Source organism: Dreissena polymorpha, chromosome 12 (assembly GCF_020536995.1).
Source record: "Dreissena polymorpha isolate Duluth1 chromosome 12, UMN_Dpol_1.0, whole genome shotgun sequence".
NCBI classification, from domain to species: domain Eukaryota; kingdom Metazoa; phylum Mollusca; class Bivalvia; order Myida; family Dreissenidae; genus Dreissena; species Dreissena polymorpha.
Window position 1 is genome coordinate 64,567,887 of NC_068366.1, and position 72,089 is coordinate 64,639,975.

Consider the following 72,089-nt stretch of genomic DNA (forward strand, 5'->3'; position numbering starts at 1 on the left):
AACGAAAGAACACTTAATGGGGACCTGATTTAAACCAGCGAATGGGCAAATTAATGGCGTGTTAACTTAAACTTTTTTTAAACTTATGTGGTTTTGAATACTTTAGCCTCAACTCACAGTCGTCCGAAATTATTATTTGATACCAATATTTAAACGTTTGTACAATCGAATAAACATATTGGTTTAACTTGAAATGATAATGGATCATAACATCAACATATTCAAGTATATAATTTTCCTCAGTTAAAATATTATGTTTTATGAGTATGTTATAAATGGAAGCAGGCTTATGGAGGATTTAGCCTATTCATCGCAAACGTCTTTTAAGGATGTCTTCTTCAACTGGCTTCTACTTTATTCTTCTCATACCTCAAGCAAGTATCGAATACGCTTCAAGTGTTCGCGACAATTGCACTTACAATGAAAAAGAAATACTCGATAAGATACAACTACACTCGGCTAGAATAGTCACAGATCTAAGTACACGTATTGATGTAACTTTTTCAGAAATATATTGCATACGCATGAAAAGTCCTTATACATTATCATGTTTAGATGAAATGTTTATATCTATGTTTGTGCTGCAGCACCTGGACCTAGTGAAAGCTGAACATTTTCCCGATTCTCCAGTGATGCACAAAATGTGCCCTTAGCAGCCGGGAAAACATTCAGGTGACCAGCTCATGCGGCCTAGGAGTCGGCTGAAGTCTGCCAAGGGCTCCTCAAAAGACAGCGGAAAGGTACGTGAATATAGAGAGTTTGAACATGTTGACCTTACACTGAGCTTTTTAATTAATAAAACTTAAAAGATAACATAGTCATGATTACTTTAAACAAATCCGGTTCAGGTGCATCGGGCTTATAAATCAGAGCAATATATTTTTGTATGTTCCAGAAAACTCAAGTTTTCAATACGTTATGTATCGGTTTCAGTTTTATGTATTTACCAAAGGGAACTCCTTCATAAGTTTCTCATTTATGAACATGTTTGTTTGTTACTTGTAATATGACAGCCAGTTTACTTGAGAAAAAACACTATACAATATCGTTGGTTAAGCTCAATTCGTAATACGCATTTTCAATATATCGTCTAAAGGTCTTCCCAATTGCATAGATACAGACAGTTCAATATAAAAAGATAAGAAACATAAAAGATGGGTAAGCTAGATTAACACGCAACATGCAAATTTAGTTTATAATTAAATATCCTCACATAGTCAGGATCATTTGGTATGATCAATTACCAAGGAGCATTTCTTTTACTTTCACTTTGATAAATCTTACTATTTGCAACTATTACTCCGTTAAAACTTAACACATATCATTATGATCCACATTCAGTTATTTGCCAAGTTCCATAATTGCGACAAGTATGTAAGAAAATAAAGCTTTTTATAACTTCAGATCTGTGTTCATGACATAAACGTATCTTTGTCAAAATTTTAGCTTATGCAATTGAAACATTACGCATGTCTTATGAAGATGTATGTTGGGTCAGTAAACATTGGACAGCATTGATCAAAATTTTGTATTCTTCTTTGAACCGTTTAGGAGACCATTTGTTTCTTGAGTACACATCTGTATTAGTGTTTCAGATATTTGTTTAAAATTTATTTAAAAAATGTATTGAAATACGGTCTCTGGCAAAGTCCTGTTGCTTGCACAGTGATATATGAATAGAATCTTACAATTACAGAAAATGGCTTAAAATCGAACCTGTTGTTGATGCGTTTTATTTTTATGATATCTGGGACATGCAATTTATATTAACATTAGATATCAAAATAGTGAGCACTTGAACATTAAATTAAACATTTCAAATCGTTCAATTGCTCCAGTATATAACAACAATATGCAGTGTTCAACTTGAAAGATAACAAGAAATGTGTTTGTCGGAAACACTATGTCCCCTTCTGCGCCGCTTTGAAGCTATATATTTTACTGACTTTTGACCTTGAATGATGACCTTGACCTTTCACCACTCAAAATGTGCAGCTCCATGAGATACATATGCATGCCAAATATGAAGTTGCTATCTTCAATATTGCAAAAGTAATGGCAAAATGTTAAAGTTTCAGCAAACAAACCAACAGACCTACAGACAGACCAACAGACAGGGCAAAAACAATATGCCCCCACTATAGTTGTGGAGGACATAAACTTTGTAACGAACGACGAAGTGAACTACTTCGACACTTGCAACGTCATTTAAACGTTTTAATTAAATGTAGGCATCGATATGCCAAGCTTCAAATAGGTATGCATCAATATTTTTTTGTCTTTGCATAACCTGTTTTGTTGTTCGTTTTTAGATTGATGTCTATTCCAAATTGCAGTTCGTGATCCATATTCAAGGCATTATCTACGTCAAATATGTGTAACAAACGTTATACTTACTTTTGGTTTGTTTACCAATTTGCTCAAGCAATATGCTACATCTACCTTATATTGAATATTTTATTATTCTTTTTGTGTGTATACATTTAATTTTCGGCATACAGCAATGCATACATGCATATAACATTCAAGTAAAATTCATGCAACACACATAGCAGATCATAAACACATACGTGTATGGTGTACAGACATAGTAATAATCAAACAATCGTATACAACACATGTTTCGAATTAGAAAAAAAACGAAAAGAACAAAAAACATGTATATACATTATAGATTAAAGTTTCACATGTATGGTTATATATATAGTTGCAATCATATCATATTCATGTATCATAATTAACTTTGTTTTTTAATTTAACAAACAAACAAAAAATCATTCATTTACTTATTAAAATAAAGATTCACTTGTATGCATGCATATCTTTTTTCTATAAATAATATGCACATAATAATAAAGATCAATTACTTGCTGAGTTTCATTATGTATATTACAATTATAATACAGACTTAACAAAATGAGGATGTGATGAACAATATTTATATTAGGTGTTATGATTAATAAAGTTGGTGTAAGGGATGTCGGAAAATGTTTTGACTAATGACCATTTTTTCGAGTCTTCTTTTGTTTTATTCTAGTTTTGTATAATTCAAATGTTTGCTTCATGCTATTTACAAGTCCAAATTGTGAGGGCTTTCTATGTTTCTTCTGAAAATCTAGAATGAACCGTTTAATTTCAAGCCACACAATGTTCAATACAGTCATTTTTGAATTTGTAATCCCAATTATTAGCTATTGACATGTCAGCTGTGTAAGTACGCTAGGTCTACTTCTCTGGATGATTTCAACAGCAAATTTAAAAATGTCTTGGGTATAGGGGCAGTGCCAGAACAAGTGTGTTATATTTTCTATTTCATTTTTACAGAATGTACGTAGATTGTTGTCAACGATTTTCATCTTGAACATTAGAGATTTTGTTCCAAAGATTTTATGCATCAGTTGAACCACTTTATATGTGTATACCTAGTCATATTGAACAAAGTGTATACACGTTTTTCCCATCTATATTTACAAATTCTGCATTGCATTTTGTTTGAGTAGTTGGAATATCACTATTTTGGATTAATATTTTCTAAATATGTTTGTCTTCTTTAGGACTGGTTACTATTTTCTTTATATAAGTCGGCAATATAGGCCCTTGCGTTTTATGGTTTAAATTTGACATGTCATGAAAATTTCCAAGATAGCTTCTTCTTGTCTCTCACAAAACGGTTAACTCTTTCATATACTTTTTTCATATAAATAGGACTATTGTTTATTTTTTATGATTATAAAGTAGCGGCATATCCAGAGTATCATCACTTTTTATTATTGGCAGCTTTTCAATTTACAATATATATGTTTTCAATACATCAAACCAAAATTTATTTTTCAGCTGTACACATACTTTCTCGGCATACAAAACACCAGTGTTAAAAACGGTTTGAAAGTCTATTATCGATTTAATAAGTGCGTATCAATTTCCTTCGCTCGACACTAATTTCTTTAGCCATGTTAGTTTCATGTATTTCTCAAAAGAGCATATATCTATCATATTGAAACCACCTTCGTTATACTCATTAACAATAGCGGAAGCTTTTTTTTTTGCTTGGTTCTGCCCAAATAAAGTCATAATAGACTTGACTTATATGTTTCACGGTGTCTATTTTTGGTGTTGGTAGAGATATAAATAAATGCGTAAGTAAAGTTAAAATCACTGATTTAACAATTGTTATCTTTCCCAGTTGTGTAATATTTCTACGATTCAAATGACTTATTGCACTTTAAATACTTTCAATTTTACTTTCAAAGTTTGTTATTACCATTTTTTTCAAATATAATATCAAAGTTTATCCCAAGAACTTTAAAAGTAGTATTAATATTGAATTTACATTTTAGAGGATGGCTAGCGCAAGAGCCCATACTCATGGCTTGGTCAAATCAAAGTCTCAAAGGTTGGTAGGGGCAGCTATTGACTTCGGCACCACGTTTTCAGGATATGCATGGGCCATGAAACATGATTTTGAAGCACATCCTCCAAAGATCAGCACTTTAACGAATTGGATTGGAGGGGGCAACTTGATATCCAGTAAAACATCAACAGTCCTCCTTTTGGATCGGAAACAAGAGTTTGTAGCTTTTGGTTTCGAAGCTAAGGACAAATATTCAGAACTGGCTGCTGATGAGCAGCATAAAGATCACTATTATTTTTGACGATTCAAGATGAAACTCTACACGCACAAAGTAAGATCATAACAATACATATATATATATATTTCAATGAGTCCTTAAACTTGATTAAAAAGTTTGTACGACCTGTATAAACGATAAATATATTAAGTTGTCTTTTGTATAATTAGTTGAAAATGCGTAATAACATAAACCTTTTTAACAAACTTAATCCAAATCATATATCGAACACTTTTAAAACTGGGCTGGATTTGTTTTTCTTTTATGTTTTCTTATAATACAAATGTGTGAACAACCTAAAGGCACATTCATTGTCTGAGTATCCCTCCGAAGATTGCGCAGAACAAACTGGACGAAGCCAAAACAGGAACTCATGAGGTTGATAAATTGGTTACTACGGCAAATAAAAAAAGGCTAATAAGGAAGTCACATTTCAAACCAATATAATATGTTCGGTTCATTTGTTTTATGGTCATGTCAGCTCGGTCACCTCGGTAAAAAAAATCTTAAGCAATAGGCCAAACTGTAAAAAAAAATCTTGTGAATCCTCTACATGCCGTTCTAGAGTATAATCATCATAAAACTTGCTCAAAATATATAGATATTGTCATAATAAAAGTTCGGTTGACCTAGAAGTTTGGTAAAATTAGTTAAACTGATGGTCACATTTAAGAAAAAGCTTTGGAACAACTTATTTTTGTATGAAAGCAAACAGACCGTTCTCAATATTTCTTACAAGTTAAGTTCAGACGTCGCTGTAATGATTTGAAAGCGATTACTTTCACCCACGTAAGCGGCCTAGGGCTGTATTAGCATTCTGGTTCACTGTGTTTGTCAATTATATTTATTTGATTTTTAAAAGCTGACTATGCTTGTGCATGTTTCTAATACTTGCAAAAGAAATTCTCGCTTGAATCGCATTTCTTACAAAAAGCATAGTTTTATATACTTTGATAATGTTGTTTGTTCAAAGTATTGCATGATTTATTTTTGACTTAAGTCTTTATATACCTAGCGATCCATACCGCCTTCATGCAATGAGTTTATTGTCTTTTTTCTGTATTTCCATGAAGGGTACACGAAATAAAGGAAAGCGACATAGAATGGGTATTGACAGTTCCAGCGATATGGACTGATAACTCAAAACAGTTTATGAGAGAAGCAGCCAAAACGGTAACTTTCTCCATTTACGGTTGTTTTCAGAGTTGTTTCAAATTAACTATCTCTTAATTATTTTTATGTGTTTAGTATGCAATACGTATGTAATAATATTATTTATTATAAAAAAAAACAGATGCCTAGGTAAATGTTTAACGCTTGTGTTACATTTGTGATACTTTTCGAAGTTTTCACCGTAAACAACAGTTAACACAATCGACGATAGGAATTATTTATAAATGGTTTCCGGTTTATCTCGAAAGCTTATAACGAAATAGTTACATATTTTGAAATATTGACGAAAAGTGAACCCACACACTTAAGTTTGAAACGTATACCAATACAAGGGTTGGACAGAGCGTCTTAGAATGCACGCAGGGTTTCAAAGGATTGCGAGCTCTCATAAATTTGTCTATTTCAATGTTTATAAGGTCCTCCCGTCCTTGAAGCAACATTATTCGAGCATCCGCTGCTTGTCCCAAAATTCGCGTGTTATAATTTTCTTAGAGACTCACGGTCAAGTGAGGGTTATTTCATAATTATAGCTGCCATTGTTTGTCTGTTTCATTATTGAACCACCATCTTCCAGGTTTTATGACATTCAAATAAACTCAATTCGAAAGCGATTCAGGTACGAAGCCCGAGCACCAATCACTGGCTTTATACACACTGCGACTTTGAATATCCACATAAGATTTGTGTGAGAAGTGACATTAAAATTGTCCCCAGAATAAAGACAAAACATTCTTCTTATCTTTGCAATAACTGTTCCCTTTACGAGTAATTTTAAAAGGAACAAGTTTCACAAGCACGAATCGTTTCTATTGCACTGATCGCCAACTTTCACGGAACCGCACCAGACGTTTATTTTTGTTTTGTAATAAACAAGAACATTATGTTAATGAAGCTGTTTAAAATATAGATTAACGTATAATTCTTACATTATAATAACAAATTAAATCGTTCGACCTAAATTCCGCCCTCCCTAAATCACCCATTTATATTGAAATTTAAGATTATGTTTTTATGCCTACATAAAACTAGATCATCGGGTAGTTTTGGATAAACCATCGTAAATTGACTAATCACATTTAAATTTCTGAACTCTAAATTAGTTTACCGTGCTGCTACTCTTGATTATTTGAAATTTCTAATAGGCTGGTTTCAACATGGACGCGTTGACCATTGCACTAGAACCCGATGCTGCCTCGTTGTTTTGTATGCATCTCCAATAGATACCTGGCGATAGGCGGTGTCAAAAAGACAGATACCCAGTTTTCTCCGTTCACAGTTGGACAATGATACATGGTTGTTGACGTCGGGGGTAAGTCATTATGGATTGTTTACCTTGTAGTGAAAGTGAAAGTTCGTTCCTGCGATTAGTGTCGCTTAACGATTAAGTAGACTTTCTTTTGACCTAAACACGAATACATAAACTGCTATAACATTTCAAACTGGTATAGTTATGTGTAACCCTTAATTCATTGACATCTTTTAAACTAAAATAATACAATACTCTGTCATGGTCGTCTAGTCCCGAGTGTTTTGATATGAAACCACTCTGATATATTTGTTTAAAGCTAAAGAAATAGAACATTATCCCCTTTTCAAATTCTGCCAATTTTGTACAAACGATCATAATCTAAACAATGGACAAATACTTAAACATGTTTATTTTTCTGCATGTGAAATACATCTCATATTTGAGCGTTAAAAGCTGAAGTGCTGCGGTTTATAGTCACGTAAACGTTTTGGCATCTTTTAAAGACAACAAATCCAAGATTAATGTGTTTAATTCAGGTCATTGCTTGGCGGCTAACAATTGACATTGTATTTCTTATTGAAAAGTTAAACAATCTCATTATAAAATTCATATCATACAAACATAATATTTCTTATCAAAGTCGACCAGTGCGCTGAAGGTAACAAGTATGTATTGTTTGATTGACACTGTCAATACTTTTTGAGGCAGTAAAAAGTCAATATTATTTGAGGCAGTAAAAAAAGGTAAGGTCGATGTGCTATAAACATTTTAGAAACGATAGATTTTGTCTATTTGCGGCACTTATGACTCGGGATATTTTCGCATGTAAATATCAAACTCAGGCGTGTTTATGTCCCCCAGTTTATACTGGCGGACATATTGTTTTGCCCTGTCTGTTTGTTGGTATTTGATTTGTTGGTTTGTTTGCGTCAAACTTTAACATTTGCCATAACTTTTGCAATATTGAAGATAACAACTTCAAATTTGGCATGCACGTGACACTCATGGGGATGCACATTTTGAGTGGTGAAAGGTCAAGGTCATCCTTCAATGTTAAAGGTCAAATAAATGGGGCGACATGGTATTTCACAAACACATTTTGTGTAATCAAAAGATAGTCATATGCGAACACTCTTAATAACACACGAATAAGTGCCAGCCAATGCGGTTTAATTTTTATTTGCTAGAGTAGCTTATCAGAATTTGGTTACATTAAAAACGCATTTAGTCATATCGATATGTGTTGTTTAGAATGACTTCTTTATGGCAAGTCAATATATTTATAATTACATATAATATAATGTCCACTAAGAGCTCACATTGTTCCGACATATTCATTAACATGAACACCAAAGTTTCAAATTTCTAACATGTTCGGCAATGTGTGACTTTTTTTTCGATTCTGTTGCGAGGACTAGCGTTTGCGAATTTTAGGTGGGACAGTTGACATTACGGTACACGAGGTTGTTGGAAAAGGTAAACTGAAAGAGCTCAATTCCGCAAGTTGAGGTGCATTGGGTGGAACACGAGTTGATGCAGCCTTTGAAGAGTTCCTACAAGAAATTGTTGGTAAGTATATTACTTAAGAAAGTGAAATTGCTATGCTTCATCATATTTTGTAATTAACGAAACAGCGAATATACTCGTGATACTTTTGTTCTTCAGGAAAGGATGTTTATGATAAATTCAGGTCAGCCTGTGTTAAGGATTGGATTGAACTTTAGCGACAGTTCGAGTTGAAGAAAAGAAACATCGAGCCGGACAAACACGGAAAAGTGATGTTACAAGTTCCGGTTTCTCTCTCGGAGTCGTTTAAAGTCATGACAAAAAAGATTTGCAAAATGCCGTTGAGAAGGGTCCTTTTGCCGGCAAGATAACATGGACCGCAGGAGAGATACGCGTTCCGTGGGAAATATGAGGGATTGGTATAGAGAACCGTGCAAATACATACTAAAACATTTGCAGCGTCTGTTCGAACATGATTTGTGCAAAGGAACTGACCATATACTTTAATGGGTGGTTTTGGGGAATCTCCTATGTTGCAGAAAGCCCTTACTGATACGTTTCCTGACAAGACGGTAGTCGCTCCAGAGGATTCAGGATTGGCAGTTTAAAAGGCGCCGTTTTGTTTGGTCACGACCCTATTACTATTGTGTCTAGAATAGCTAAATATTCGTATGGAAAACGTGTTTTCCGCGATTTTGTTGAGGGCACACATCCCAAAGAAAAAAGAGAGAAATTCGGCGACAGTATTAAATGTAAGGATATTTTGCAAACTATGTCACAAAGGGTTAAGAGTTAAGAGGCGAAACACAGTCATCACAAAGATATACACCTTTTGATGCCGATCAGTCGTCTCTTGTCTTTGACATCTATATATCTTTGGATCCGGACCCGAAGTTCGTTACGGACAAAGGGTGCTCGCTCATAGGTCACCTAGAGGTCAAAGTTCCCGACAGCGGTAAAGATAGGGGCGTTGAATATGATGTTTGGTGGGGTGGAGGTCGTTGTGGAACCCCACGAAGAAAAAACAGGCAAGAAATCCAAAGCCAAGTTCGATTTCCTTTAAAAGTTAGTAAATAAAACAACCGTCATTACAACATTGATTAATTGAGTCATTACAGTAAACTAGTTACTAACTACGGTTTCACTGTAGCTGTGTTGTATTTATATTAATACATGATTCAATAAAGTAAATAGCGGCAGTTTGATGCGAACTGAACTTCATTTTCAGCATTTTTATGTTATCAATATACATGTGCGTTTAATAAACGTACATATGTTATGTTTTTTATTCATTCTATTATACTGTGTCTGATTTTGTAAAAACATTGTAATTATCCAGTTTACTATTTTTATGATTGTATTCTCACTCATCTGTTTTATGACAGCTGTATGTGTATCCTACCTTACCTTATGTTTATTCAGACCCATTGAAAATGTAACTGGTATTCAAAACGTAATAATTGAATTATTTCGTATTCGAATTATAAGAAAGCCACCAAGATAACTTGACATTTAAGTATGTGTATTTGGCTTTGACCCTTTGTTATTTATCCCCAAATTACATGTTAACATTGGAATAAAATCACTCCTTTTGGGAATGCCTTTACAAAGAGAGTTAATGAGTAAATGTACAATTCAATCTATACTACTGAGTTTTCGCAATTCCAAAAACTTATTAAACGACATATTATATTTGTCTGAAATGTTTGCTATCTTGTCTGTTTTTGTTTAAGTCTAGTGTGTGTTTGATTTTTATTTATATTAGATGAAATGTATGAAATACGAAGGTTGCTTGACGTAAATATGATTCCTTACATATATTGTTTAAAGGGACCTTTTAACGGTTTGGTAATTCGACAAAATTGAAAAAAGTTGTTTCAGATTCGCAAATTTTCGTTTTAGTTATGATATTTGTGAGGAAACAGTATTTCTGAACATTTACCATAGTCCAATATAGCCATTATATGTATCTTTTGACGATTTGAAAACCTAAAAATTATAAAGCGTTGCAACGCGAAACGATTGAATAATTTGGAGAGTTCTGTTGTTGTCATTTAATATTACGAAACTACGAAGATTGCTTATATAAGGTATAAAATACTTAAACTGTGTATACCTGGCGGAATAGCCGAGGGGGCCAATGCGTTTTTACTTCAGCATAATCCAGGACTCCGGTGGTCACTGGTTCGAGCCCTGGTACCGGCTACTTTTTTTCCTTTTTATAATTTTATTCTTGATTTTTTACTGGAGCTTTTAAGATCCAATGTTTACATTTATCAATATAAAGCATTTAATGACAAACTTCAAAATATGCCAAAATCTGTGAAAAGGCCTCTTTAAGGTTCGTGTAGAGGCTTCAGTTTGAAAAAATGTGGAACCCCTAGCATTGAACTCAAATTTGATTAAACGAAGAGTGCCACATTGAAAATGTTTACATATTTGCTTAAAAGGGTGGTTTTCCTTCAAACTGCTACCAATTTTGTGCAGCAAAATCTCATACCATCGACAAAATCAATCAAAAAACAAAGCGATTTTAACACAAAAATAGACATTATTTTCAAAAATCTGAATGATGTTTATTCAACGTATTTCGGCGGAAAATTATATAACTAGTTAATAATATCGACATTGATGAGGGCAAGTTACGCTTAAATAGTAAAATAAGATACATATCTAGAAATATCAAAACTCGAACACATTTCATTTCATGACGATGGGGGGAGCATTTTTTAGATTAATAAAATTGAAAGAAACATGCTAAAAACTCACTCATCGCCTAATTGACATTCCAAACGGTTGACGATGACAAATGCATTGAATTGTAATCTTTCCGTTGATGTGTGCAAACTGCATGATCAGACCTCATAAACACTCCAAAAAAAATAACTTTGTAAGAAGCAATCGCCAATGTTTACAATTGTTGTCGAAACACATGTACTTGTATTATTGCGCACAAAATAGTACGCTTACAGACTGACAGAAAGATCGATACGAAACTCCGTTCAATTCATCACGGTATACTATTTTATTGATAAAATATAATTATAATTCGCTTCAACAACCTAAATGTAAAAATAATTCTTTTAAACGAAGTTTTTAATAACGAAAGTGAAAACAACGGAAGTCGGATAGATATTATGTGAGATGCACTTCGGCTCTAGAAAAACAATACAAATACACTAAAAAAAGACGTGTGGGGGGAAATTCTCAGCTGGAAAATATTTGAAATGGGATAAATGATTATATCTCTATGTGATAATTTCTGTTATAAAGCGCGATCTCTTTCTGATTAATGTTAACAGTTGTTTTACTAGTCGCGACCAACTGTCAAAATAATGATGTGTTTTCTCAGTTATGTGTATACACATACCAGGTTTTCTTACTACTTCAAGTGATTTCGACCGATTTGTAATGCACGTTTTTTCTAAGGAGCACAGCGAGTGCCTCGCTTTCAAAATGGGTAGAAGGAATCGATATACTAATGTATAAAAAGATTCGGTTTGCCAACACTATGATACCCAGCTGTGTATGTCTATGTAAAACTATGATTTCTAGAGTCGTCTGCACAAAACTCATAGAATCTTGATATTGATGAGCAATATCTCCTTTTATCACAATGATTTCTACCCAGCCAAATCTATTTCTTTATATTTATTTACAATTTTATATGTCGTCTGCAATTTCTTTCAATTTGAGATGGTTTAAAATTTTCCATTTGGTTATAGCAAAATTGTTACGCCCTTGAAATAGAATGGTGACTCTTATTATCCACCATACCTGGATTTTTAAAAAGTAGTTCAGTTTAGTTATTTTTAGAATTTTGTTGAGGAAAATTATCCAAAAAATGCAGTTGAATAATAACTCATTTGTTGTTTTCTGACAATAATTTTTAATGAAATGTTGCTAACTTGACCTTGTATATGTATTTAGCTTTGTATTTATTCAACTTACGGTACTGCATGTCTTTCCTAACTTTAGATTGAGATTTTGTAAATAAGTGTACAAATGTATTGGTTTTAAACAAAAATATGAATATAAAGCAAAAAAATATTGAATATCAAAAATGTGTTTATGTTATTCTATCCGTCTTTACCTTTAAAATGATATATAGTTTTACCATATTGAACCACATTGAATGAAGAAAAACCAAATCAAAGTTTTAATGAATTTTATCCCTCCCATGAACCTTAAAATGGCCTTAAATTTGCATTTTCCACAATTTTTGAATTGTGTAAATGAATACCGGTCACGAATTGAGCTCGACGCCCTTCTGGGAATTTCGTGGAGCGAAAATTTGCTAGAAGCCGGCAACCTTAATTGGAAAAATGGTCTTCTGTTACGGGAATATGTCTTTTACTCATGATGGCAAAATGAAAACCGCCATCGTGGGATTTATTGTTAAAATAATAGTTTATGAGTGTTTTACCTCTTTTAAAGTGTAATATACATAAGAGACATTGCATAATTAATAAAAAAATAAGCCTTTAAGTGACCTCCCAACAGGCCCTTTTCTTCGGTTCTCTTTAAGAAGGTAGACTGGTCGGTCAGTAAAATGTTAAAATTTTGAAATAAGAATTACTTCCAAATCATTGAAATTAATAACTGAGGCATTGGGGCAGTGTATCGAAGGTCCTCATCGTATATGGCGCTTGCATTTACCGCTGTGTTAAAGTTGCTCTTGCAACGTTGGAATTTGTCTTACTAACAACAAGGACCGGCTAATTCCGTTATTTAACGTTTTAACATATTTTATTTTATGCTTTCCGGATTTCCATATTATTGGGATTAACATGTCCATTTTTCAAAAACGTTTGGCAACTATACAAATTCATTTTTTTTCTTTTAATTTTCTGAACATAAAATAACACACACAGTTATAGAATTAATATCTGGATTGTTTTTATAATGATAACCAACCGTTCGTGATAACCAATTAATCCTGCCGAAGATACATGTGTTTGCCAAGTTTTAAGTTTGTGAAATTCTTTGATTTGATTGTTATTTTATACTGCAGCATACAGATAAATCAAGCTAAAAGTGTCTAAAGTTTGCATAATTTTATCTACAAGCCAGTAAGATGTTTATATAGCATTTCTTCGATTTATTTACACAAATTGTTTTCTTTTCTCATTTTCTGAAAACAATATGTAAATAAATTACCTACTAAAAACGGCAACAAGAATAAACACTCGCGAAGATTAAAATTTGTACTCGTTAATACAAATTGCACATATACACATGCGTTTTCCATATTTGAATACAATGGCACACTAGTATAACAAATCAAAATCGTCATTTAGCGTGAAATCAAAATAAATCAAAATCAAAGCCCCAGTCATCAAAAACTGCATACCGCGAGGTTCTCGAAACTACCTGGTAATGGCTGCTGATACTGGACCCTGGTTTAGTGTACCATGTTCCGCCAGGTGAGCCACGGACGTCAATTTTGACAACACCGTTTGTCGTTGTCAGTTTTGCAGATGGTATGCTGGACCCAACATCGACGTCGACACTATAGCATTTCCCGAGCCGTTCTAACTCTTTGAAAACCCAGATGCGACGATTGTCCATCGTCATCGATTTGCCGTCGTGCATGGCAACGGTTAAAGAAGGTATCGATTGGATGCTGCAGCTTATAAAAATTAAAAAATACATTTATTTTATGCTCAGTAAAATATGATACAATTATATGCAGTCCGATAAGTATACATTTTTGTCAGACACAAGGGGCGGTGAATAGAACTTCCATAATATTCAGTAAAAAGCTATTGATTATTTGAAAAAAATCTATTGTTATTTACATTTCATGATCATGTCATAAGCAAACACTTACCTTCCCTCACAAATTCTGTTCAAAGATTCCCCTATTAGTCTCCCTCTATGACTCGATTTACATCGAACATATTGCTCATCGAAGTTTGCGAATAATGAATTTCCGACGGCCTAACCTTCATTTTAGTTATTTTTAACAGTCATTAAAGCATGCATAACGATATATTTGTAATGTGAAAAAATTAATGTTAAATTATAACTGAATTGTTGTTCTAACGATACCGGAAAATAAAGTTGTGTAACCTGATATATCAAACTAGACGATTCAATCGTGATACATCGGCTATCTCGGATTCCTCCGTAAGATAGGCCTCGTGGCTAACGGTCGCCATATTGCCTTGTATTACTACTTTACTACCCAAAAGGTTGTCAGTCTATTGTTATGAGGCTGTATACGATGCGCGTTGAACTAACGCCAAACTTTTTACCGAAACTTTGATATAAATAGCACTATTAACGTTCATTTGTGTTGCATTTTGACCTATTATCCAAGTGATTTACTTTTCCATTATTATTTAATCACCCAATCATCCAATTTTTAAGATGAAATTACGGTGTTTACAAAACCAACCAAACCGAAAGTGAAACTGGATGCATTACGTTTCGCGATGTAAACATTAAATATTTGTTCAGTTTGAGGAAGCGAATCGATAATAGACGTTGAAATATGTATGCAATACAGACTATCATTGCCGATTGTAGTACTGGCTAAAAAATACCTTTTATGACAGGTCATGTATAGAACGTTAATCAAATAGTGACTATAAATCACTACAAATGTCTGGGTTGTTCATTAATATAATTAATGCACGTTTCTGATCTAATTGCCTGTATCTAGTTGTAATTAACATGATATTGATAAAATTAAAACGTTTTTTTCATAAATTAACATTACATGTTTTATTTTTATCATTTAGGGAATATATAATTGTATCATTATCATCATTAAATATTCTGAAAATGATCTAAATTATCATGATTACTTTAAAGTAAAATTTTTAAATTTTACTCATTGTTTTTAATGAATTTGCACATTTGCTTGATTCAAAATAAAATGTATTAATAAGGGTTTCAGTTGTTAGTTTTAACCCATTTTAGTTCGATTAAATTTAAAGTACTAACTACGTACATGTATGTGAAATGCTCTTGAGTTCGTTTCCTGGGCCTAGAACCAGTACTTGGGTGTCTCTTGGAGATTTCTTAAGAATGCTCCCACACTGGGGATCAAACCAGTGACCTCCAGATCATTAGGTGGACACCACATCCATTACACATCAGCGACCTTTAATTAGTAAATTACTTTAGTATTGCAGCATTATATAATGTAATGTTGCTACATATTTTTGGAAAATGATTAATGTGCAGTACTGAATAAATCTAAATGCATACAATTTTAATTGTGTATATTGTGTGATTATTAGTGACAAATTCCCTTTTTACAGGTATACTGGATTATGAAAGACTGATAAACATAAAATTGACAACTCATCTCCCCAACGATACTTTGTGTGGCTCATTCTCGGAACAAACCCATAGTCAGTGAGAAAACTACAGTGTAAAAAGACCACTTGATTGTGACAATTATGGCTGACCAAGCAAATGTTATCATTTAAAATAAAGAAAACTTCCAGTTAAATATACATTTTATACCAATTATGACATTGGCCAACACAGAAAATAATTATAAGGTTGATTTTCTCAAAATTGACTGTTACAATTGGATACTGTTTTAAGCTTCACTCTACTTTGTCTGAATATAAAAGTCCTAAATGATGTAATAGAAACATACATATTTAATTTTTAGTTTTACAAGGATATATATATATATACATATATTATAATATCTTTTTATCGATGGTCAATCAATTTAAGTTTAACTAATATATGCATACACATTTCATACATGTGTATGCTTTGATTTTTTTTCTATTGAAGCCAAATTTGTATCCTATTAGATAGATAGATAATATCACAGCAGTATTCCTAGTTTGTCTGCAAGTACTGCAGAAATCATGGATTATTATTTTACTGAGTCAGCCTTAATCTTTATATTATAATTGTTAAAACAGATTAAGATGTGCATTATACAATTGAGGATGCATCAAGATTAAAAAATGGTACATGTATAAATTAATAAAGAATCAATAACAATCAGAAACTGTGCATTTTTTTCAGTATTGTGTGAAAGGATTTGAAGTAATTATGTGTTTTTGAAATATGATTTATGTGAATTTGAATAAATATATAAAATTTAGTGATTTTCTCAGACAAAACTGTTAATTACATACTAAAATATTCAGAATGTATTATTGTAATATTCATTCGAATTTTTTAGTACAAAAAGCACTTTTCCCTGGCATTTGTATTTATAGTAATTGCATATTTTATAATTCTGACAGCATTTATAAACTGTGTTCATGCAAGCATGAAACCGGTTTCATTTTTTTGAGTATTTTAACAAGAGGGCCATGATGGCCCTGTATCGCTCCACTGCTGAAAAAAGGCTGAAACAAATTTCTCTGCATGTGCAAATACTTAAATATAGGCCCTATTTAAGCACATGTACACTTTTGTGACCTTCTGGGCTGGGTCAAATTTAACCCCAGGGGCATAATTTGAGCAAATTTTGTAGAGGACTACTATATCTCACTACATATAAAATGTGGTAGCCCTAGGTCCTAGAGTTAAGGACAAGAATATTTTTAAAGTTTTCACAAAATAAGCAAGATATAAGCGTATATAATGTTCAATTTTGTGACATGCGGGTCAGGATCAAATTTGACCCAAAGGGCATAATTTGAACAAACTTGGTAGAGGACTATAAGATGTTACTGCATACCAAATTTGGTAGCCATAGTCCAAATGGTTTTCGACAAGAAGATTTTTAAAGATTTCACAAAATAGGCGCTTTAAAAGCGTTTATTCAATTTTGTGACCCCCCGGGGCAGGGTCAAAGTTGACCCCAGAGGCATTATTTGAACAAATTTGGTAGAGGTTTATTAGATGTCACTACATACCAAATTTGGTAGCCCTAGGCCCAATGGTTATGGACAACAAGATTTTTAAAGTTTTCACAAAATAGGCCCCATATAAGTGTATGTTCAGTTTTGTGACCCCGGGCAGGGTCAAATTTGACCCAAGGGGCATAATTTGAACAAACTTGGTAGAGAACCATAACATGTCACTACATACCAAATTTGGTAGCCCTATGCCTTATGGTTAAGGACAAGAAGAGTTTTAAAATTTTCACAAAATAGGCACTTTATAAGCATATAATTGATTTTGTGGCCCCCGGGGCAGGGTCAAATTTGACCCCTGGGGCATAATTTGAACAAACTAAGTAGAGGACTATACAATGTCACTACATACCAAATTGTGTAGCCCTAGGCCTAATGGTTATGGACAAGATTTTTTTTAAGTTATCACAAAATAGGCATTTTATAAGCATATGTTCAATTTTGTGACCCCCGGGGCAGGGTCAAATTTGACCCAAGGGATTAAATTTGAACAAATTTGGTAGAGGACTATTAGATGTCACTATATACCAAATTTGATAGCCCTAGGCCGGATTGTTATGGACAAGAATTTTTTTGAAGTTTTCACAAAATAGGCCTTATATAAGCATATGTTCAATTTTGTGACCCTCGGGGCAGGGTCAAACTTGACCCCAGGGGCATAATTTGAACAAACTTGGTAGAGGACTATAAGATGCCACTACATACCAAATTTGGTAGCCCTAGGCCCAATGGTTATAGACGAGAAGATTTGTAAAGTTTTCACAAAATATACCCTATATAAGCATATGTTCAATTTTGTGACCCCCGGGGCAGGGTCAAATTTGACCCCAGGGGTATAATTTGAACAAATTTGGTAGAGGACTATTAGATGTGTCTACATACCAAATTTGATAGCCCTAGGCCTGATGGTTATGGACGGGAGATTTTGAAAGTTTTCACAAAATAGGCCTTATTAAAGCGAATTTTCAATTTTGTGACCCCCAGGGCAGAGTCAAATTTGACCCCATAATTTGAACAAATTTGAAAGAGGTTCACCCCAGGAACATTCCTAAGAAATTTCATCAGAATTGGACCAGTAGTTTAGGAGAAGATGTTTAAAGGAAAAGTTTATGCATGGATGCACGATGGACACAGGACCTTTGGCCAGTGGAGCTAAAAATCAAATTAAACATTTAGTTTTGGTGTAAAATCAGTTTTTATATGCAGTGTCTATTTCACTTATAAATTAAAACAGCATAGTATTCATTATTGAAAAGATTATTCCAAGCTTGATGTCATATTTTAACTTTGCATAGTGTAGTTAATTGAACATTGTATTGAACTGTATGGGCAGCTATATTTTTTAATTTATGTATGTTGTATTTTACAAAATGCATTATTTCTACCACAAGTAGACCATTTAAGGCCTACTGCTACTAAATAGGCACTGGTATGAATTTGACACTGTTTTTGATGCTCATACAAAACTTTAATTATTACTACACTTTAGTATATTAAATATTTTCAAGTTTTTGTTCAACATTTTTTGCCAAAGAAAAGAGTGTCTTAATGCATTTGAAAATATACTTAAAACAAACTAAAAATCTATTTTAACATTCCTTTTTCCTGGTAAAGTGTATTTGGGATGATAAAAAATACACTTGAAGAGTATTAATGCTGGAAAAATGCAGAAAAAAATACATTTGTTTCTGTTAGAAGTGTGTCTTGTCTGCATTTTTAAGTGTATTAAATGCACATCAAATGCAGATAAATACAATGCCAATACTGTTACATGTATTGTAATGGACATAAAATGCACTTGTTCTTGTAATTAAATGCTTTAGTGAATTGAAATAAACTTTTATAACGTTTTAACAATTAATTATACTAGTACCTTTTTATATAAATTTTCTTTTGAAATGTGACACTTAAATGATTGTTGCACCACTAGTAAGAGGTATAATTTGTGCTCATAATGCTTTATCATTACACTATATAATATCATTTGTTGTATGAAAATTGCCCGTAAAATTCATGTGAAAGCTCAAGAGATCAATAGCAGCGTGCTATACCCTGCTCCTTTTTACATGACTTGATGGTATTTAGTCCCCAATTCTACATGGCTAAAGGAAAATTAATGTGCAGATTTGACAAATAAGTCTTAACTGGGATCCAATAGGCAGACTTTCATATTACTTGTATTTAATTTAAATCATGATCTGAATTGCTCTTTGGCAAATCTTTGTTGGTCACAGTATTCAACTGAATTTTGTTCACTTTGTAGTGATTATATTTTCTATATTTATCAGACAACATCTTTCTTAAAAAGTTTAACATGATTGCTTGGTTAATTTAGAAACAAGATCAATGCATCATAACATAAAATGAAAATATGTGTAATAGTAAAAATGGCAGCAAAAAAGCACTAGATTATCTGCCTAAAATCTGAGACAATATGTTGATATATTGGAATTTCTCATAAATAATGTGTTCCATAGTTGTATAATTGTATAGTCGCATGCATGAGTGGTGTCAATGTCACAATACCAATTAAAGCCTATAATTTACTAAAACAATTTGAAGTTTGATGTGTGTTTTTTTCAAGATCTGTTATATATAATTATATATACATGTATATATTTTGTTGAAAAGTTAACATGCAATAAGTTTACTGTAATTAAGTGACAAATAGTTTTACTGATTTGGTTGGATGCATATATGCAGATATATCATGGTTGGTGCAGAGGACAGTAGCAAAAACAAGAGCTGTCTCGGTAGGATGACATATGCCCCCGATAAACGCTTTAATAGAAGTTATGAGCATTTTTCAAAACCTAAACGCCGACCCTAAGTTCAAGGTCAAAGGGGTCAAAATTTGTGTGTGTATGGGAAGGCCTTGTCCATATACACATGCATACCAAATATGAATGTTACATCGGAAGCGACATAGAAGTTATGAGCATTTTTTCGAAACCTAAATGCAAAGTGTGACAGATAGACAGACGGACAGTGCGATCACTATATGCCCTCCTTTGGGGGCTTAAAAATGTGTTTCAAATTGTTTTGGTAAATTAGTAATGTAGTTATAAGAACAGAATCATCAATTATAAAGTTATTGATTATAAAGTGTTGCTGGCATATTTGATGCATTCATCTAGCTATAAGAAGGTCCCTGTTTTATCCCAACTGGCACCGAGTGAGGGTTCTCAAAATCTTTAAACAATATGAATAACTACATATAGGGTCAAGAGCCTTGTTGATATGGGGGCTAAACACCTGAAATCAAAGCGACCCAGGTTAAAGGCCGAGACCAAATAAATAAACCAGAGGCCGCATGAGCCTGCTATACTCTGAACAAGTATTGTTTCTTCTCAGAAAACTGGCTTAAGTGTCTTACTAAGCTTTAGACTTTGAGTTTCAGTGCAATCAATCTAAAATAAATTGGTCAAATTAAATAATAATTTGTAAAAAATAAACATTCTGCACAAATTCAATTATTTACTTTACCTGTGTGCATGAATCATTTCAGTCTTGATGGTTAGTGAACTATGTCAAAAGCACCATATCTATGAAACACTTGTATTTTGAATAGTGCACGGTTCCACAGAAATGATGCTGATGATAATTCTACACGATGATGAATTATTAGATATATTTCTAAATTCCATTTCCACCAACAATTCGGTTATTCCACTACCAGTTCACATGCTTCATACACAGTTGAAAACAACACTATTTCACTCAACAACCGTGACACATGTACTCAACATTTTTTCAACTTTTCGCAATTAAACTTGTCTTCTACTGTTATTGTTGTTGTTGTACTTTTTAAAGTAGTTCGAAAGATGGCGACCATTAACCCAGAGATTGATTTATGAAATAAATCGTCTGCTGATCCAGAGTGTAGACGATTGTGTCGTTAAAGCTGTGATTTCACATATTTTGGTCTAATAAACGTTTTCAAAAAATGAAAATGTGTAAATCTTTTTCGAGAGGTAAAGAGAAAGGTTCAATTAGTTTATACAAACTACAATACTAATGCATTATACGCTTGGTCGTATACACATTAATTGTGCTTACACAAAATATTAAACACACATAGTTGCCTGTAATACATAATTTAGTGACAATCTGATTGCCAATATAACACGTTTTGTAATCATCTTATGTGTCCACATAAAGATTATGTAGTGCAAGGTTATATAAGCTAACCTTCATCTCCACCACGTTTGGTGATGAATTGCTTACGTACATGTATCATGTGCTTGAACCGACGCAACATCGTCCAATAGCGCAAGTGTTACACACAAATATTGTGAAAAAATGTATAACTATTTTGTGATTGCTCACGTATTTCTTTTTCCTTTACTAGAGCAAAAATTACTGCATAGAAATTACTTCATGAACATATTGCTCTTAGAAGTTGAAGCACCAGTAGCGTTTATGAAGCCATTTACAAAAGGGGTGCAATATAGTATACTCTGATGACCTTAGCCAACCTCAATCTTTTACTAATAATCTGTGTGTTTGACACTAAATATGCCGACTAGGAATAACCGTAAGAAGTCGTTCAACTTTGTCTTCAAATTCATAAAAGTTGTCGTATTGGATATTTAAAACGGTATATTACAACTTCTTCCTGAACTTCATTACGATGAATTTGAATTTCTATTATATAATGTTTTGTTCTGAAATCGTGGCAACACGAATTTATCTGACGGTAGAAAGTGGTACTTCTGTTGTCAGTGAACATAACTATTGAGTAATTCTATTGCAATTGAATCGAATTAACATTCTCGTTGCTCGATTTTTTATTTGAAGTGAAGTGTTATGTACAATTTAGTCAATGCATATTTACACATGTCTCCCATTCAACAGTTTCAAGCCTCTTATGTGTTTTACTGGCTGTTTCAATTCGTTGACCCCCGAGTTAATCATATTGATGTGTGTGTGTCTGGTGAGTAATGTGTATGTTGTCAAGCGTGTAGATTTCCTTTTGAATGATAACCTCCGTGCTAAGTGTTAGGTTTGTTTTTTTCTTTTAACTGGTTGAATCCTCATTAATTTCAATTCGCCGCTCCAAGGCGTTGACCCCATTTAAATAATCTATGCGTTTAACGTTGTGTTGTTTGTGTTTCCATGTATTCCAGAGACAATCGGACAATTGCATGAAATAAACTGATATTGGATTTAAACAAGACAGTATCATAATGTTTCAGTATTCCTATATATTAAACCACATAAATACTCAAAGTCAACGACTATTTCGTAAAATATTTTGTAAAATAAAGTTAACCCATAAAAAAATCAGTGTTCCTTATAGCAATATCCAACATTGCAACGCTAGATGTGGTCTATTAACATAGATTACTACGGGATACAAAATGCTCGTTTTTATTTTTTGTGTGACAATATATTTAACGAAATATTTTACAAAATATTCGTTGATTTTGAGTGTTTACGTGGCTTTAACGGTACGATAATGCCAGTGCTATTTACTTTGTACGCATAGCGTGTTTAGTTACATTACGTGCAACACATATGATCCGACAGTTTAAGGTAAAATACTTTAGAATCCCAGGGAAATTATACTCATTCCGACCAATCACAGTTTAACGTTTGTTCACGCATATAAAATATCCTTTAATGTATATGGGTTAAATTTGTCTGTTGACATTAAAGTCGAGAAATGATGTCTCATCTTTAGTACATTTTATAGCAAAAGTTCAAAACAATGAGTTTTGAAACTAACCTTTAAGCAAATTTATTTATAAATGTTCATTCTCACGTAATACATTTCATTTCCATAAAATAAAAATAAACTGTTTTGCAATATCATAAATACTGATATTTTCCTAAAAAGGATTTAGCTTGTTGATATACTTGCGTAAAACATATTGAATATACTTTATCGAATTTTAAATTTTTAAAAAGGTCTCATCTAATTGTTGTGATGGCTGTTAAGTTTGCAATCTTTTTGTAGTTATAAGATATATTATTGACATTATAATGGAAATTTCAGCCATCGACACATTAATATATCAGAATAATGAAACACTCGCGGGTCTATGATTAAAGGCAAGTATAAGATTGCTTACACAATACTCGACGATACATTGAGAACGATATCAAACATAAACATGATAACATCAATGTTTAAATGGTCATCGTAAAAAACGAAAACACAACTCATCTTGCTAACACGTTTGGTGTACAATAGTATCATGTATAATCGGCAAAGAAAAACAAACGAAAACGAAAAAATGTGAAAGCGTTTGTTTCGGTGTTTGGTAACGAAGTGGCATTAATGATACACGCGCAGGAAAAATAAGTACGGCAATTAAAAACGGAAACTATCGACCGTTATAATATACGTTTATCGTCAATGAATTATTATGAATTACGGTATATACGGTGGTTGTTGCGATTTCTCCATTTTTCAAGGATAAAGAGACACGTGTCAACGTATTTCGGTAGTTTGTTCACCGATATCAACATAAAGGCGACACATTCATATCTCCAATCATAGTCCCGTGAACGCATATTGTTATACATTTTGAGTAATATATATCGCTCCTATATAAGTATTATTGGTAATTATAAGTTATTTACCGATGTTCACTTTAAATGTTTAACATTTGTGATTTAAGTTGTATAGTTTATTTAGCGTTACATACCGATGTTTTCTTATAATGTATACCATTTTTAACATAATACCATTACATAACAAAATCATATAATATAATAATAACATAATATATCATTGTGTTGCTTATAGAAGGTGTTGTAGTCAATACGCCGCCATCTGATTCTTGTAAATAATAGTGCGAGGTACAGCCCAGACTGAGATCCTCTTCCACTAGGAAAACGCGCCTGCTAATAGGCGCACACAGACCCTGCTTAAATACACGATTTTGATTTAGATTTTTTTTGTCGTCAACAAATATAGTCTTAATCTCGCTCCTTTAGATTTCGCCATGTTTCCTTTGCTATGTTGATATGAAGTGATTTTAAAGTGTAAACAGGTCCATGTGTTTGTAAAACTTCATTTAGCCTCAGATATTGTTTTAATGTTGGAATCAAACTACCTACTCTATTGTTTAATGATTATGTAAATGAACTAGTGCTTAGTGTTATACTGTTATGTTTTTGATAATCGGTGAGCCGTTGTGAGCTTTAAGACATCTTACGTATTTTTTGAACCCCAAAACCTTAGCTTCGACTTTCAAAGGTCATATCCCCACATGTAAGTTTTATTTGTGATATGCTGTTGCTATTGGATATGTAACTGAGTGTTTTGCTATTATTGGGATTCTAAAGTCATGTTAATACGTATGACTAATCATGACAAAGTAAAATCATTCAATCAATTCACCATCCAAAAATGGACGATACGTTTTCAGTTTCTTCTATTGTATGATAACATCAACGCCCTCTTAAACGAATTCACTCATATAGTTTGTGTCACGTCTACTCATCGTTTTAAGTTTTTATAACACGCTAATCAACAATGGAAGGCGCACGCACGAATTATAAATAGCGCAAAATCATGCCTTACTCAATAATTAGTTTCATATATATATATACACACACACACACACATATATATATATATATATATATATATATATATATATATATATATATATATATATATATATATATATATATATATATATATATATATATATATGACAGAATGTTATATGAATAAACCATTTAAAAGTTAAATACTTCTGTCCTAACTACAAATCGTTGTGACTATTTGATGAAACAGTAAATGGTATTTAAATGGTAGATTGGTACCTGTCAAGTTGTAAACAATGGAAAAAAAGTTTACAATAGCAAAGTTTACATTCATGTTCAAAGATACATGCACAATGAATCTATTGTTGTAACAACTAAGGTTTTCGATTAATATGTGATCATATTATTCACTGATTGTATGCATTTGTTATCGCGATTGAGTAGGTAAACTGTGTTTCATTTGCGGAAAATGATAACGTGTTCATCGAAGTCTACTTAAAATAAATCATTAACATAATTTTTTGATTGCGTGGGTGCCTACTACTGTATAAAATGTCTGAAATTAATTTACGACCATCGGAAATACATTTTTCTCAAGATTCTATTCACCGTTACTTTAGGCACCACGAGATTAAGCTTATCGGGGAGACGTTAGATGACATATGCGAAGAAAGGTTAGAACATATTTAAATAATAGCACGTTTTAAATATTATTTTGCAGGTACTATAATTGTACAGCTTTTACATGTGTCAATGGCGAAGGTAGTTCATGTATGGTTTTAATAAACGCGTATTTGAATACCATGCTTATGCAAAGAATTATAGGCATTACTGTACACATATATTAATAAAACATGGTCGATTTATTCATTGTTAATGCGCTTGTGCATGTTGAACGTTAAATACGAATTATGTCTTCAATCTACCTTGTTAAAATGTTAAAGAATTACAATTGACGATTTTCCGAAAATAGAAGTTGCGAAGCATGAAGAAAAATGGGTAACATCTGACAACCGCCGCCTTTGGGTTTTTAAGCATCTAAAACGATTGAGAAAATGTGCAACTGTATGTGTCCGGATAGTTTCAATTGTTTGTCCATCAAAACTTACCACAACAAACGGTGGAGAATCTATTGAGATTCGTGGCTTGCCAGGAGGATCGTGGTATTTGAAAGAAATATGATAATATGGTACATATACTAAAAGAACAGTGCTGGAAACACCCGTTTAAAAAAGCCGGAATAGTGAGAAAAAAAAACGTTAATTGAAACAGTCTTACATTTTGTAAATTGCTGTTTATATTAGCAGGTATGTGCTCAATATCTAGTAAAATATTGAAGCTCTGAACAATATTATTATATTTATTTAGTGTATTTTATTGTAATTCTGTCCAATAATATATTTTGGAACAATGTTGACTGTTATACCCATTATTGATGTATGTTATTTCATATTTATGACTTTTACCCATTCCGTTGATTAGAAATAACAGTTATTGATACTGCGTTTGTCTTTTTATATGTTAAGTTTAATAGATAGTTTGAGTTATTAACGTTTGTTACAGCGATATTGGGTATTACATCTTAGCTGAATGAATTAAGCAGCTTAGCAATGTGATGCTTAGTTAAGAACAGTAGTTAATGTCTTGTATGTTTATTTTTAATGTCATTTCAATACAGTCTGCTTATACGTGTGCAATATCAGTTTTACCGATAGATTAAAATATTATAAAGTTATTTAAATGCGAAATGAAAAAACACACATTTAAATGAATCCATTTTTAAATCATATTAAAGTATTATACAACACGTAGTAAAATAATTGAACACGTTAACTACAAAAAAGCCCATAGTATGCTGTTAATCACAGCTCCACTTTCGACTATCCAATCACAATTACCAGCTCTAAGACGTCCGTGTTTGATATACTTTGCACGTGGGTCATTTATGGTGTACATGTATATGATACATTTTAATAAGCCTACCAGCTGTATTTAACGGACATTCCAAAATCGCAATATTTATTGATTGTGAAGCCATATATTATATTTAGAAATATATAACTGGTCATAATAGTTTTCTTCGTAATCTTATTGAATTTTTTATAGGTCAAACGCAATACCTATGTACAACGCACAGTGTATGTTATTTCTTATTAAGTAGTGTTATAAGGGGAAGGGGTGTAAACATCATATGCTGTCTTTTGCTACTGATGATTTACACCTGATGATAATTTAGCCCATGAAGATTACTGTTCCCTTAATGATGATTTGACCTGACGATGGATGTATCCCTGATAATAAATGTACCCCTCATATGTGCCTCTTATGACAATATAACCCCTGTTGATGAGTTAAACCATGATGAGAATTTAACCCCGTATGAAGATTGTACCCCTGATGATCTGGTTTTAATGAAACCGATTTAGCCGCTTAATTGATATCTATTTTAAGGTTAACATTTTGCGAACAACCTGCTGCAGTTTCAATGCGACAATGCTCCCTTGTAATACGAACAACCATGACACAATTAAAATGAACGCGTTTAAACACGCGTGTCTCAGACGAAATCTTTTTTACACACAGGAGTCTTCGATAAAACCTATAACAAGATAAAAGAGACCGCTTATTTACAGCATTGGAGACAAACACAATTATCTATCAAGTCGTTTTAAGTAACTTTGTAAAATTCTTGTCTTAACAGGGATGCTTTACATTTTAAAGACACATTGCTTGTTTTAGACGTCATCAGTTGACTCATAAAGTCTCGAGAAAGTCTTAATGTAGTAATGTTTATTAAACCGGTCAACACAAATACATCATCATACAGATGGTATTTAATAACCTATGTATCTTTTTATCAACAGTCATTGTTTCGCTGACTAGTCATCTAAATTTTTGATACAGGGTCACACACTGATTGCATATGATATGAAGCGTCCATCATTAGATAACGGTAAATAAAACAGTGATTTACATACATATTTGTATTAAATTATGCTGATAAAATTATTAACAAAGATTAATTTGCTGATGTAAGGGTTAAATGATTTATAATATTGTACAAGATGGCGTTAAATTTAATGAATTTAAGACCATCGGAAATATATTTTTCTCAAGATTCGATTTACAATTATTTTAGGCATCATGAAATCAAAATGATCGGAGAGACGTTAGATGACATATGCGAAGGAAGGTCAGTGTCTAAAATTTGTCAAATTGAGCATATGTAAATATATTAATGCATAAAGGTATTTATATAAAGGCATAACTGTACAATTATATTTCATTTAATAAAATGGAAATAGTTGACTTATTCATTATATATTAGTGTTTGTATCTTTTACCGGCTTGTACGTTTTATAAATTTGTCAATATTATGTTTAGATAATGCATCAGATTATTGTATTTAAGGATAACTATTAAAGGGGCCTTTTCACAGATTTTGGCATTTTTTAACTTATTCATTAAATGCTTTATATCGATAAATGTAAACATTGGATCGTAAAAGCTCCAGTAAAAAATCAAGAATAAAATAAAAAAAAGGAAAAGAACATTGCCCGGACCAGGTTTCGAAACAGTGACCCCTGGAGTCCTGCCAGAGTCCTGAAGTAAAAACGCTTTAGCCTACTGAGCTATTCCGCCGAGAACATGTACTTGAAGTATTTTATACCTTATATAAGCAATCTTCGTAGTTTCACAAAATTTAACGACAAAAACAGAACTCTCCAAATTATTCAATCGTTTCGCGTTGCAACGCTTTACAATTTTTAGGTTTTAAAATCGTCAAAAGATGCATATAATGGCTATATTAGACCATGGTAAATGTACAGTATTACTGTTTCCTCACAAATATCATAACTAAAACGAAAATTTGCGAATCTGAAACAACTTTTTTCAATTTTGTCAATTTACCAAAGCGTGAAAAGATCCCTTTAAAGACCTTCCGAAGATAAAGGTTGCAAAACATGATGACAAATGGGTAACAAATGACAACCGACGCCTGTGGGTGTTTAAGCAGCTGGAGCGATTGGGTAAATGTGAAACTGTAGAAGTTTGGATAGTGTCTAGTGTTTACCAAAACAAGCTTACCACGAAAAACGGCGGTGAGTCAATCGCGGTTCTTGGATTTCCCGGAGGAATATGGCATTTGAAGGCGACACAAACTAGATTGGACTAAAACAAACTACTTTCACGCAGCCGTTGATTATATTTTCCGAATTGTTGACAAAACGGCCATACATGTATATCAATGAAACTATATCATTACCACAACACATTAAAGGTGTGTGATAAATATCGAGCGCTTAGTAACATCCGTGGTTCTGTCAAAACATTAACATTTGGAACGATGTGATTTTTTTAAAAGACATTGTGGATGTATGGGTCATATTATAATTGATGTTATTCATTTTCTGTGTTGGGTTCGTGTATTTTTTATTGATACATTCGGATTGCCTGATAGTGTAATGAATATATAAATCTTACGTTGATCGAGGTATGTTTCTATGTCGTACTTTTCTTTAAAAAAATACTTTCAAATGACAATTATGTTAAAAAATCGACATGACAGTTTGATAAGACATTATAGGCTATACAAGCGAAATTGCATGTTAGAAATCAATGGCAAGTTTCAAAGGTTTAACAATATACTCAACACTATCTCTTTTTGTTAACACAAGATTTCATATTATTTAACTGTTGTTTTCCCGCATAGCTGGACGAAGAATACATTTGTATTTAAAGCATAACAAGTGTAAAATACACGCTATCATGTACGCATGCTTATAGACTTCTATCCATACCGTTCGATTTGCAAAAAATAATGAACGATCGTGTATTGTAAAGAGATTTAACCAAGTTATTAAACATTTCTCAAACATAGATCTAACAGAATCGTATTATGAGTATGAATTATAACTTAAATAAGAGAGAAAATATTTCGACATACCAAAATAATACCAATCTCTAGATGTGAATGTGTCAACACTACTCGATAGTGTAATTTGTATGGGAAACACTAAACAGAGACAAGGTCAAAACTGTACAATCGCCTTACAAGTTACAATATTAAGGGCTGGTTTGGTGGGCATGTGGAATTTGATTGCTAGAAATAAATATGATCACAACGCTTTATTAAAACGAATGCAAAATTACCTGTAAAAATATTATCTAAGATTTAACTCTCTTAAAGTTTGTTAGTAACTATGCTAAAATCACATTGTACACACGGTATGAATATAATTTGAATTATTTAAACACTATCAATGCAAAAACATTTTATAATTTATAAAATTAGAATTTAACTCAAATGTATCTCTCAAAATGCTATGATCTGCATTTAACCTTCTAATGTCAAATTAATATGAACAACACTATTAATATCGGTCTAAAATATATTTTTGTTTCAAAGTATTCAATTTTATTGAATGGCCTGACCAATCTAATGCCAAGATACAGGTATTGTAAGTTGTCGTTATTTATAGAATCATCCGAATCACGGTCGCCCGTGTTACCGTGTTTAATTGTCCACGCGCCAAGTTAGAACCTATATTATCTATTATAACCCAGCAACATTCTATCCTCTTCACCAATATGATATTTCTCTTTATTTCCTTCAAATATTTAGCAAATTTTCAAAATATTTTGTTCTATATTTTATGATACCGCAAATAGATCATTCACACCTTTCATTTCAAGCGTTTTCATACGAAAAACCGTATGTCTAATCGCCGATTTATGTTTACTATTTCTTCTGTAGCACCCCAACACTATGGCCCTCAAAACAGTGAAAACATGTAGATCTATTTGTTTGCAGAACGAAAAGAATTAGTGCATTTTGCAGTTCCTCACTGTTTCGAAAGCACCCGATCAATGTGTCGATCAATGTGAAAATAAAGACGTCATATCGGCTGACATTGCAGAATATGCGGACAATTCCTTGAGACAGTTATCAGTTGATATGCATAAAAACATTTGAGGAAGTAAAGAATGAAATTTAATAATGTCGACTAAATAAAGATGTTTTTATTACGACAACTTTAAGTTGAATATAACTAAATGTACATAATTTTAACTTCCTGCACACGACGGATTATGTTTCATGAACAAATACACGTACCTGATTCGTGAGGGTATTCTTCGAGAATTTATTTTCAGAAAACACGCTTTTTATAAATCTATGGCTATGCTGACGAGTGTAAGGTTCGGTTTACCGCAAGCAATATATGATCGTGTAATTGTTCGAAACAAACAACACCTGTGTAACACAAACTTCTTAGTATTAACATAAAAATCGTTAAACGTTCCATTTGAAACTGTTTTTACTGTCTTAAACGTTTACAAAATAGCGTGTGATTATATAGATAAGATATGCGTGTTAAGGGCCAATTAAGTAAAGGCTATCTGCGAACACAATTTAAACGCTATCTTTGTAATCTAACGGAGGACCAATTAATCAGACATCGTCAGAATAATGTATACCCTACGGTTGATTATGAATTGTGAATGCTATTTGAATTTCAATATATTCTTATAAACCATGATGTATTTCATGTTTAAAATATGTTACGTTCGCATAACCGATGTATATTATCAACAACACGATGAAAAAAAACAAGTTGGTAAATATAAAGGAGATTCATATCTTTAACGTCGCTTGCCTAACATCCTTTCTGTACGCATCTGAAAAGCATGCATTTCAAATGATTTTTAAGTTGTGAAGGTACTATTATTATATATTGATTATATTTAAATTATATTGTTATATGGTTAAACCTCGAATTGAACGAAAACAACTGTATACATGCTTACTCATACCATGGCTGTGTTACAATGTGTATTTAGAATAATTTTAATAATAGAAACATAGCTGAGTACATAGTCTAAGTTTTACTTTGTGATGATTGTTGTTAAGCGTTGGTCAGTGGTCCATTTAAATCAATGTGGTTGCCAAAACGCCTAAGCATATTTCGTGTGAAACGCAAATCTAGCATATCACATTTATTATGCAGTATTTACAGTGAATGCATTCAACAATCTCTCGATCAGATTGGGAAAACCAGCACGTACATAACCATAAAACACTCTCCTGTTAATAGTATTAATTGTTTTAAGTTGACTGTACCAAGGTATAATTTATGATAGTGAAAATCTTTATGAAATCTAGCCAACACAACCCAAAATCATTTTTCAACTGGCAAAAATGTTCAAAGATCTACCATTTATAGAATTGTGCACCCACAGCAAGCATTGTTCGAATCGCCATAATTTAGCCTGCTGCGTTCTCGGTATGTTGGTACATCATAGCGTGATTTTGATGCGTACGACGTTTGTTCTGTAGCAAGAACGGAGCTGTGGTCAACTGAAGAGTCAGACCTGGAGACCATGGGTCTTGATGGACTTCCGTGCTTTGCATAATTACTCAACTTATTATGGTATTGCGATCTTGAACTAGCGCCTTCTGTTGAATAATTGTTATGCGGAACACGGTCTTGCAAAACGGAAAGACCACTTTTCTTCGAATAACTGTTCTGATCCCGGTACTGCGACCCTGAATCACCGACTTGCTTTGAACAGCTGCTGTGAGCACGGTTTTGTGATTGTGAAGAGTGGGTTTGTCAACTGTTATCATCATGTGCCGTACTGATGTCAGAAAAGCTCGGATATTTGGATGACGAATAACTTATCGGAGTTATTTTGACCGGGGCTTTGTAGGTCGCTTGCAAACCATTACTTAAATGGTTTGTTCGCAAATTATCTGAAGTCGAACGTATCGTAAGTTGAGGTGAATGTTCAGGGCTGGTTCGAACAGTCATTGCAACGTTGGTTTCTGTTGCAGTTGTCATGTGTGTAGGTATAGGCGATTGTGGTTTTGTCGTTGGTGTCTTATATACTGATGGGGCTTGGTAGGATAAAAGAATGTGGACTTTCGCTTGAATCTTTCACTTTGTATCCCGATTGATAAGCAGATGCTTTGTTGGATAATCGCAATGTCGACTGAAACGTTTGCTTATGTGGTGTTGGTTTGTTATGCCAATACCCTTATATGATGTAAGCTTTTCCTCGGATATATATGAAGATATGCGTACCGGTATTGAGTCGCATTTTCCAAGCCGTTCCAGCTCACGAAAAACCCATTAACGTCGATTGTCTGCGGTAACCCATTTTCCATCGCGGTTCACCACCGTTATCTTCGGAATTGAAGACACTTGACATCTACGAATTGAGCATGATTGTTTAAAAGATTTTTTATAATCCATCTATATAACTATCAGAGTAAAAGTAATTAAAAATGTTAAATTAAAAGTATAACGTACAGGTTATAAAATAGGACATCTGTATTTCGTAGTGTTAGGTCAGCAGACGTAAAAACTTTAGTGGAAACAGTTAATTTCATGTTCTATGAGCAGTGTAAATTGCACCGTGCCATAGTGGTAAACGCCCCGTTCATTGTTTAAAACATGTCGAGGAAAACTTTGCTTGAAATGTGTACATTATACCTGTATTTTTGAGCGTCTTTGACCTGGTTTGTTTTTTGTGCGTAAACTTATCTATTTCAAATAAAATCTGTGAGCGAAGGAATATTTTCGAAGCTCATTCTTGTTATGTCAATTTTTCGGACCGAGATTCCAAAAACGATAAATTGAAAAAACTGTAATAAATGCGTATGTTATCGAAACAAATATATAAACTATAGCAGTACAACGAATATTACTTTCTTTCAAATTTCACTTCCAGCAGCATGTATAAATAAGCAATTGTAAGCATTAACACTCGTGATTTTTATTTTATCTTACTTTACTTCACGGACTTCATCCAAGGCATTTCCAATTCTAGGTCCATTGTGTGATGACGAATAAAAGAAATTATTGATAGAATCTTGCGAATAAAATATTTGCGATTGTTTAAGGTCCATTCCCAAATTAAATAACAACCTCCCACAGAAGTTACAATCTATACAATCTACTATATATAGTAAGTTTAGTAGTAAAAAAATATTTTCTGAAAACGAAAATTAATATATACGCGTTGTAGATTGCTAAAATTGAGGTACTGTTTTAAAATTTCGCCAGTGAACAGCCAATAGAAAAATTGGTATTATATATAAACTGTTAAATTAATAATAGGTACACGCGTATAGATTCTCATTCTGAATGATACATTTCTATATGAAGAAATATGATATTTAAATTTTAAAAGATCGCCGATAAATAAAGTAATTCGTGCAAATAATTAACAGTATTGTATTGAGCAGAATGGAAGGAATTTGTAAATTGATTCATTTTCTCAATGTTTCGTAACCGTATTTTAACTTCGATCAATATGTCGACTAATATGTCAGTTATGACGTCATAGCGGATTACATTACGGTAGCGGGTGAAATGGTCACGAGACAGATTAAATTAAATACAGTTGTATCATATACAGCAAGGAAGAAGTGAGGAATGAAACTTACAACTGTCGGCTTAATATAAATTTAACTCTTCAATCCAATTGTTAATCTTCACTATGGATTTTTTTGTAAAATTACGACAGCTTTGTTTTGAAATTAAATATCACTGAAATTCTTAATTCTTGAAGCACGACTGTTTAAATGCAATTAGTAATACACGTATCCGATTCGTATGCGTATTCGCTGGGTTTAATTTTCAGAAAACATGTTCTATATAGATACTATTTAAATTGCAACAAAGTCTTAGTATATGGTAAAGTTTGCCAAACCAATAAATGATAATGTATATTTACATAACCGTTTATTAAATTTGCAGCAAAATCTTCTTCTAGATATTAACCTTGCATTATTTAAACATTCCAGTTGAAACAGTTGCATTGTACACTGCTTTTTTATAAGTATCGTGTCATTATATAGATATGATATTAATATGTAAGAGCGACAGTGCAAATGAAGTAGAATCTCTCTTTAAGTAACTCGATCGACTGCGAAAAAATTAAGATAACCCATATTATATATAATAGGGGTGGGGTCACAATGAATCAGAAAACAGCAGCAATTCGATACGCGACGATCAGTCAACATAACCTTCATAAATATGATACTGTGTGAAATAAGGGAAAGATCTAAAACAAAATACAGCCAACCCGTTTTGGTTCCTCGCCTTCCTGCGCCTCTAGGCTTGTCAAACATAAAGTAATCAACCTAACCTAGTTGTCTACCTTGTGTTTTTAAAACACTATGTACGTTTGTGGTCATAGAAAAAACAACAACAGTAAATGCAAAACAAAGTGCTGTGGGGTGTAATCTTCTTCTGTATTCTTTTTTTTCATAAGCAATTGTTTTGCTTATCTATGTTCGGTTGTCTATGAGTAACTCAAATTGCATTTGAACTGCTGCTTTTTTCATAAGAACGAAGACGTGTGGTCTTACCCCATATGTATGATAAAACAAATATTAAACTAAAGAATACGCTTTTTGAATTTGTATTCAATAAATATGTGTATTTTTGTGTATTAAAGTGACATGAAAACAGTACAATCAATCTCCTTTAACTATCAAAACTATATCACAGATGACCAAGTATCATAGACTATCGACAAGAATCTTTAAGGCTAAAATTGTATTATTTAAAAAAAAAGTAATTTAATGAAAATAGTGCAATTTAAGTTGATATGGCACGTATTATTCAACTGTCAGACATTTCATATCACCATTCATCACTGTCGTTGTCATAGTTGTGAGAGCTAGTTATCACTATGTGTGAAGTTGTCATCCCAATTGCTTTCATCATACCTTGTTGAAATCGGAACAATCTGGTAATGGTCCCTGTTTTCATGTTCCTGGAACCATTCTCCCGTGGGTATCCGCAGACAATAATCGACAGCCCACCGTTTCTCGTAGTACGCCTCGCTTCCGGCATACTTTACTCGACATTGACGGGTACAGTGAGACACATCCCGAGCAAATCGAGCTCAATAAAGACACAAAGACGTCGGTTGTTCGTTGTCATCCACTTTCCGTCTTGGTTTACTACGGTAATTGCAGGTATTGAGTAAATTCTGCATCTGCGAATATATTTCATATTTAATGTTATGTCTTTCAGAATTATGTGAATAACAATTGATAGAGAAATAATATGATTTTGAATCGCAATCATATTATACATCCTTATACTGGTTTAAATAAACTTGATTACCAAATAAAAATTTGTTTTTTTTTCATAGTTTATAACTACATGAAAGCAATAATATGTGATCTTATTTCTTTTCTTTAAAACATATATAACGCTGATAAATAATAAATCTTAAATACAAGTTAAGAGGAAGTAATACCAGAAAATAAACGAACCCAGAGTTGTTGAAAATACTTTACTGGTGTACACAAGACCAATTTAACTGTGCAGATTAGTAATATCGACAAATAGACACATTTTTCTCTACCAACAATACTAGTTATCATGTTGATATTGACGTTATCGTAAGCGTTATTAATTTCATTTAAGAAAACTGTATGTTTGATGGCGCCAAATAAGGATAGTTGAGTCATTATATATATCTTACATAACATTCCTCGTTCATGTAATTATGTTTGTTTGTTGAAAACGCTTTCATTAAAATCGTTTACTCTCACTTTGAAACATAATACGTTTTTTTATTTTGTTTGCACAGACAGGGCAAAAACAATATGTCCCCACTATAGTGGCGGGGAACATAAAAATCGCCATTACCGTATGATAAGACATTATAGGCTATACAAGCGAAATTGCATCTAAGAAATCGATGACAAGATTCATAAGTTAAACGATATACTCAATACTATCTCTTCTTGTTAACACTATATTTCATATGTATGCAAGTGCAAGTGTTGTTTTCCCGCATGGCTGGACTAAGAATACGTATGTATTTAAAGCATAACAAGTGTTATATACACGCCTTCATGTATACATGCTTAGAGGCGACTATCAATGCTGTTCGATTTTCCAAAAAAATAATAAACGATTGTGTATTTTAGTGAGGTTTAACAAAGTAAATAAACTTTATCAAAAGTAGATCTGACAGAATTGTATTACATGTATTAGTATTAATAACAACTTAGAGAGAAAGTATTTCGACATACCAAAATAATACCAATGTGTATATGTGAATGTGTCAACAATACCTGATTATGCAATTTGTATGGAAAAACACTAAGTAGAAACAAGTTCAAAAACTGCACAATCGCTTTTTAATTTACATTAATAAGGGCTGGTTTGGTGGACATGTGGTATTTGATTGCTAGAACTATATTTGGCCACAACGCTTTATTAAAACGAATGCAAAATTACCTGTTAAAAGCTTATCGAAGATTGAACTCACTTGAATTGTGTAAGTACATGTAACTATGAGATTTACACACCATATGAATATAATTTGATTGATTTCATAACTATCAATGCACAAACATTTTATAATTTATAAAACTAGTATCCTAGTTTTATCCTATCCTACAACTATAATCAACTGTATCACCCAACAATGTAATGTTATACTTTTAACCGTCTAATGTAAAATTATTATGAACAACACTATTAATATCATTCTTCAATGGCATTTTTGTTTCAAAGTATTCAATTTTTATTCAATGGCCAGACCAATTGAATGACCAGATACAAGTTGTCGTTATTCATTGAATCTTTCGAATCACGGTAGCCCTTGTTATCGTGTTTAATTGTACAGTTGGAACCTATATTATCTGTTGTAACCCTGGAACATTCTATCCTCTTCCTGAACATGTTGGTAGGTGCACCTGCCTAGCTGTTCGATGTTCCATGTATTTCCTTCAAATATATTGCACATTTCAAAATGTTTTTTTTCTATATGTCATGATACCGAAATAGATCATTCACACTGTTAAGCGTTTTCAGACGAAATACAGAATGTATGTCTAATCCCCGTACGTGCTTAAACTCGCCAATGTATGTTTATTATCTCTTCTGTAGCACCCTAGCACTATGGTCCTCAAAACAGTGAAAAAGTGTAGATCTATTTGTTTGCAGAACCAAAGGAATTTGTGCATTTTGCAGTTCCTCACAGTTTCGTAAGTAACCTTTAACTCCGATCAATGTGTCGATCAGTGTGACAGTAAAGACGTCAGATCGACTGACATTTCAGTATAGGCCGACATTGTCATAAGAAAGTCCTAAGTTGATATGCATCAAAACCCGTTATGAGGAAGTAAAGTATGAAATATAATAGTGTCGAATAAATAAATATGTTTATAGTACGACAACTTTCAAGTTGAATATTACTAAATGTACCGAATCTTCACTTACTGCACACGACGGATTATGTTTCATGAATAAATACACGTAACTGATTCGTGTGGGTATTCTTCGGGAATGTATTTTCAGAAAACACGCTTTTTATAAAAACTATTGACATGCTAGCGAAATCTCTGTATAAGGTTCGGTTTACCGCAAGCAATATATGATCGTGTATTTTTCAAAACAACCAACATTATTATTATTATTATTATTATTATTATTATTATTATTATTATTATTATTATTATTATTATTATTATTATTATTATTATTATACCGGATTTATATAGCGCCCTTTTCATGCAAGAGTGTACGTTCAAAGGCGCTTTACATAGGAAAATTTGACGTATCGCAGATACGAATACATGTTGCAACACTGTTTCAAAAGAAATCGATCAAAACTACTTAATTATACTATAAAACTACTCTCTTATACTACAAGTACTACGTAAAAACATGCACAGTAACCCTAGATTAGAAAGATCAACAAGACACTATAAAACTACCCTATGTGTATAGCTATAAGACAATTAATGAAACAATTAAATCTAAAACTTAAACAATAAGTTCTTCGTAAAACAACAAAAAAACATGCACAGTAACCATAGATTTGAAAGATCGACAAGACAAACCAGAGACAAAACAGAGACAGAGACAAGGGTAACGTCAGGATACCATTACCACGAGTCCACAAACCCCCAAAGGAATAATTATGCTTCCTTTAAAAGGGTTAATTCAAGTTCATGATGATTGAGATTTTATATAATGAATTGAATAAACCACTGCTTATATTGCATAAGATTGGAGGAAGAGGTGAGTTTTCAGTGCCTTTTTTTTTAATGAATTCAGTGTTAAAGAACCTCGAATGTTTGATGGAAGCGAGTTCCAGAGTTTGGGAGCAGCGTACATGAAACTTCGCTCCCCGTATGATACGGATTTAATCTTCGTTGGAATCTTTTATGAAGTCGCTTCGTTCTTTGATCTTAAGTTTCGCCTTGGTTCGTAGCCTTCAAGTAGGTTTTTCAGATATACAGGCGATTGTCCATTTAAGGCTTTGAACGCATTGGTAAGTATTTTGAAGTGGATTCTTTTCAATACTGGGAGCCAGTGTAATTCTTTTAGGATCGGTGTCATGTGACTATAGCGGGATGTTCTTGTGATAACACGCGCCGTAGTGTTTTGAACATTTTGTAGTTTTTTGATAGCTGATGTTTTTGTTCCATACAGCAGTGTATTGCAATAGTCTAGCCGAGACGTGACAAGTGAATTATCCAATGATTTTGTGGCATTTAGTGTAACATATTGCCTGATGTGACCTATTTTCCTAATCTGACCGACACATGATCTACTTATAGCATTAATATGGTGTTCCATGTTCATTCTTGAATCAAACCAAGCACCGAGATTTCGAACGTATGTGTAACACAAACTTCTTCTTAGCATTAACGTTAAAATCGTTAAAAGTTCCATTTGAAACTGTTTGCACTGTATTAAAAGTTTTAATAAATAGCGATAAGATATGCGGGTTAAATGGCAAATTAAGTAAATGCTCTCTTTACGTTATTCGACTACAAATACAATTTAAACGCTATCTATTTATAATAACGGGGGACAAATCAAACAGAAACCAACGTCAGAGTAATGTATACCCGACAGTTGATCATGAATAATGGATGTTATTTGAATTTCAATATATTCTTAGAAACCATGATGCATTTCATGCTTAAATGTATGTTACGTTCGCATAACCGATGTACATGTATATTATCAACAACACGAGGAAAAAAACCAAGTCGGTAAATATTTAGGAGTTTCATATATTTTACGTCGCTTGCCTAACTTCCTTTCTGTACGCATCTGAAACACGGTGATAGGGCGACTATTGCCACAATTATTCCGCTGATCGTCGACATTTTATACTTCTAACAAAAGTTCCGTTTCCTTCTGTCAAAAAATGACAGCACACTTTTTGGCGAGTTCAGAAATCAATGAAAAATACGAGAAAAGAAGGTTAGTTGGTACTAAAATATTCCATCGAACGAAGTATATATGTAACACTCGGCTGTACTTTCCGCTGACAAATATTGCTCTGCTATTGTTTTTGGATGCTGTCAGCTGGTAACGATTGTATTTTACCACAACAATAGATGAATTGAAAACATGAGACGTAAATATGTGCCCTCCACGAACTGGAAAGCAAGACAATCGATCCCGGTGAAGCTTTTATGTGCAAACATGCCACCATTTTTAAAATCAATTCTGGATCATGTAACTTAGATGAACGGAAGATTATCGTAAATAAATTCAGCTCACGATGGCTCGTTCGAGGACATCCTTTAAAACCATGTACTGAAGTTAGCGGTGCCACGAATTTCAGTGACAAGGACTATAAATACCGTGTTTATAATCAGTGTTGCGCGGTGCATCGATATTTATGTAAGTGATGTATGTTTTCTACCAAAACACAAACAAATTAGGTCGTTAATATATATCGAAACAAACAGGTTCGTATGGCATGTTCTTTTTATATATACCATGATTTAAGTCTGTCACATCAGGTCTGACACATGGATAATCATCTGATTATTGCATTTTTTTCACAAGTACGAATGGTGTCGAGCGCGACACGACTTTTTGTAAGTCATCTTAAATATTTCACGACTGGTTAACGTTTAAAAAGACGACATATTGGTTCAGAAATTCGATGGAGTGCTTCGCAAGTGGCAATCATTTTTCAGTGTCTTAAAATGAAATATTTTGTCATCCGGTTACTTTATATTGCTTCGTCCGGCATTTTTGGGGCGATTGCTTTCTGCAATTCGCCCCATAGGTATCAAAATATACGTATACCGACGAAAGTAGTCCGTTACTGCATTTAACCACTCTGCATCCAGATTCTGCATTCGCAAACAAAATAGTTCCGATGAGCGCGTTCTATCCATGGCAACGTCTTTTCACTGTGGCATTAGCACCCGAGTAACACGCAGTCCTCATTGAAGGTGTATACAGCGACGAAATATCGGTTCAATACTGAACTATCTACACTTAACCAATAGAGCGCATTTATGTTCTTTTGTTTTAAGAAATCAACTGCGTTCGCTGTATGGGCGACAAAATTTAATTATCACGCGCTACATCTCAATGTTCTGTGCGCTACAAAGTTTTATATGACAATTCGCCCGTGCTTTTCATGCCAGTTTTGAAATTTTTCCTTACACACGAAATACATGTTATGGTTGTCACCTTCACAGCAGCTATATATATATATATATATTTATGAATAATAATTGAATTTACATGATTTATAGAAACCTTATGACAACGTTTGCCTTCACGAAATCTAATACATGTGAAACATATAACACTTAGAGTAAAAATCTAGGTCACCAGTTCACATGACTATATTCAACATTGTGTATACACAGACGTTTCGCAGTTATGAATGGCGCATACGACAATGACTTGTTTTAAAAAGAAGCATTTACTTTTAACCCGGATAGCTAAATCATATATTATGTTGACAGCCTGTCAGCCTGTTTTATTCAACTTAGGTTATTGGTTGGCATCACGGTGTATAGTGTTTTTACGACCACACCATTTGAGCAAAATCGCCCCACCTGTACTTTCAGTACTTTGATTCTTTTCGTCAGAAGAATACGGAGCTTTTGTCAGAAGTATAAAATTTCGACGGTGAGCGGAATAGTTGTAGTAATCGCCTTATCACCGTGAGAAAAGCATGCATTTCAAAGGATTTGTAAGTTGTGAAGGTAATATTATTACATATTGATTATATTTAAATTATCTTGTTATATGGTTAAACTTCGCATTAAACGAAAACAATTGTATGCATGCTTAAAGGGGCCGTCCAACAGATTTTTGCATGTATTGAAACTTGTCATTAAATGCTTTAAATGCTTTATATAGAGAAATTTAAACATTTGAAATAAAAATCTCCTGTTAAAAAAACAAGAATACAATTTAAAAAAGGAAAACAAAAATAGACCTCCACAGGGCTCGAACCACTAATCCCTGGATTCCTGGAGTCCTAGACTAAAAAGCCTCCCGCCTGGACCACTCGACCATCCACGCTCATGTTTGGAACGGATGTATTTTATAGCTATATAAAACAATCCTCGTAATTTCCCAAAATATCGTTTCGCGTCGATACGACGCTTTATCCGTTGGACGGCCCCTTTAATGTGTATTTCGAATAGTTGTAATAATATAAAACTAACAAACATTGCTGTGTACATAGTATAGGTTTTACTTTGTTATGATTGTTGTTAAGCGTTGGTCAATTTAAATCTATGTGATTGCCAAAAAGCCTGAGCATATTTCTTATGAAACGCAAATCAAAGATATCAAATTTATTATGCAATATTTACAGTGAACGCTTTCAACAATCTCGATATTCGACATAAGTTGATTAGATTGGGAAAATCAGCACGTACATAAACATAAAACACTATTCTGTGCTTAGTAATATTAATTGTTTCAAGTTGACTATACCAAGTTTTCAGTTGTGTTAGTGCAAATCTAAAAATCATCTTGCAAAAAAAACACAACACATTTAGCACTTGGCAAAAAATGTTCAAAGATCTACCATTTATAGAATTGTACATCCACAGCAAGACTTGTTCGAATCGCCATTGTTTGGCCTGCTGCCTTCTCGGTATGATGGCATGACATAGCGTGGTTCTGATGCATTCGATGCATGTTCTGTAGCACGAACGGAGCTGTGATCAACTAAAGAGTCAGACCTAGAGACAGTGGAGCTTGATGGACTTCCTTGCTTTGCATAATTGCTCAACTGATCGCAGTTTTGAGATCCTGGACTTTCGCATTGCGTTGAATAATTGCATTGCGGAACACGGTCTTGCGAGACGGAAAGTTCACTATTCTTTGAATAATTGCTCTGATCCCCGTACTGCGACCCTGAATTACCTCCTTGCGTCGAACAGCTTCTCTGATCACGGTATTGTGATTGTGAAGAGTGGGTATGTCGCTGACTATAATCATCATTTGCCGTACCGATGTCAAAAAAGCACGGATATTTGGATGACGAAGAGCTTATCGGACTTATAATGACCGGGTCTTTGTAGGTCGCTTGCAAACCACTACTTAAAGGGTTGGATGGTAAACTATCTGAAGTCGAACGTATCGTAAGTTGAGGTGAATGTTCAGGGCTGGTTTGAACAGTCATCGCAACGTTGGTTTTTATTGCAGTGGTCATGTGTGCTGGTATAGACGATTGTGGTTTCGATTTTGGTGCCTGGTACGAGAACAGAGTTGGACTTTCGCTTGAATCTTTTACTTTGTATTTCGACTGATACACAGCTGCTTTATTGGATATTCGCAATTTCGATTGAACCTTTGGCTTATATGGTGTTGGTTTGTTATGCCAATACCCTCCTGCAGGTCCACGAACGTGAACGGACGTACCACCGTTATATGATGTCAGCTTTGCCTCGTGTATATATGAGGATATTCGTACCGGAATTGTGTCGCATTTTCCGAGCCGTTCCAGCTCACGAAAAACCCATAAGCGTCGATTGTCTGCGGTAACCCATTTTCCATCGCGGTTCACCACCGTTATCTTCGGAATTGAAGACACTTGACATCTACGAATTGGACATGATTATTGAACAGATTTTTGATAATCCATCTTTATAATTATTTAAATAAAAGTTATTAAAAATGATAACTCAAACAGTAAAACGTACAGAATATTAGATAGGACATCTGTATTTCTTAGTATTAGGTCAACAGACGTAAAAACGGCTATAGAAAGATTTCATGTTCTAAAAGCTATGTTAATCGCACCGTGCCATATTCTTGCATTATACAGTTGTTTAATGTATATATAACGCCCCGATCATTTTTTAAGCATCCTGCGGGTAACTGGTCGTTAAATATGAACGTTATACCTGTATTGGTGAGCGCGTTTGACATGATTTGTTTTCCTTTTGCTTAAACTTATCTACTTCAAATAAAATCTGTGATTCAAGAAATGTTTTCGAAACTCATTCTTGTCGTGTCAATTTTTCGGACCGAGTTTTCAAAAACAATAAATTGAACTAACTGTAATTAATGAATATATTATCGAAACAAATACATTAAATATAGCAGTACAACGAATATTACTTTCTTTTAAATTTAACTTCCAGCATCATGTAAAAATCAGTAATTGTAATCAATAACACTCGTGATTTATGTTTTATCTTACCTTCCTTCACAGACGTCATCCAATGTATCACCAATTCTAGTTCCATTGTGTGATGACCGCTTATCAAAGACATTATTGATAGAATCTTGCGAATAAAATATTTGTGATGGTTTAAGATCCATTCATAAATTAAACAACAATCTCCCACAACAAGTTAACGCGTCCTAATGTGCACCAAACTTTAATCACAATCTATACAATCTATACAATCTAATCAATATTGTAGTTTAGTAGTAATAATAGATTTTCTGAAAACGAAAATTGATATATACACGTAGTCGATTGCTAACGTTTAGGTACTTTTTTCAATTTTGCCAAGAGTACAGCCATTGGAAAAAATGGCATTATATAAACTATTAAATTAATAGTAGGTACACGCGTACAGATTATCATTTTAATCACACATTGCTTTATGAAGAAATATGATATTAAATTTTAAAGGATGTCCGATAATATTTAGCAGAATTGAAGGAATAACATAATTCATTTTCTCAAAGTTTCGTAACCGTATTTTAACTTTGATCAATATGTCCACTAATATGACAGTAATGACGTCATAGCGCATTACATTACGGTATCGGGCGAAATTACCACGAGACAGGTTAAAGTGACCGTCAACCACAAACGACGAAAAAATAAAAGTTCTAAAATACCGTATTTTTTATAATTATTAGTTTATATTGATTAAAATATCACGCCTGGTATATTACATTCCTTGAAAAAAGTTGTTCAGTTTTCATATTGTCATATATTCGGTAATAACATTTTACTGGGCATGCGTAGTTAATTATATATATATATATATATATATATATATATATATATATATATATATATATATATATATATATATATATATATATATATATATATATATATTATATACATATATTGATCAATCTACTTGCGTTATTTATACAGTGTATATCGTAATGTCACCTATTTTCGCGATGTACTTTCGATTTCACATCGCGAAATTGTATTACCGAATATACTGAAAACAATTTATTAATTATTGAAAAAAAAGGTTTTTAGAACTTTTCTTTTTGCGTCGTTTGTGGTTGACGGTCTCAAATAATAGAATTTGCGCGCATCATATACAGCAAAAAAGAAGTGAGGAATGACACTTAATAGCGTCGACTAAATATAAATTTAACCCTTTAATCAAATTGTTAATCTTCACTATGGATTTTTTCATAAATTACGACAGCTTTGCTTTTAAATAAAATATCACTAAAAGGATCGATTCTTAATTTTCGCAGCACGACTGTTTAAATGTAATCAATAATAAACGTACCCGATTCGTATGGGTATTTATTGGGTTTACTTTTTGAAAAACATGTTCAATATAGATAATATTTACATTATAACAAAGTCGTAGTATAAGGTAAAGTTTGCCAAAAACAATCAATAATAACGTATATTTACATAACCCATTATAACATTTTCAGTAAAATCGTCTTCAAGGTATTCATCTTGCATTATTTTAACATTCCAGATGAAACAGGTCTATTGTACACTGCTTGTTTTAGAAGTATCTTGTCATTATATAGATATGATATGGCTGTTTAAAAGCGACATAGTAAATTAAGTAAAAGCTCTATTGAAGTAACTCGACTGCGAACAAAAATTAAGATAAACGTATTTTATATAATGTGGATGGGGTCACAATGAATCAGACAACAGCAACAATTAGATATGCGACGAGTAATCAACATGATGTAATTAACAATATGACTTTGCTTGAAATCATGGAAAGATCGAAAACAAAACACAGCCAACCCGTTTTTGTTCCCCACCTTCCTGCGCATCTGGCTTTGTCTGAAGGTTGGTCTTACTCCATATGTATATGTATGATAAAACAAATATAAAACTAAAGAACACGCTTTATGAATTTGTATCAAATAAATATGTGTATTAAAGTGACATGAAAACAGTACAATCAATCCCCTTTTACTATAAAAACAATATCACAGATGACGATGTATCACAGACGATCGACAACATTCTTTAAGGCTAAATTTCATTATTTAAATTAAAAGTAATTTAATAAAAACAGTGCAATTTAAGTTGATATGGCACGTATTATTCAACTGTTAGACATTTCATATCACCATTCATCACTGTTGTTGTCATGGTTGTCGGAGTTATCACTGTGTGTGAAGTTGTCATCCGAATCGCTGTCATCATACCTTGTTGAGTTCGGAACAATCTGGTAATGGTCCTTGTTTTCATGTTCCTGGTACCTTCTACCCTCTGGGTATCCGCGGATAATAATCGACAGCCCACCGTTTCTCGTAGTACGCCTCGCTTCCGGAATACTTTCTCCGACATTGACCGGTACAGTAAGACACCTCCCGAGCAATTCGAGCTCCTTAAAGACACAAAGACGTCGGTTGTTCGTTGTCATCCACTTTCCGTCTTGGTTAACTACGGTAATTGCAGGTACTGATTCAAAGCTGCAGCTGCGAATATATTTCATATCTAATGTTATGGCTTTAACAAAAAAAATGTGAATTACAAGTGATAGTGAAATCATATGATGTTGAATCGCAGTCATATAATACATCCTTATAATGGTTTAAATGTACTAAATTACCAAATAAAAATGTGTGTTTTCACAGTTTATAACTACATGGGAGCGCTAATATGCGATCTTATTACTTTTCTTTAAAACATATATAACGCTGATAAATAATAAATCTTGAATACAAGTTAAGAGGAAGTAATACCAGAAAATAAACGAAACCAGAGTTGTTGAAAATACTTTACTGTTGTACACAAGACCAATTTAACTGTGCAGATTAGTAATATCGATACATAGACACATTTTTGTTACCAACAATACTAATTATCATGTTGATATTGACGTTAACGAAAGCGTTATTAATTTCATTTAAAAAAACTGTATGTTTGATGGCGCCAAATAAGGATAGTTGAGTCATTATATATATCTTATATAACATTCCTCGTTCATGTAATTATGTTTGTTTGTTGAAAATGCGTTCATTGAAATCGTTTATTCTCGCTTTGAAACATAATACGTTTTTTAAATTGTGTTTGCAAACGAATCATCAAACGAAATTGCTGACATGTTATTGTTTTTTTAGTCTTTTTTAGAAAAACAATGCCTATCCCCCAACGTGCAATATACCTTTATACAACCGCATTATGTTCACATGTCAGCTTCAATTTTAATAAGACTATTTAAATTAATATGCGTGTGATAATACCCAAGTTTAATCTGAAAATGAAGTAAACCAAAAAACGATAAATATAAGGTTTATTGTAATACTTTATAACTTTGGACGCATACATAGAAGTAAGACGCTCAAATGGAAAGTTAAATAAGTTAGAACGCATACTTTCCCTCGCATATATCGTCCAGGGTTTCTCCAAGTTTGTGCCCATCATGGCTAGATTTCGAATCGAAGTAAATATTGATCGAATCCTGTGAATACAATATTTCCGACGGTTTGAGTTGCATTTAAAACAACAAAATAGAGACAGAAAAATAACACTGTTAACCTTAGCAGTGATTTAAATCGTATCTAACACTGGTTCGTTAGACGTTGGTGGAGACTTCATTTAAAAAAAAATAATGTTTGCATGTTGAGTGCATGTATAATGCATAAACTTCTTCGTTTTCAGAAAACGTAAACTCAGATTACGTATAAATATTGCAGGGAAAACCCGAAGTTGTAATTTGAAACTATGCATGTACTTAATAGGTTCGCTATCTCATGCTTTAGTAGGCTTGAATGTAAGTGGGATCTATTTTCCTACAATAGCGTTTGGTGAATACAGTGTCTACATGGCTTAAATAATTAAATCGATTATATAGAGGATATTTGTTGGATTGGGTGGAATATCGATTTTAATTCACGAGTGATCATAGAAAATTATATTTTCACGAGATGCGCAGCCACGATTGAAAATATATTTTTCTATGATCACGAGTGAATTAAAATCGATATTCCACCCAATTCAACAAATTTTCTTTTTATTTTATGCTCACAAATTAATATTTTTATACGTTTGCCGATTCGTTCAAACCAATTTCCCTGTGGGCGCCCCAAAATATCATTACCGCTTTTACACTAAGCGTTGCAAATAGTTCACAAGAAAACAAACGTTAAACAATAACTTTTTTGTATTTACAATGCAACACATATCAAGTGAAAAGAAAAAAACACCGATAACATCATTTAAAAAATAAATAATCATATGATGACACAATTTGTTTATGTCATGTTGTCGTATAAATATGCGGAGTCTATTTATAGCGTAAATAACGCTAACATTGTGTACATGTATGTTCAAGGGAAGTTACTCCGTATGTTGATATAAATATTCATCGAAGAGCTCTCGCTCTTGGTGGAAGAATGCGTGGGGGTCACAATGGGGTAAAAAAATAGTGCCGGGAAAACAGTGAAAATTATCGATAATTTTCACTGATAATTTTCACTGTTTTAACAGTGAAATTATCAGTTTTAATTCACTGATATTTCTCTATAAACAACCGGAAAGCATAAAATAAATTGTGATTATTTTATTCGCGCGAATAACTTACACTGTGGTCCCGTGTAAGGCTGCTCTAAACTACCTTACCGTTTCATTTAATTTTGTTATTGAGTTCTAAGAAATGAATGGGGGATCATTCGAGCGACGTGTTTCATAGTTCTATATTTTGTTTCAAAATGTAAAGCGCTAATTGTTTAACTCCATATTACTTGTAAGAGGTGATACCAATTTTATTCCATGTAAAAATGCTGATTAAATTCATCAACGAATATGCACAGATCAGTACAGACTCATGGGGATTTCACAACATTGTACAACACAACAAAGTTTAGAAGGACAATGGAAAAAAGAAAGGCTATGACGAAAACAATGACACACAATCTGAAGAAAATCTATAAACTGAAACCTATACTTTTTTATTGAATGGAGATCATTTACTTTGGTCGTATTTGTTTGAAAGTATAAAGTTTCATCGCCATAAAATAAGGTTCCGATCGAATGGGTGTTGTACATGTATAACTGGTGGACAAGAATGCCTCGCCTGACGCATGCGTATGTTATTAATGACCTCAAAAAGTAATCAATGCTGTTTCAACTATACCCTCGATGTATAGTAAAGATCCGACGATGTTTTGTGAGAATAGATGATCATCCATCGCAGTACAATGTGTACTTATGCGTCTCCCTGCGATAACAACTAGTTAAGGATGGTCGGAAACAATTGAGTCTTGTTTCGAAACACAAGAACACGTATTCAAACTCATCGTACAGGCGTACACATGCACGCGATTATCGTGCACAACCCAAATGACCGTCCATTTTTCCTATGCCTCGTCTATCCATTTACATATAGTTGTTTAATGTTCTTCACAGTTCGATTAAAATAAAGGAAACTATCTAACCTCTTCTAGAATTGTCTCCCTCAATAGTAACATGCGCTGTTATAACAATATTAGTTTCTGTGTTTATAAAAGCCAAACCATAAAGAAAGGTTCAGCATTTACTGGATCGCTCCCTAAGGTTCGGTAAATCGTATTGGTTTTCATCGTCGTCGTAGCCCGTGTCAGGATGGCCCTTCCAATAATTTAAATAACACAGTTGCGAGGTTTCAAAATGGACATTGGATCATGAAAACTAAATATAGACCAGTTCTTGTATAAATAAAACATCCTTCGCAGTAGTATACTTCTTATAACGCCGATAAAATGTCATAATAAAGCTCTCTAGAGTTCTGAACAAAACGCTAATTTTGTCAAACGAACAATATAAACGCACGAATTTCTGCATTGTTGTTCACTTATAAAACTATTGATGCTTACCATTTTAGGAATGATGAATGACGCCATAGTCGTGTTCTTAGATAAATACGAATTTTGTAAATTAACTTACATAAATTTAGAGATCATACGAGACCTGTATAAAGCGATCTGAACTGATCATAACTGATATATACCAAGCGCTATCTATACCTGTCGCTTAGCAATCAAATGTATTTAGGAATCGTACATCCTAAATATAGTTCTCTTGCGGCAATCATTTAACATTAACATTCTTTTTAACTAACAATAACCTTTTAAGAGGATATCTAGATTAGCAACAGATTATGCATTAAACAATTTGCATTTATACTTCTCCCTGACCTAAATAGACTTGCAGTTATGACATAAAAGAAATATAACGGGAACAATATATCGAACAGAATTCCACAGCTAAAAGTGATTTTTAGGAATGGCGAAGTTTACACAAATAGCAAGGAATCAAGATTTAAAGACAATGAATAGTGCCTTAGAATAACTTGAAGTCGTTTTATTATAATAATACACTGTTAAATCACTTAGATATAAATATCACCGATATAATAATTGCAAGATGAAGGTTTGGCTAGCATACTTGCATTTCGCACATTGCCAGTAAGTTTAGAATTCAAGTTTTGTTAAGCATTATCAGACGAAACTTATGCACATGATTACTCTTGGTTAATATTACGACCACACACAACACATCTAAGGTATGGGAGAGTGTAATGGTTGAGTGATACTTTAAACAATAACAGTTTGTTTACATTATTACATTACAAATAATAAACAATGTAGTGAATACTCATGGGCCTAACAGTAGAATTTGCTTTCCACATTGACTGGAAATAATGTCAACTGCACATAAAATACAATAAGAAATAAAATAAAAATAAAACGACTATGAATAAATATTTGTATGGCGTTGTAAGCAAGCACACGTTTCAGGCTTTTGAAGAAGTGCTATTAAGAGATTTAAAATAAGCATTAACAATTTCTAATTTCTACAGCGTATGCAAGAAACAAAAATAACTTTAATATATTGTTTATATATTAGTAATATTAAGGGATTTAGCATAAGCAGTAACCATAAGCAATAACGAGTATTTGTGTAAGCGTATACAAGAAACAAAAAAAATGTTATAAAGCAGAGCGCTTATGCGAGTGAATAACACAATACTACTACTGAGCAGTGTGCATGCTCTGGCAAATAAACCATTCCACATTAAAAAGATACATAGTTAGCATCTCCTTTATTAAATAATAAATAAAATCATCTGAGCAAGAAGTTTTTTAAATAAACTATTGTAGGATAGAAAATGTACGTTACGCTTTATTGCTAAACTAAATGGTATTGTTTTTTGTTGTAAATATTAGACTTTCATATTTTGATTCGGTGTACTATAATTTCTAGTATATACATAATATTTATCGTTTTCAGAAACAGTTTTTATTGTCATTCCAGGAATGTTCATATGAAACCTATTTGGACGACAGTAGTGAACAGAATAGAAACTACATTTTACACAACAACATGAACTGAAAATACGATTTCAATCATTAACAATATATTATTTGCATTTAATGATATATAAGATATAATTAAAACTAGAGATTTACTAAAGCTCTTTAAAGTTTCGTTCACGTTGAATGTTTATGTACTGTATATACAGTATATGCTGTATAGCTGGATTGGGAGAATAGTGCCTGCTTTAGTTTCGTAAGTCAATTTAAATCTGATAAAAGAACAGATCGAGTAATGCTATAATACAACTTTCACATATGTTACGTCTGCGGTAAATCTATCTGAAGGCATACGCAGTTCAAAAGACATACTTTATTAAACAGGTCCGTAAATGGGCTATTTTAATGTTATCGGGATACATATCCAATCGTTACTTCTACTTCGTTTTAATATTAAGATTCGATCGACAAACAATCTGACGAAGCAGTTCGAAGAAAATGAAGTGCGTACAAACAACCAATTAACTATGGTTACCCTGTCCACATTAAAACTGTCACACAGTATAAAGACGTCAAAAAACTATTAAAGATAGGGCTATTTATACTGCTGGTCTTTGATGTGTGAAAATGTAATAAACGGTCACTTGATTTTGAAGATGTTCGCATGAGTAAAACCTGTATATATGAATAAAACATGTTTTATTAGTATTGTAGCTCAAAATGTTTTTAAACGGACACAGCATAATTCAATTTTTTAAGTAAAAAATGAAATAAAGTCGTATTTAGCTTCTTTTGTGAAAACGAAACAAATCAAATGTATGATTATCGAAAAGATAACACAGCACAATTAGAAAAATGAAGTGTATCAATTCTATTCGAACAATAAACCATATTAAAATTATGTTTATAAAATATTAAATATTACCAAAAAAACATTTAATCCAGTTTATTCGTGTAAGCAATTCAGCCAAGTATTGTGATTGACAAAGATTATAGCAATAGATCAAATACAACGGTCTTAATAATTAATGAAACGAAATATGATTTTCTTTGCAAAACAAAATGAAATCTTGATCACCTTTATCCTGCCTATTTAGTCATGTTTGTGTACGTTTAAAACATGCGCTGGCAGGTGTGTTAAGTGAAGTTGTATTATCGACAATGTACTCAATTAAAACATTCGTGTTCACATACAGAGCGTTTATACGCGTTGCATTAACGTGTTTCAGTTACGTCAATTATTAAATTATTACGATGTAGATCAGGTAAGTACTTAAACGAAAATTTGTAATGTCATTTTAATAATCGGACTTGAACTCGATACAAAAAGCTGATAATTTGCCAAGAGAGTTAAAATTAGTGTCAATGTCTACTCAGAAGTAAAAAACGTAAATGGCTTTCATAATTACCTTTCCATTAAGTTTCCTTTAATTTCCTTGAATTTGTATGATGTTTCGTTGTCCATGTTAATGGGAACGTTATTGAAAGGGTTGTTTCCTCTAAGGGCATTGCTACTACTTTGTATAAGTTAAGTGTTCTGCTCAGAAATACTGAATTCATTTGGAATTAACTTTATGGATACGATGAAGTCCACAAATGACGGTGATCGCTTACATCTTAACATAATAGTAAAGTCTTCGATTTTGTCTTTATTAAAAGTAGTTTAAAAATAAGTTCAACAAAAAATATAATCATAAACTATTATATAATATCCTGTTTAGTATGTTAATTTTGGCTAGAAAGGTAAGAACATATTCCCGAAATTAAGACAGAACTGAAGAACATTTAATTAAATGTTGACGGACAATCATAGCCAAAACAAAACGATTCATGGGCTGAAAATATTAGACTATTTAAAGACAAACATATCGTTCACTATTTATATCCGAAATTCTGACGTCCGTATAATACTGGTTCTTGAGTTTATAGGACATTATAAAACACATATGTTTTCGTGTCCAATGTTAACGAAACTCAGAATAAAACGTATAATTCAAAGAACCTTGTTAAACCATCTTAGACGAAAATCTCTTGGTTTCTCCGAGAAATAATCCTTCTTAGACTAAGCTTACCGAAATCCGACAGCATACTTCACTTCTTCATATGCGAACCGTATCTCGTAATACACTGTTGGCGTTAGTGTTTTCAAAAGTGCTCTTTGACAAAAGGTCAACTCAAGTCCGATTTTATAACAATAGGTTATATCCCCGCGCGCAAAAAGAGATATAGGAATAAATGTCAAGTATTGCTTGCTTATCGTGTAAAAAATAGCCTTTCTTAATGCAGTTAAAAGATATATTTTCATTTACAAATGAACAGCCGTAAAAGTCATGTTATTGAATACACATAGTTTCACGAAAAAAAAGCCATAGTACGTAACATAGTATGTGTGGATAGATATGTCGGGCACAGTGGTGATCATCGATGACATTAAATGAAATGACGCATGGTCTGCATGAGATACGTTCATAATGGCTGTGCGTCAACAAAATTAGATACCGACTGGTTGTTTACTGTTTAATGAAGTATCGAATAGAAAGGAAAGGTCATTAACGCAATATATGAACATGATTCAAGACGCATAACGGCAAATGAACAGCATTTATTCAGATATCAGGATATGGTGAAAGGTACAAGGTAATAGAAGGTATTCTACAGATTTTGTGACTAAATAATAATTATATTTTGTTTAACCTAATTGATTTAACGTATGATGTATCGAGTAGAAATTTATGTATTAAAATCATTGTCGAAAACAATAGTTAAAAAGCCTGCTTTGAATATAACAATTATTCATGTATTTTTCATATCGCAATATTAAAAACAAAAATAAGTGTTATAAGTGTGGGTTTGTCATGCTCATTTTTGAAACATTAGATCAACATAGCATCTACTTTGTAGTCAAATAGCTCGTTCAGTAGAATTACTGTCATTAAATCGAGCATTTTTATGTCTATTTTAGCAGAGTTTAACTGGATGAATTTATTAAATAAATATGAAGTACTATATCTCATGAATGAATTTATTTATTGTATTATTACGTATAAAAAGGTGCAGATTTAAGTTGAACACTATAATACTATAATAATATTAATAATGCCCAATTATGCCAGGGGAACAATACATTTTAACCGACGTTAAAACTAATTATACACAACATAAAATCGCTGTCTCTATTTGGTTCGAGTCTGCAAATAGAGTTAAATAAAGGTAAGCGTAGGGTATCGCTTAAAATTGTTTACTTAATAATTTCAATAAATCAATTTCAGAATAGTAACTATGGATTCCACTGTTGTGAACGCTAACACTTCTTTCAACACAACACTGCCATACCCCAAAACGATGCCGTTACCATGGCAGGACGTTCGCGATGCATTTATGTGGGCAACTGCAATTTTTACACCATGTTGCATTATCGTCTGTGTTGTCGGTAATTCCTTAACAATTGCCGTAATGCTTTCAAAATCTTTTTCGAATATGTATATTAGATATGTATTGTTGGTGTTGGCAATTTCGGACTCTATTTTTCTCACATCGTTTACATTTAACAGAGACTTCGTCATCGAATTCGTCGGTTATGACATAAAAGCACTATCATCGGCGTGTTGTAAACTATATTTTGTCGTCGTTAAGACATTTAAAATGATGTCATCGTGGCTAGTAGCATTAATCTGTTTTGAAAGATTCGTCGCTATTGTGTTTCCATTCAAGGCGAAAACATGGTTCACACCGAAGACAACACTCTACACAGTGATTGGGATATTTTCCATTATGTCATCCTACAATTGTTTATGGTCCGTTTCGTCAGAAATCGTGGGTGGAATTTGTAAACCGGATATCGCTACCATTGACAGGCATGATTTAAGTCACGTTCTTATGTTGGTCGGGACTGCTTTACATTCATGGATACCGATGGCTATAATGTTATTGCTAACGCCGTTGACGATAAACGCCTTGATGGTTCAACACGGTAAGAGAAAGTCAATGACTACGGCTGCGGCCCAACGATTACATGTAAATCAAGTCAGAAACCAGCCAAACATCAGCGACGTAGAAAATGACGCATCAAATGAGTCCGTCCGGATATCAATTATGCTGATTTCCGTAGTAATTGTATACATAGTTTTTATGTTACCCATTACTGTTGTACATAATATGGCTTTTATAAGAAATATTAGTATGATGGATAAAAATAGCCTGCAGTATTTTGTTCTGTTTCAAGCAGCGCATATTCTTCAAGATTTGAATTTTACTACAAACGTTTTCATGTATGTCTTGAGCTCAAAGCAGTTTAAAAATGAACTATTTAAGATCTTAAAATTGCGACGTAATTTGTATGTACATCGATCGCGAATTATAAGAGCTGAATCTACACAATTGAGCGTAATCGGAAATGACAACAACGTACGCGTATAGAATGTAGCTTTCGGCGTTTGAAAAATACAGTGCATATGGTTTTACATTAAATTATTTACGAATACAAGGAATATGAGATTACAAGTATTTAGATAGTATTAAGTGAACCTTGGTTGAGCAGCTCGTATAGGCATGCATAGATGTCTTAATTACTACATTGTTACTTTTTCATAAAAAGATTACAATCGTGTTGAGAAAATTTTTTATACTGCAGATTGAAAACAATTTGTGAGTATTTATTGCCTTCGTTAAATTTAATTCATGATTGTTGAATTGCATCTCAAACACTTGGTATTAATGTACATTAATATGTTTCGATTTTACCGCGTTTTCATATGTGTTTGTTTTGAAAATAGTGTCTTAAACAAAACGATTTGTTAATCGGTGATGGTGGTTCCTTTTCTACGTCTTGAAATGTTATATTCATGAGATTTTCTGGTATTTGATTACTGAAATGACAATCGGCAAGTAAGAGTAGAGTGAACATGATGCTCATAAACAGTAAAGGGAAAACGTTTATGCATATAATCGTTACTTTACATTATAAAAGACGACTGATCTCGATAATTGCTTGTTATCGAGAAGTTGCACCTTGCATAACGCTATCTTCCTAAAATGAATAACCATTATCTTAAGTTAAAATATATACCATCAATGCATGGGTGGGAAAAATTGTTATCAAGTGAATGTTTAGCTGTTAATTGTCTCTATATTCACTTTTATAGCTTTTTAATGTCAATTGCAAGGCTATGAGAGCAATTTAAATTTAAACTTCCGTGTAAGCAAGAACTTCCAGTATGATAATAAGTGTGACCTTTCTCATGTCATTCAACTGGTTTCAACCCACAATACTGAGCAATAACGATTTAAAAGCGGTGACCCAAGGTTTTCTCATTTACAATTTATTGTTGTGTTTTCTAAAATGTCCTGTATGGAATACAAAAAAATCGTATTGACCTTAATTAAAAAGCAGCAGTTGGTAACGTGACTTGAAAGGCTTTAATTTCAGTATAAGTCGCTAATTTTACGTGGTGTGTTTTGTATATTCCATATCATGTGTTACTATCGTTGTTTTCTTTAAAAGCTCGTTGTCCATAAACTAGTTTGCACCATAGCTAATTTGATATGTTAAACATGTATAGTGGAATATAATATTCAAAGTATTAAATGTGGTTTAGATGTTGTATTTCCTTTCAATCACTAGTGATGTTTTAAATAAATGTGTCTATTTCCAAAAAAATAGTTTTGTTCAATTGTTTAGAAACAATAGTATACATTCTTAGTACATTTAATACAACTAGTCTTTAATTATCGCTTCTTTATATATATAATGGTATTATCCAAAAGTGCCCCGCAAACTGATTTTCCTATTACGATGATTATAATCGTCCCGCCGATAGAACGCAGAAGAGGAAAGCTGACTGACATATTTGATACGCTGCTCAAATTAGAAAAAAGAGATCGATTTTTAGGTTTTTAGCAACATGGAATATCTATTACGAATAGAATACATTGCGTTGCATCTATTAGTGTAAATCGCTATAAACAAACAGTCAAAGCGCAACATAAGGATAACATAAACTTTCTAGAATAAAAGAAGATTTAGCAAACACACATGATCAATTCTTTAGCATAAAGTAAAATACTTGCCATAATAAAAATATTATGAAAGTTTATTGTCGGACACAGTACGAAAATTGGCTTACAGTCTATGAAAGTGAAAATCTATTAGATCTCGTCAGATCTAGTGGTAATGTCTTACTAGCTTTTATTGTTATGAGCGGCAGAATTGTACATGCTATCAATCTGACAGTTAGAGTTTGTTTTTACATTTAGTTGTTGACATTATTCAACGATTATATGCGATTCGAATATGGTATCAACAAAACATTAACAAAAAACTTTTTGGAAATCAAATCATCAACAAGTAATAACGTGTATTAAAAAAGCCTGCACTAAAACGGGTATATCTAAAGTAATATGTTAATTGGATTGGAGTAAAAACAATCTTGCGAAAAACATATATGGGACTTTAAAGGTTATATTGAAAATATTATGATACAGGTCAATACACTGCGCTGTGTGGGGATGGATCAATAATATTAGTGACTAGTCGAAAATGGTTATCACACATTTTCAGGGTTTTTTTAAATAGCGCACTGGCCAAGTTCATTAGAGTATTGCATTTGTGTTTTTATTGAAACACAACTAAAATATCTTATAAAAGCTGATAAAGTATATAACGTTAACTTCAAGAGTCAAGAAGGCTTTGAAGAAGCACTCATATACTTTCTTAAAACTCATGCACGTTTTTTAAAATTAAAAAGCAACATATTGTGATTTAATCACAATCTAAATTCCGTAAATACTACACACACACACACATATATATATATATATATATATATATATATATATATATATATATATATATATATATATATATATATATATATATATATATATATATATATATGCTAATGAGACACCATTACAAACCATGGTTTATGACTATTATTATAACATCAGCTATGCTGAATTTATTTCAAAACAACAGACAGAACCCTATAACTGTTTGTAAAAAAACAGGAAACATTATTTGACAGTAAAATAATGCTTATGATTTGACTGTGATTATGTTAATGTAAGAAATAACTAAGACGACGGTTCAATGATGTCTTGACAGTACGATGCAGCTGGCAGACCTTTTATGAAGGTAACTCAGGTTCAATTTGGAAAGTTTAAGTTAAAAGGAAGCTCTTCTACGGAAAAAAATAGTTGTCTTTCCCTTTTTTTCAAATTTTTCAGCTTCTATTCATAATTCAATAAAAGTCCATACTTTGTCTCTAATATTTGTGTCAAACACACCATCTCATAGATTTTTAATCAAAAGATCATGCCGCAATGCATTAATATTAAAATCTGACATTCACTTTACAATTCCGGAATCCCGTCCAAAATTCCGGATAGCCGTGGTGAGAAGCACGTAAACCAACCACTGTGCTGACGAAAATCCTTTTATATTTATTGAATTGTAGTCATTTTGTAACCAGAGAAAAAGAAAGAGAGATAGAGAGCGCATGTAAGAAACCGTTTTCGTATCATTTTCTTCTGAATACTTAGGTCCATGAACATAACTCTGGAAAGACGTAATGTCGACAGTGCATATATAAACCAATCAAAAACTAGCATTGTTTACCCGACATAAGCATTGATTTTTATTTTTTTATTACAAGTTATGACTGCAAAACAATTTATTACATATTAAATGATTGGATAACAGCAACACGTTAAACAACTTTTAATTTGTCTGATTTCCAGACAGTTCTATTTCAGGAATGGGACATGATAGAAAAGTGTCAACAATTACTTTCTCAGACAATTTATTGCGTTTTACTACATCCTTAATTGATACTCTTCCTATTCTGTAGTTAAAATTGAATGCGTCATTAGCCCAATAACAAAGTATCACCAGGCACTTACGTATACCTTGATTCTTGTGGAATATTGCATTATTGCGAATTCAGTGGCAACTGGATGTCTGATCGACAGTTGTTGGCTGTGCTACTAAAAGTATTATATTATTGAGTTTGACGTATTGAAGTAACAATAAGAACAGACAGTTTATTAATTTTAATACGTAAGTATATCGTCACGAATGGATATTTTAATAAAAAATATGTCACGTGCCAGTACACTATAGTAGAAAACTAAATCGATAATAAATCATATATCTATATAAACTAAATGATATTTTGTAACAAAATAACAGACGAGGACAACAAAGAGTTTAAACAGATGAAACATTAAAAAAATTGAATTTAGTAAGGACGCAATTACGTTTCTTTAACTAAATATATAAGTTTGAAAAAAAGAACAATTAAAGAAATAATTCACATACTATCAATCACTGTAAAGTAGTACATAAACTTCTTTCAATGGAAGTACAGAGAAATATTAATTTAAATAAGTCGTCTTTATACAAGTTTTTCGTATTGTTAAGGCTTCCTTTACTATTTACATTAAATATTTCAATGAACATTTTGATGTTAATAATCTTTACAACTTAAAAGCATATGGATTCATGTATTATAATAGTTAAATGTATTTTTGTCGTAACAAACTCTAACATTAACACACAAAAATAAAATGGAATACATATTCTATGCCCCTATGGTCACAACAAAGGCAATAACGTTATTCCCACCAGATATGGCTGCGTGTATCTTCCGGTCTGAATTCTCAAGTGGTGGGCAAAAGCCCTTAATTTAAAAAAAATACAAACGTAAACTCGTTTGCAATCAATTTAAGTAGTATTCATATCCAATAATAGTTTTTTAACATTCTATAATACCTTGTATAGAAAATCTATTCATATAGCCTAACCATTCCTGGTTGAAGGTGTCAATAAGTCTACACTTAAATCAGCTTAAAAACCATGACCAAAAAATTGCATATTAAAACAAGATCTTTTGTTTCGTTTGTCAAATATAATCATGATTCACTATTATTTCAATTAATTTGTATTTAAACGTTCTGTTTCATTGTTTATAACGATTTAAAAATAGCAAAGATTAATCATCTAACGATCGTAGTCATGTTTATATGTTAATTAAGGTATTGTAAAATCAACAAAATACGTATACTTAACTCGATAATAATATTTGGTTTATTGGTCTTTATTTTTGGTAAATGAAACAAGTATAACACAACATCTGCTCAGAGAGATTACTGGTTTCGAGCATAGCTCTATAATAGCCTTAATGCCATTGTATACGATGTAATGAAACTATGGTCTATTCAATTTTATTGTTCTCATTTTTGATATCAGATTTTACTCTGTATCGTATGTCACATATTTTATGTAAAATCAATATGGACTGTTCATTCATGTATAAAGATAATATAATTATGACAAAATCAAAAGTGCCAAACTAGACATCCATCAGATCTGGAAAAATTATGAAATTGTTTGTTGCTCCACAACAAGATGTGATGGTATTATGTAAACGATAGGCAGTGCAAATTAAATGTATTTTTCCGGAAACATTATCAGCATTGTTTCGACATCTTAATGATAAGGTCCCGTTTGACCACAAAAATGTTTTCAGAGTCGCACAATTTAACAGAGCTGTCAATTTCTTTTTTGTTAGCGCTAATAGAAATTAAAGTACGAAGACATTTAAACAGCTGCTAATGCTCGCAAACGGCGCTGCTTTCAAATACCTGTTATTTTGGATAAAGAAAGTATTGTGAAAGCATGCAAAAATTTGAAAAGGCAAGAGAAAAAATCAACTTAAGCAATGTCGGAGCCTGGTTCCCCCATTTCAAGACAATTACTCGTCATAGTCACATCACGGATTTAATAAAATGTACGTTATAATAATATTAAGCGATTTCAGCGGAACCCATTACTTATGAAAAAGTTCTGCAGGATTGTTCCCTATATGTCGAGTAAAATGATATGCTTCTGTCAATTCACTTTAATTTATTCTGATCGACATCTACGATGTTTTTACTATTTCCATAAAAATTCTCTTGATCAAGTACAGCGTGTTCATATTAGAAACCAACTAATGCAAATCAGTCTAAATACTTGATAAAATGCCAATAATACAGTAGAACACGCGAAACTGGCCCACTGCAGGAATTACCGATAATTATGCATTACAATTCAATACAGGAATAATCGACCATTATGCACAACAATGCACAAGGTAACGCGATACGAACTCAATACAGCAATAACCACGAGAAGAGCACAACAAAACAGAAGTAAACGTTATACTTACTAAAGGCAGCAATGTCCTACAAATACTTACTAACTTAAAGACGAATTCCTATGACCACGATGATCTGGTTTCAATCTTACTGAGTCTCTTCAAATTGGTATGTTTTCAAACTTAACCAGTATTATAGTTATTACATCACGTTGTTTTGCGTGTATTCAATTTAAAACATAACAAAAGAAAATAAAGTTGACAAACATGAACACTTTTCTATGACCTCTTGAGCACAAACAATATGACTTTGCGTGTGAAAGCTTTAATTAAGTTATCACTAAGATATATTTGTATTCATAAGTTGGATGCAGAAAAAGGTTCCCTGCTTGTTGTGTGAGAAAAAAAAAGTAACCCTTCATACAAAACGGGAAATAAACAAATATATAAATCATGCCGAAAAACTCGGATAGGATACCGGCTTTCGATCCGGCTAGAGTTACACTATAAAAACGTGTATCATAGATTCGTGTTGAGAAACAAAATTGCCTTACATCTACATAGTTGTTTACCTGGAAAACATGCACAAAACAATATCAAAAGAGCTTAGATATTCGCTTAACCTTAACACGATAAAATGCAAAACAGTAAAGTATATAACACTCAAAGTCACGATAACAATGTTCTCGAACAACCATTCAAGATGAAGTCGTATATTCGATTACCTCTATATGACGTGCCAAAAAGCTGGTATGACTTTAACTAAATGTATATTCATTTTTCCTTGGGAAAATGGGATAAAAACAAGAAAGATGAAACCAGATAACTTTCGACGTATTAACGTTATTTTAAATGAAACTACATTCACGTTGAAAACTTGGGATTCGAGTGGTATAACTGTGAGTTTCAAACAACATATATAGTAAATTTTAGGGATTTAAAAAAAATACAGTTCTGAAAAGACGACAAGCTTAGCAATAATCACATTTCCTGTGGGTAAGCTCGTTGCTCCTTTCTATTTTTAATGCAGCATTTTGTTTAAAAACATGAAACAATAAACACCGTAATAGCATAATAAGCATGCACATCACCCAAATAGGAACTTGCTCTTCGAATATATATTGATCAAGAATATATTTCCACTCATTTGTTCACATGCGCCCGACTCATATTGTGATAAACTTTTTTTATAGAACGGGGCTGATGTATCACCGACTCGAGTGGGTGATATATCAGTTCATACAGTCAATTTATGCAAACAATAATACTGACATCTTTCCAATATACTTAATGATCGATCACTGTCTTATCTTCAATTACAGTTGTAAAGAATTTCCAAAGTAAGCAATGTCCTTATGTTTACTGTTTTCGACCACGTGTTTTTCCCGCGTAACTTGGCTACGAGGGCGACAGGCAAACTTCCTGTGCCATTTATGCAACGGAGGTGAAGGTGATCTAAGGGATATGAGATAGCAAAAGGCCTGGATACAAAACAGGACAATATTTGCGCAGCTACTCTTTTCAGAGTTATGGGCAGAGACTGCTATCAAATTTGTCAACACTTAGATTTCCCTGACGGCGATAGGACAAAGGTGAGTGCAAAACTCAAAGCACTGAAATAACATTTTATGCCAAAAACAAACGTCATGTATGAACGATATGTTTTCAAAACTTCCGATCAGTTACAACACGAAGAGGTAGACGAATACGTTACCAGTCTGAGGGGTTTCTCTAACTCCTGCATTTCGGCACTTTGCAAAGTCAACTGATTCGTGATATAGTAGTGTTAGGCACCAAAGACAGTGGAGCAAGGTCACGGATGCTTCGTGAACCAAAGTTAAAACTTGCGAAAGCATTTGGCATGTGTAGAACGAGCAAAATAGAAGATAGCCTAATGAAGAAAATATCTTCTCCAGAAGAAGTGAACTATGCTACAAAACATGACAAAAAGAAGCGTGCTTAAGATATTGAAGAAAAAAGTAACTGCCGATACTGTGATGGAACACATGCCAAACGCGAATGTCAAGCATATGAAAAGGTATGCTCAAAGTGCATGAAAAAGGACCATTTTGCAAAAGTTTATCTTAAAAGCTCGAGACCAAAGGTTAACATTGTGGAATAAACTGACTGTAGTGATGCGCAAATCTATACAGATAAACAGTGGTTCGTGATGTAACCATGTCATTGCTGAATACCCGGAAAAATAACAGGAAAATCAAATTCCAAATATAAACTGGTGCGTCATGCAACGGCTTTCCAACCAGTGTGCTATCACGAATAGCAAAAGAGAACAAGCCAAGAATTTTGCCATCAAATAACAAAGCTGATATTGCATGACATTGGTATATTACTACCAGTCGGAAAATGCGCAATCAACTGCACTGTGGGTCAAGTTAAAAAAATGATTCAATTTCATGTTGTGGAGATCAACAGCAAAGATACCTCAACATTATTGTCAGCGGCAGCTAGCGCAAAGGTTGTAATCATCACTGTAAATGTGGTAAACAGTGTAGTACAAACACCAGAGACAAGTCTTACCAAGGAATTCATTATTCAAAAATACAGTGATATGTTTGATGACCTGGTATATCTACCAGGGACAAACAATATTAAAATTTATACAACTATAAAACCAGTTCAGCATCAGCCTGGACGGGTACCAGTTGTCAAAAAAGCAGAAGTAAAAGCAGAAATCAAACGACTTATGAAAAAAGGAGGAATCACAAAGTTTGTTGAACCTACGGACTGGATTAGTAGTTTGGTGGTTGTAAGGAAACAAAAAAGCTCAAGGGTTGTTTGGATCCTGAAGATCTAAACAAAGCTATTAAGCATTAAAAGTACATGATGTCAACAATTGAGGACATTCTTCATAAAAAGTAAAACGCCAAAGTATTTAGAGTTCTTGATGCTAAAGACGGATTTTGGCAAGTAAAATTGGAAGAAAAAAAATAGCTACCTTACATCATTCCGGACTCAATTCCGTCGATATAGGTGATAACGCCTCCCGTTTGTAATTCCGTCTGCACCAGAGAAATTTCAGCTCAGACAACATGATGCTTTAGATGTAGGTTAATTTATGGTTAAGGCGAAACCATGGAAGAAGCCATAAAATATCATGATTAGAATCTTATTAGTGTTGCGAGCAAGAGCCGTAGGATTGAAGCTAAACAAGCAAAATATAAAGCTTCGACAAACTAAAGTAAGTTACATGTATCACCTCCAGCGGTAATCGTCCAGATCCAAAGAAGATACAAGCAATATTAGATATTCCAAAGTCAATTGATGTTAAAGGAGTTCAGCGTTTGGATTAGTGAGATATCATTCCAATTTCTTATCACATTTGTCAGAAGCATGTGAACCTTTGCGAAGTTTGACAATAAAGTGGTATTGGCAATCACAAGAAGAAGCCTTTGCCACTATAAAGCGACTAGTGACTGAGCAACAGTGTAAAGAAAATCCCATTAATGTGGAAACTTCGCCCAAAACAGAGTGGTGACCAGACATCCTTAGGTTAATTACAAAGAAATCAACCTCCAAAGAAATATGAAGATTTCGTTTAAGTACATGTGTACTTAAAAAAGTAGAGTAGTTAAGTTTGTTAAATCAAAAAATAGTTATAGATGATTAAAATTCGTTTATGCATTATGTATTATGGATAGACTGTGTTTGTAAAGTCAAGGTGTTTTTCCAATCCATGCGAAATTTCACTATCGATTAGTGGTAAAAGTTACAATCTCATACCCTATTGGCGTGTACTTTTTATGCTCCCAGCGAAAGGCATATAGTTTTCGCACTGTCCGTGGGTCGGTCGTTTAGTCTGTCTGTCCGTCCGTCACACTTTTCGTGTCCGCTCTCTAATTCCAGTAGTTTTCATCCGATCTTCACCAAACTTGGTCAGAAGTTGTATCTAGATGATGTCTAGGTCAAGTTCGAAGATGGGTCATGCCGGGTCAAAAACGAGGCCATGAGGTCACGTAGTGCGTTTTAAACATTCATCATGGTGGTCGCTCTCTAATTCAAGTAGTTTGCATCCGATCTTCACCAAACTTGGTCAGAAGTTTAATCTAGATGATCTCAAGGCCAAGTTCGAACATGGGCCATGCGTGTTTATGTTAATATTTCTTTAAATGGTATAGATTACTGGTGCATTTTCTACGTTTTATTATTTCATTGTTTGTAAAGAAGGGAAGATGTTACGATATATAGGAAATTGACTTGCTGAGAGAATATTAGTTTATTGTAACCTATAACGTTGGGTTCTGTGTACTACGTCATCGTATATTGTTGAACAAGATACTACTTGAAACGATACTGCATGAAACACTTAGTAGGGACCGACACGTCTCGGGTCCGAAAAAGACGCATAACCGTTCATATTCGTCGACCTATATAAGAATATATTGAAAAAATATATTAATGCCAATGCCATTCGTATCACCTGAGCGTCTGAGATCGCATGTTATCAGTCGTGCCTTGTTTGTCAAGAATACCATTTTCATTTTAACGACATCTGCTTAATCGCGGAGGAGATGTTAACGAAACTTTAAATCAATGGTCATTTGTAAGTACGTTCATCTAATGGCATTTTCTGATTTTTTAAAACGTGTTGATGGGATCAAAACTGACCATGACCCAGGGGCCACATCTTTATGACTTGCATGCTCTAGACAATAAAGAATAATGCCATTATCCCGGCAACTATCAAAAGCGTCCAGAGTAAGGTGCGTCGAATGACCATCCACTAGTAGTATCAGCGGTTTTCTGACCTGACGCTCCTCTATATCGGGTATGAATACAGTTTCAAGCCAACTGGCGAACAATTCCGATTCCATCCAACCGTTTCTACTTTTGCCTCAAACTGCTTCATCAGACCCCTCAAGCATATTCCTGGTGATTATCCGGCCTGGAAACACACTCATCGGTCTGAGGAATTGTGCTGCTGCACTCATGCCAACCAGAACCGTGATCTGGGATTTGTCAGATGCGGATACGCTGTAGACGGATTTCGTCCTACGCACACCAAGTACATGGCCCGTTTTTACTGCCAGGGAAAATCCTTACACATCCACGTTGTACATTCTGGTAGGATCTAAGAGTATATTTTTGTCCTCGACAACCTCATAAATGTCCTCTCTAAAGTCATGAAACCATCCTTCAGCACGCTCTGCGGTTATCACCGCACGTTCTTTCCCAAGTTGTCTGGGAGATCTCAGTTAAATGTCAGGGTGCCTCTCCATTAACGCATAGTACCAGTCCTTTCCAGGCACCCCATCTTTAAACGGCGTTTTGCGTCCATCTTCCTTTACAATTTTGCCAACAGTCCTTATCAGGTCATATTTAGTCCGTCCATAACCGATACGTGACCTTTTTCAGCCACTCGACTATCATCTTCTCATCAGCAGCTGTGAGAAATGTATGTGCATTCGATGTTGGAATAAACCTTAACCTCAAGCATCGTTTACCTTTGTACATTGTAGAGCCTGGATGCCTTTTAAGTAACCCATAGATTTACTTTTTACTGCTCTAACTGCGTTTTGCAGGGCAGTCTTGTCATACTTTAGTGGACGACTCATCCTAGAAATAAAATTCAGAGTCTAAACAACTTACAAAATACATAGCAATAGGGTCAGCAAACACCCCAGACTGATAAAATTATCTAAACATTTGACTTTCGTGTTGTTGTTTTCTTAGAAAGGTATAAATTGACCCAATTTCATTATTTCAAAACCATTTATATTGACACATGGGAAATAGAATATCATTTGCTAATGTAAGTACAAGTTTTTACATACATTTGTATCAAGTTTCATTCTAAAAAAAACAAGTATCCGGAAAGGCACTATTGAATTTTATGTCGGGCTCTTTCGTATACCTACGTAATACCCATACAAATCGCATGAAGTCACATTTATACTTGTCACTTATGACTGTAACCATTTACATAACATAGTTCACTTGTACGCTGTCAAGCTTAAATATAAACAGTATTATTCGAAAATAATGTCATTAAGGTTGCTTAGCATACCCAGTAAGAACGTCCAAAAAAATTCTTACCTTCAGAACAATTTTTTTTCTAGTTTTTCAAAATGTCCGCGCCTTGAAACATTGCAAAACCGGTAAAGAAAAATCGCGCTTTCTGCTCATGCGTAGATAATGACTTCCAAGAGGTAAAATGTATTTCGGAATGTCTAAATGTATCCGGACTTAGACCCTATTTGGAGAAGCCCGATATTTTAAATAACCACAAGGCTCAGAGGTAGTACAAACATACACACAATTTGTAGTGTTTATACATACATGGTTACTACAAGATGACTGTTTTCCTACCATTACTATAAAAATTGAAAAAGTTTATTCCATTAGCACCAGTCCATCCTAGTCCGGCTTTGCAATAAGTGTGCAAAGAGAATCTTATGGTGGTCCTTTTAGATAGACTTTTATTTTCCTTCATTCATGAAGAGCATAGCATATAATACAAGCAAGGAAGTACAATCGAGTATATACACACACATGAGATCATAAATGAAACAACTCAATACATTCAATTAGATTATTTACAAACATAAGTACAACATAGCTATGTAGATGATAAATAATTGTTAATTCCTAAGAAAAATAATCACATTGAAATAATAATTAAAATCATTTTTTTTCAGTGTAATTTATTCGCCGAGGATATGTCTTAACGCGAACGCGAAAATAAAGACATAATAGACGAATATACTTAACATGTGTCATAGGTTTTGCCTTCCACGGGAGGCTGCTATATAGTGTTAAGATACACTAATATAGATTGGATAGACATGTCAACATATGTGTAAAAAAACAAAACGCACAAAACCTGGCTCAGAGCGTCTAACACTAGTTCAGGATGCTAACAGCAGCTTTGCACAATTTAAAATGCACAAAATATGAGCCAGTTTCAGATATCATTTTCAGCAACGATGCACTTTGTTCTAAGCCACTTAAGTGGATGAAGCGCGAAAATTCCGTTATACCGATGCATTCAATTAGAGTTGTCCATTACTGTTTTCGCTTATCCTCTAACAGGTTGCAATAACACAACATATGAATTACGAGATTAATGGTTTTCAGGCAACAATGTCTGCATTCTCGTACATACTGTCTCGACACAAACATACCTATGCTATTCAATATAGTTTTACACACGTTAATTATTCTTGGGTTGTCTTTTGCTACTCTCCATAAAGGGGAGTTATTGTTGGAGTATATTACATGCAGAGTTACTTCCCATTGATCGTTGCCTTTGGTGCGACTCTGTATTTCGTTCTTAATGTTCATTACGACTTTTCGCTCAACTATTCTTTTCCATTGTCGCTTTGTGGGGAAATTTCCATCCTGGACGTATGATCGTAAGACGTTCATTAAGTCGTACTTTTGAAGTATCCTGTATGCATCAGGGATTTATCCGAGGCATTGGCCTTCTAGTTCAAATGTGACGTATAAATCTATTTTTTAAGATATCTTTCGCTAGGTATTTAGGATTCAATCTGCATATTTGGCCGGAAAAAAAACACTAAAAACTATATTGATTCTCTAAACATGACACGGTCGTTTGTCCTTACATAACCAGCGCAAATACAATTCTCTGAGAAAAAACAAACAGAAAGATTTCGACTTACGGATCTCAACCAATTTGCTGCAAACTATTTTGATTCCTCAAAAGCATTATTTCCAGGTTCTGAAAACATGCCATAATATTCTATAAATTAGTGACTGAGTGTCCAAAACGTGTGATGACTGAACACTCGCGTGTGTTCGTTAACCGAAAGCTGATTCATACAACGGATAACAAGAAATTAATAAATAGCAATTGTTTTATTGTGTGTTTTTTATTGTAAGTACTAGTCATTTGTCACAGCAAATATAAAAAAATACACACGGGTTAATAAATGGGAATGTGCTAAACCTTGAAAGCACTCAAACCTATTTTTTTAATTAAAACCCGTCGAATGGCCAAAATAGTTTTGTGTATTTCATTTAGATATAAAACATACATTTTACGATATATCTGTTTTAAGATATATTAACTCAATATTTCGCGCAATCGATATTACAAGTTTGACGTCTGTGATCCATATGGCATAGTTAAAAGCGTCGGTAAACAACAACTCTAAAGAACATTAATCATGTCTGTACATGATAATGATTTTTGTATAACTAAGCAAAACATTATAAGTCTTATCAATAGAATCATATATTTTAAAACGTCGATGATAGACTGTTTAATTTTTCAAACTCAATCGAATGTCAGTTTTTGTTTTCACAAAATGTAATCAATAAAATGATTTTCTGAAAACGAAAGTAGCGATTTTCAGAAAATGCATTTACCACAGCAAAAAGCTGTGTTTGTTATTAAGACCTGTGAACAATCGGGAAGTAACCAAGATACCTTTATTTAGCTTGATATTAATGTTACTTCTTTTTGAAAGTTTTGTATCAAAATGCTCAGCCTACGACCGTCTGATATTCACTATTCGCAGGATTCGATTAACAACTATTTCGACTCGAAGTGTAATCACAGTGGAGTGTTAATCGGACAGACATTGGACGATATTTGCGACGGAAGGTATGATTTAACAATTACATTTACCACTATTATTATTATTATTATTATTATTATTATTATTACAAGTGTAGTAGTCGTAGTGGTAGCAGTAGTCGTAGTAGTAATTTACTACTACCACTACGACTACTACTTCCAGTCTACAACTACTACTACTACTACTACTACTACTACTACTACCACCACCACTACTACTACCACCACTATCACCAACACCGCCATCGCCACCGCCGTTGCCGCCGCCACCACCACCACCACCAGTACCACTAGTACTAGTACTAGTACTACTACTACTACTACTACTACTACTACTACTTCTTCTACTACTACTACTACTTGTACTCCAACTACTACTGCAACTACTACTTCTTCTACTTGTACTCCTACTACTACTGCAACTGCTACTACTACTTTTACTAGTCTACTACTACTTGTTCTTCTATTACTAATGCAACTGCTACTACTACCATTACTACTACTACTACTACTACTACTACTACTACTACTACTACTACTACTACTACTACTACTACTACTACTACTTCTACTACTGCTACTACTACTACTACTACTACTACTACTACTACTACTACTACTACTACTACTACTACTGCTGCTACTACAACTACTACTACTACTACTACTACTACTTCTACTACTACTACTACTACTACTACTACTACTACTACTACTACTACTACTACTACTACTACTACTACTGCTGCTACTACAACTACTACTACTACTACTACTACTACTACTACTACTACTACTACTACTACTACTACTACTGCTACTACTACTACTACTACTACTACTACTACTACTACTACTACTACTACTACCACTACTACTGCTGCTGCTTCTACTACTACTACTACTACTACTACTACTACTACTACTACTACTACTGCTACTACTACTACTACTACTACTACTTCTACTACTACAACTGCTACTACTACTACTACTACTACTACTACTGCTGCTACTGCTACTTCTATTACTATTACTACTACTACTTTTACTACTACTGCTACTACTACTACTACTACTACTACTACTTCTACTACTACTACTACTACTACTACTACTACTACTACTACTACTACTACTACTACTACTATTACTACTACTATTCTACTACTACTACTACTACTACTACTTCAACAACAACTACTACTATTACTACTACTACTATTACTACTACTTCCTTTACTACTCATACTTCTTAAACAACGTATTCTACTAATTTAAATACTTTTTAACGTATTATTGGAAGATATATTTACGCTTATATTCAAACAATTGAAAATTAAACGAAAAAATAATTAATTGCATCTTTAAGGCTAAATTTTTCATTACGCTGGTCATAAAAGTGTTTCTTTTTTCAGGACAAACATAAACAGTATTCCACGAATCACTGTTGTGAACCGGAACGGGAAATGGGTTACAGCTGACAATCGGCGCCTCTGGGTGCTTCGGCAGCTGGAGCGACTCGGGAAATGTACTAACATTAACGTCTATGAAGGCTACTCTATACCTGCCGCGAAACTGACGTCAACTAACGGCGGTGTTACGGTGTACGTACGCAGAAGTCCGGGCGGCAACTGGCACAGCCGGTCGGCATCATTCTATAACGACAACAGCGTGTTCCGAAATGTGCACGACACCTACGGTGCGAGGCCGT

The 72,089-nt window shown here is 33.2% G+C and overlaps 3 protein-coding genes and 1 long non-coding RNA gene across 4 annotated transcripts in view; 2 read left to right on the forward strand and 2 right to left on the reverse strand.

Annotated features, from left to right (window-relative positions):
- Positions 1-14,821: 14,821 nt before the first annotated feature.
- LOC127852954 (uncharacterized) lies at positions 14,822-16,642 on the forward strand. Its single transcript, XR_008036371.1, has 2 exons — positions 14,822-15,119; positions 15,831-16,642. It is a non-coding gene; the product is annotated as an uncharacterized LOC127852954 (long non-coding RNA).
- A 25,454-nt stretch (positions 16,643-42,096) lies between these two features.
- Positions 42,097-44,567, reverse strand: LOC127852945 (uncharacterized). The gene is made up of 2 exons (XM_052387029.1): positions 44,394-44,567; positions 42,097-43,788 (listed from the first exon to the last, which is right to left on the reverse strand). The coding sequence occupies exons 1-2, from the start codon at positions 44,513-44,515 to the stop codon at positions 42,774-42,776; spliced, it is 1,137 nt and encodes a 378-aa protein (XP_052242989.1). The 5' UTR covers positions 44,516-44,567; the 3' UTR covers positions 42,097-42,773.
- Positions 44,568-46,274: 1,707 nt separating this feature from the next.
- On the reverse strand, positions 46,275-48,024 carry LOC127852952 (uncharacterized). Its single transcript, XM_052387038.1, has 2 exons — positions 47,759-48,024; positions 46,275-46,858 (listed from the first exon to the last, which is right to left on the reverse strand). The coding sequence occupies exons 1-2, from the start codon at positions 47,878-47,880 to the stop codon at positions 46,504-46,506; spliced, it is 477 nt and encodes a 158-aa protein (XP_052242998.1). The 5' UTR covers positions 47,881-48,024; the 3' UTR covers positions 46,275-46,503.
- Positions 48,025-70,132: 22,108 nt separating this feature from the next.
- LOC127852951 (uncharacterized) overlaps positions 70,133-72,089 on the forward strand; it is a 2,859-nt gene continuing 902 nt past the window's right edge. Inside the window, exons 1-2 of the mRNA XM_052387037.1 lie at positions 70,133-70,402; positions 71,794-72,089. The exon at positions 71,794-72,089 is cut by the window's right edge and continues 902 nt beyond it. Coding sequence (XP_052242997.1) covers positions 70,278-70,402; positions 71,794-72,089 — 421 coding nt within the window. The 5' untranslated portion in view covers positions 70,133-70,277. The remainder of the gene's footprint in view (positions 70,403-71,793) is intronic.

Bases quoted from the DNA above. Each gene is read 5' to 3' on its own strand.
- LOC127852945 (XM_052387029.1), bottom strand. From the start codon at position 44,515: ATGGATCTTAAACCATCACAAATATTTTATTCGCAAGATTCTATCAAT. The intron at 43,789-44,393 runs GTAAGATAAAAC...TCCAATTCGTAG, and splicing joins GATGACGTCTGTGAAGGAAG to ATGTCAAGTGTCTTCAATTC.
- LOC127852952 (XM_052387038.1), bottom strand. From the start codon at position 47,880: ATGCAACTCAAACCGTCGGAAATATTGTATTCACAGGATTCGATCAAT. The intron at 46,859-47,758 runs GTATGCGTTCTA...ATATATTCGCAG, and splicing joins GACGATATATGCGAGGGAAA to CTGCAGCTTTGAATCAGTAC.